This window comes from Cryptomeria japonica, chromosome 5 (assembly GCF_030272615.1).
Source record: "Cryptomeria japonica chromosome 5, Sugi_1.0, whole genome shotgun sequence".
Lineage (NCBI taxonomy): Eukaryota > Viridiplantae > Streptophyta > Pinopsida > Cupressales > Cupressaceae > Cryptomeria > Cryptomeria japonica.
This window is the reverse complement of record NC_081409.1, coordinates 921,824,010-921,896,098: the sequence shown is the minus strand read 5'-3', so window position 1 is coordinate 921,896,098 and position 72,089 is coordinate 921,824,010. Positions and strand designations below refer to the sequence as shown.

The 72,089-nt window shown below is 36.6% G+C and overlaps 1 protein-coding gene across 3 annotated transcripts; it reads right to left on the bottom strand.

The window, feature by feature from the left end:
* Positions 1 to 49,992: 49,992 nt before the first annotated feature.
* LOC131066250 (endo-1,4-beta-xylanase 3) lies at positions 49,993 to 63,266 on the bottom strand. Of its 3 annotated transcripts, none has more exons than XM_058000970.2 (9): positions 62,964 to 63,266; positions 61,085 to 61,443; positions 60,439 to 60,592; positions 57,231 to 57,592; positions 56,937 to 57,138; positions 56,467 to 56,813; positions 56,085 to 56,262; positions 53,863 to 54,399; positions 49,993 to 51,406 (listed from the first exon to the last, which is right to left on the bottom strand). In XM_058000970.2, exons 2-9 carry the CDS (start codon positions 61,420 to 61,422, stop codon positions 50,291 to 50,293), a joined length of 3,234 nt encoding a protein of 1,077 aa, XP_057856953.1. In that variant the 5' UTR covers positions 61,423 to 61,443; positions 62,964 to 63,266; the 3' UTR covers positions 49,993 to 50,290. The 3 variants fall into 3 exon arrangements, with proteins under 3 accessions (XP_057856953.1, XP_057856956.1, XP_057856955.1); XM_058000973.2 differs by having other exon boundaries at positions 57,231 to 57,580; positions 62,964 to 63,265; XM_058000972.2 differs by lacking the exon at positions 62,964 to 63,266 and adding an exon at positions 62,056 to 62,870.
* Positions 63,267 to 72,089: the final 8,823 nt, after the last annotated feature.

The window sequence follows — 72,089 nt, the reverse complement described above, 5'->3', positions numbered from 1 at the left end:
AAGTGTTTTATCCAAACCAAAATGACCTGCCATAGCTCCACTATGCTTTTCCTTGATGATGTTAGTCCTCATTGAGCACTTTGGTATGTTACAAGATAGGGTTGTAGTTGCACCAAAAGATCGACCTATTAATGCCCAATACAACCACTAGACTTATAGAATCCATAGGAGGCTGTTAAACCATGTCACAAATCCTGGTGAGGGATGCTCGACCACTGCCAATAATCCCCTCCCAGCATCACTCGTTGTGGCCTACGTGATTCAAACCTGTGACCAAGCTTTGATACCACTTGTTACAAGGTAGGGTTGTCATTGCACCAAAAGATTGACTTGTTAATGCCCAATACAACCACTAGACTTATAGAATCCACAGGAGGTTGTTAAACCATGTCACAAATCCCCGTGAGGGATGCTGGCCCACTGCCAATATGGTATGCACAATTGCCCACCTTTGAAAAGAAGTCCATCTTGGATCACAAAATCAGAAAACTCTACATGATACCTTTCACCAAATTCAGTACATGCCTTGTAAATATCCTTAAAGTCCTCATCTGTAGCATACATATCTTTCATTGCATCAATCCCAATGCTCTCTAATTGGATTTTAGATATGGTTAGCACTCTCCTACTCATTGCATTAGCCACTTTTTTGGCTACTCCTTTCTTGTGTTTTATGGATAAGGTATAGGCTTGTAGGGATTCTACCCACTTCATATGCCTATGGCTTAGCTTTTCTTGGCTATTAATGAAACTCAAGGCTTGGTTGTCAGTATAGACCACAAATTCCTTTGGTAGAAAATAGTGTCTCCATTTTTTCAATGCTTGAACTAGTACATACATTTCTAGGTCATAAGAAGAATATTTTCTCTTTGCGTCATTGAGTTTTTCACTAAAGAATGATATAGGTCTGCGTTCTTGGCTTATGACTACTCCTATGGCCACATGACTAGCATCACATTCAATCTTAAACACTTCATTAAAATCAGGTAAAGGAAGTACCGATTGTTGAGCTACCTTTTTCTTGAGAGTTTTAAATGCCTCATTTGTCTCCTTTGTCCAAGAAAACCTGCACTTTTGACCACCTTTTATGGTTTCCAACATTGGAGCACATATCTGACTGAAACCTCTTATGAACTTTCTATAAAATCTGGCTAATCCATGGAAACTTCTAACTTCACCAATAGTCTTAGGAGTAGGCCAAGAAAGAATTGCAGTTACCTTATCCTAATCCATCTTCAAGTGACCTTTGGAGATCACAAATCCTAGGTAGATGAGCTCTTCCTGCATGAACAAACACTTCTCCATATTAATTGTCAATTCCTCTTCACTCAACTTTTTCAAAACCATGTCTAGATTCCTCAAGTGTTCTTCCTTTGCCCTGCTAAATACTAGGATGTCATCCAAATACACTATTACAAACTTCCCTGTGAATTATTTCAAAACTTTATTCATGAGTCTCATGAATGTACTTGGGGTGTTAGACAAACCAAATGACATAACCTTCCATTCATACAACCCTTCATTTGTTTTGAAGGGTTTTTTCCACTCATCACCAGGCCTAATTCTAATTTGGTGGTATCCACTCTTTAAATCAATTTTAGAAAAATATTTTGCACCCCCCAAACAATCAAGAAAATCCTCTATCGTAGTCATTGGAAATCTATACCTTATGGTGATCTTGTTGAGATCTCTTGAGTCAGTACAAAGCATCCATGTTCCATCCTTTTTGGGTGCCAAAACTACAAGGACTGTACATGGGCTAAGGCTCTTTCCAATCAGGTCAGAATCTAGTAACTCTTGAATCTGCCTTGCCATCCCCTCATTTTATTGTGGTGTGAGTTTGTATGCAGCCTTGTTAGCCAATGTAGCCCCTAGGATCAAGTAAATACAGTGACTAATCTCTCTCATTGGGGGCAAACCCCTTGGTACTCCATCTACAACTATTCCTTGGTATCTGCCAATGATCTCCTTCACTTTTGGACTGAGATCCTTGTCCTTTCCTTCTGCCCTATCATTTGCAGTAGGCTTCCCTTTTGAGGTTGGTATTGGAATCAATGCAAAGCATATTCCTTCTTCCATCTTTATCTCCTTGAGAAATGGTTTTCCCTCCATCATCATCACTTTGGACTCAGTTTCTTTCTACTCTTCACTATTTTTTGTCAGTGGCAGTAGCTCTATGACCTTGTCATTCTTTGTGATGGAATAGGTATTCCTAAAGCCATCATGGTGTTCTTTGAGGTCATACTGCCTTGGTCTTCCAAACAAGAGGTAACAAGCATCCATGTTAACAACATCAAACAAAATCTTATCTTTATATGCTCCTATCTGGAATTCTACCCATGACTCCTCTTCTACAAGAGTTTGTTGCCCTTTTGTGAGCCAAGACACCTTATAAGGGTATGGATGGGGTATCCTCCTCAATTTCAACTTATCAACCATTTTTATTGACACAAAATTCTTAGTAGACCCTGAGTCAACCAGAACTTTACATACCTTTCCTCCTGATTGGCAAGTGGTGCGGAAGATAGTCTTCCTCTGAGGTGGCTCCATAGGTGTTGGTACCTTCAAGAGGTTTCTTCTCAACATCAGTACCTCTCTAATCTCTAGATAACCATATGAATCAGGTTTACTATTGCCTTGGTAATTTGATTCTTGGGTTAGATTGGCTCTCCTTTCTCCTTGGGAACTAGACCCCATCTTCTCTGGGCATCTGCTGGCAATGTGTCCCTCTTGGTCGCAGTTAAAACATTTTATTGGTCTTGCTCCTCTTCCTGATGATCTTCCTCTTAAATTTGGCCTTCTACCTCTAAATTTTCCTTTGTTGTTGTTGTCATTCCTTGAGGAGTCTTGATTGCTCCATCCTTGAAATTCAAAATTTGATCCTCTTCCTCTAAAGTTGCTCCTTTCTTTTGGTTGCTTACCCCTTCCTCTATTGTTATGCTTTTGTCTTCTTTTGAGCTTCTCCTCTACCTTTAATGCTAATTGATAGCATCTATGAATAGTGTCAGGGCACAAGAGGTTCGACTCTTCTTGTATGTTCCACCTTAGGCTGTTTAGATACCTTGCCACTCTTTCACTTTCATCTTCAACCTTCTTAGACTTTATGCTCAATTTTTGGAATTCTTCAGTATAGGCACACACATCCATCTCTTTTTGTTTGAGATTCTACCTTCTCTTGTGTAATTGGACTTCATAGTCCTTAGGTACATACACTCCCTTGATCTTTGTAATCATCTTCTTCCAAGAGGTGGTCATTCCTCTTCCCTCTTTCACTCTTTCTCCTTGCACAAAATTCCACCATGTCAGGGCTGCTCCCTGCATCTTAGACTTGGCAATCTTCATCTTTTGGTTGTCAGCAATGTCTTCACATTCCAAGAAGTTGTTTAAGGACTCTATCCAGTCCATCACTCCATCAACATCCATCTTCCCTCTGAAAAATAGGAAGGTTTGATTTCTAGTCCATGGTTCTCCTCTCCACGGACTTCAATGCATTGGCCAGGTACCTATTCTCTGCAGGAACTTCCTCTTCTTCCTGCCTTTGTGGGTTCTCCTCTTCTTCTCCCACTTCCTTTGAGCCATCAGGTCCTCTCTCCAACCTACCTTCCAAGTTCTCAATCAACCTTCTAAGCCAATCATTTTCTTCTCTATTCTCTTGCACCATCCTGGAAAGTTCCACATTTGTCATCTTTGGAGGCATTCTTCTAGCCTCACCCTCTGATTCTTCTGCTGACATGTACTATTCTTCTTCCCAAAAGGATTCCTCCTATGCTCTGATACTAATCTGATGTAGAGTCCTGGTATAGGTATAGGATAGGTTCCCCTAATCCAAGAACACACAAAGGACCCTAGAAATCACACAACTCCCAGGGGTTAAGGAATATCAGTTTGACAAGTCCCACATCCCTTTCTTCCAAACAAAAGACTATTGGTACAAGGTCTCTTTCATTGACCAGTACAAGGACCCTATGATCAATAATGGTTTGGTCCCTTCTCCAATGCAACTATGGCTATTTAAGGTTTTATTTGAAGTCCCCTAGGTCAGGGAGACCTCCTTAAATCATTGAATTTGGGTTCCCTCTACCTGTTTGGGTAACAACTGCAACAAGGCCTACAAAACCTAGTAGCCCTGCTAGACCAGTTTTCCATACTTAACTCTTTATTTCTCTAAAAGACCAAACAACAAATCCCAGATTTGGATACCTTTTTGGGAGTTACAAAACATATCCTAAGGGTTCTTACCGGTAGGGAACACAAGAATCCAAGCCCTACTTTGGTTAGGAGACCAGTATAGCCCAATTAGGCCTATTTTACAAAGGAGTGTGTAGACACTGACCTTAACTCACCAAAAAAGTTCAAGGAATACTCTTAAGTCATTGAAAATATACCAATTCCTAAGTCTTAGGCCATGATCAGACCTTTAACCCCTAATGTGAGATCTGTTTGCTTACACTTGTCGGTGGCCACATGGAGTTGCCCACCTTAATGCATCAAACCCTCACCTCCAACTAGTCCTAACCTACAAAAGGCCTTAAAAATCCTAAAATAAATTGGCCATACTTGCATCCCCTCCAAATCTATGAGCCACCAATGAAGGATCAACAAGGTAAGGCCATTTCTTTGCAAAACCCTAGACAAAACTGTCAAATCTAGAACACTTCCAGAAATTTGCCGATTTCTTCCTTGTCTTGGCAAATTAGGACCTTATCTTTGATGCATCTGAAAGGTGATTGGCCACTCTAACACATCCCACTAGTTTCCTAATTCCAAAATGATCGTACAGTATGGTACACTACGTAGAATAATGGAATTATAGGTAATTCTCATAAATATATTACATCAATGATGCCAAAAGTTTACAAAGTCATTCCCTCCTCTCAATGATGATTGGGGATGACATTTTATACCTTCCTCAATGGTTATCAACCACCTTTTTAATTAAGGTGGTTGTTGGAAAGAAGTTGCTATTTGCAACCAAACGTTGTCATTAAAAGTTGTCAAGTTTGAGCAACTTTTGACATATGTTAAATCCGCCTACCTATTGGTTCTTTAACATGTTCTAAACCTTCCTAATACATATCCAACACATAAGCACCTAGAAAAATACTCAACCAAATACCCCTAGGACCATATGCCCATGGTGGCTTATCAATTTGCCAAATCCATGTCATTGGGTAACAAGGTGGGGTTTATTACAAACATATCAAACATCAAACAAACAAGACTACCCTATTACACAGATTGAAAGGTCACATTCTCATGTGTGTCCTTTAGCCTTTATTTCTCTTATTATCTTAGTAATTAGGTGCTCCTGCACCACATTCACTCTCTCATTTGCATAGATAGATAGGATAGGTCAAAGTTGGAGAGATTCAAGTTGCACAAGTGATCAAGCATTCAAGCATTCTTTTCCAGCATTGAGCATTCTGAAGTCTCCCTTCAAGGCTAGATGTTGCATTCAAGTCAAGGATTCAACTATTTAGGAGGAGATCCCTTTCAACATTCAATTCCACACAAGCATTTCTATCAATATTGCTACTACAACCTCCATTGAGGTGATTTACAATTCCGTCTTTCATTTACATCTACTTGCAAGTACTTTCTTTCATTACTTGGTTAATTCCAAAATTGGGGTTTGACCTAAAGGCAAACCCCCAATCCTAACACATTTCCCTCTCTTTTCTATGTGTAGGTTGCAGTGCACAGGTGTACTTTCAGATTCGGGCTTCATTTGCAGAGTCGGAAAAACCCTCTTCGTTTCATGGATTTTTCGTAGGATCGTGTACATTCTCGCCATGGTCTAGACAACTTTTCATCAAATTCGCAGGGTGACGTTGTCTCAACATTTTACTACCAAATCCAAGTGCACAACTTCATCCCATATTTCAATCTCAAGTTATAATCGATTCTTTGTTACTTTTGCACTACATAATTCAATCAATTTCTTTCCATTTCAAACAAGGAAGAAAGGATCATCCTAACATTCTCAATTCATTCAGAATTTAATCTATCATCTTTGTGTGGAGATTGAATCTAGTGAATTATCTCATCCCTTATCTTCCTAATGTAATGGTGAAAAGTGCTTGAAGGATAATCAATGGTGAAACTCTCATCTTTCTTTGAGGGAAAGGAATGTTTTCCTCTTGATCTATCATTCATCATTTTCCCACCATTACACCTATTTTAACCAGTATCTAGTTCATTGTGTAAATAGTTGTGCTGACAACTTCTCTCCATAATGTCTTAGCTACACCTTCTTGTATTAGCATAGTCCCTGCAACTTCAACAACTAACCAGTTGTTCCTTTCTGCAATACCATTATGTTGTGGTATCCTAGGTGCAAAAAGTTGCCTCTTAATTCCATTGTCTTCACAGTAACTAGTGAATTCCTCTAAAGTAAATTCACCACCTTGATCAGTTCTTAAGCACTTTATCTTCTTGCCACTTTATTTTTCAACTAAGGCTCTGAATGCCTTAAAATTGCTAAATGCTTATGTCTTGTCTTTCAAGAATGTGACCCAGATCATCCTTGAGCAATCATCAGTAAAAATCATGAAGTACCAATCACCATGAATACTCCTAGTCCGCATTGGTCCACAAAGTTCAGTATGAACCAAATCTAGCAAATGTTCTGCTGAGAAAGATTTGCTCTTGAAGTTTGAGGATGTAATCTTCCCTAATTGACATTCCTTGCACAAAGCATTCACAGGTTTGTCCAACTATGGCAAACCTCTTACTGATTTGGACTTACTGACTTTTACAATATTATCAAAATTTGCATGACAAAATCTCTGATGCCAAAGACAACTATCTTCTACTTTTGCAATAAAACAATTCTTGACTTTAGAACTTAAATGAAACAAGTTACCTCTAGTTTTTTTGCCGGTTGCAATCAGTTCACCTTTGCTTCCATAAATATTGCAAACTCCATTCTTGAATTCGAGTGGGTAACCTTTTTCATTGAGTTGAGAAACACTCAAAAGATTGTGTTTCAGTCCTTCAACCTAGTAGACATCATCTGCACTGTTTTTTCCATTCAAAGAGATGGATCCCTTTCCTTTCACCATGCAGGGTGAGTCATTCCCAAATTTCACAACACCTCCATTAAACTCTCAGAAAGTAAGAAACTTACTTTGGTCACCGGTCATGTGGTGTGAACGACCATTGTTTATAATCCAGTCATCATAACTATCAGTGCGAGAGACTAATGCCTTCTGATCTGATGTCTCTTCTTTAATAGAAACAAAGACAATGTCCTCATTTGCATCTTCTTCAGATTTCTCATCTATAATTCCTCCATCCACTGCAATGAGACAATCTCTTTTACCTTTGCCTTTATACTTCTTATACTTCTCACATTTTTTCTCATTATCTCCATTAGTATAGTTAGCAGCAAAATGTCCAATCCAATTACATGCAAAACACTTCAAAGGTAATTTAACTATGTACTTATTAGTACCTCTAGGTAACCGCTTGGCCAACAATGCTTCAAGCTCAATCAGACTATCTTCATCCTCTACCTCTCTACTAGATCTGGACTCATGACTGTAGCTCACTTCTCTACTTTTCCTTATCGGTGGGTTTGAAACTAAGGCTCTAAATGTAGATTTTGATCTTTGAACACTTCCATCAAAACTATTTAATTCAAATGCAATTAATTTACCAATGATGGAGTCAAGAGTTACCTTTGTTTTATCAATAGACTTGAGTTTCTGAATGGTTGCAACTCGGATAACGTAGACTAGTAGAAGGGTTCTCAACACCTTGCTAACCACTATGGTATCCTCCAGTGTACCTCTAGCACTTTTGATCTCTTTGACTATCTCCTTGATCCTCTGACCATACTGTTGAATGTTTTCTCCTTCATCCATCTTCATATCATCAAATTTACCTCTCAGGCTCTCTTCTTTGGCAATCTTAACATGCTCATCACGCTATAGATATCTTCCAGTTTCTTCCATACTTCATAGGAAATCTCCAATCCATGAACATCAACATACTCTAAATCGGACAAGGAACTGATAATGGCCTCCAATGCTTGATTGTTCTCATATTTCTCCTTCTTTTGATCATCTGACAAAATCCCACTAGGAAAGTTATATGTAGTAATCACATGTTCCCAATATTGACTTCCTAATCTCTTGATATAGATCTTCATCCTATCACTCCAGATTCTGTAGTTTTACCTATTGAACTTCAAACCTTCTTTATTCAACATGTTCTCCTAGATATTTTCCTCAAGCTATTAGGCTTAAACACAAGAGGACCTGAAATGCTCTGATACCAATTGATAATATGATAAAACAATAAGGATCTGATCAACTACTGAGAGGGGGGGGGTGAATCAGTAGATAGAAAACAAACTAAAATTTCACTGAACTTAATCCAACTCAGAAACAACTTGCTAAACTAATTGGTTTAGACACTGTATCCAAAAATTGCAACTGCACTGTCAAACTTTACTGGTTGACCAAAACATCAATGATACAATGTAACATATATGAAACTCACATACCATTTAACCAAAACATTAAACCACTTTACTAACATCAGTAATAGCTCATTTCAGATCACTTCTGGTCATCTAAACATATCTAAGAGGATCTACCAGTTAATCATATCAACCATATCAAAATATATCCACAAAATCATTCACCACTTGACACAATGATTTTTCACATGGAAACCCAAATGGGAAAAACCATGGTGGGGATGAATACCCACAAGTATTTTGAAATCTTCTGAAGTTCGCCCTATTAGGAGCCAAGCCTTGTTAGAATCTTATACAATAATGTCATGTTAAGAATAGTTCTAGTTATCGACCACCCAGTTAAGGGATTGACTACAATACCCTATTAGGAGTAACCTCGGCAGAGGATTTCAAATCCAAGCTAATGGATCACCTGGTTAGAGGATTTAAACAACACCAAGCCTGTTAAAGCTTACCTGGTTAAGGGATTTAACTTTTGTAATGGTTTGAGAACAACAGGGTCTTTGTTGATCTGGTAATAGCACTATCTTGCTTAGTCAGATCCTTTTATGCTCCTATCTACCTTCAAAACATTCTACAAACACTCCTTCTAGTTCGACAACAATCACACTACCACACTTAACCAAATTGCCAACACAATTACAAATAACTCATCAAACTTAAATAAAAATACAATAGGTCAGTAACACAAATCAAAACCTGCAAATCTCATAGAGATTAGAAATATATCGATTCAATCATGACCATTGGATTACATAGCAATCAACTACACATTGTTCTAGACAACTTCAACCGCTCTTGGATCACCGCACATTGGATCCTGTAGCTCATCACGTGTTTTCAACTTCATGCTATGCATTTTCTCATTCCCAAGATAAATGATTATCTTCACATGCCAAAATCACTTTGAAACTCATCACGTGCATCATGCTTACGTGGCATCTTCATCTTCGATCATCATTCGATCATAGATCATCGCAACCAATTCACCAAGCTCCATCGGTTAGGGTTACCAGTTGATCACTCTGCTTCAAATACCAATACCAGTTTCCATCACTGCTTTACTACCAGTTGCATTGTTGCATCACTACCGATTGCAATACAACTCCATTACCGGTTACAATTGATATCAATGACAATACTATACTTTATCAATGCAATCTTCATGCAATGCCAACAGACTACCGAAACACTTATGTTAGCACTCGTAAATAGGATTTGAGGATGCCACATCAAAGACCCTCGAAGAGAAACCCCACTTAATTTGATTGGGATGTTTTATCACAGGCCTTTAGACTTGTTTATAGTTTGTTGAGTGATAGTGTTAGATTTGAGTTTTCTTTCAATAAAGTGCAGTTGGTGACTTTAAGATGGTGAAATAGGGTTCACTATTTTTGCATGAAAACTAAGAATCTTAGGCCTATTTTACTCTTACATTTGAAGGAAGATGATCCACTAGGCTCGCGGTGATTCAAGCACAAAGTGGTTGCAATGGTGCTTTGTTGTGAGTTGAAAGTGACTATACAAATTAGGATTGGGATAAGGAATTGACTATTTTCTGTGTGTACAAAACTATAACGAACTAATAACCTGATTACAAAAAAGTATGTAGAGGTATAGATTGTAACTAACATGCAGTCCAAATTTTAGGCAAAAGTGCAGGGTCTCAATTGCACATCTCAATCAACTCCTTAGACTCAATCACCTAGGGCGCCCTACTCCTGTGAGTTTAGGCTTTGACAAATTGCAGACTGTAGATCTCTATTCGATAATTCTACACCTCTTTTCATAGGTTTGCCACCTATTCCTGCACATAGAAAAGAGAGGAAATTGTTGAGGATAAAGGAGGTTGAATAATTCAAACCTTGGTTTTGAAATTAACCTTTAAATATAATTGAAATGAACTTGAAATGAAAGTGTGTCGTTAGGTAGCAGAGGCTAGATATAAAAATGGAGGTGTCTTATACCTTGATGATGTAAATGCTTCTTTGAAGATGATCATGAATGTTGATGCAATAGCATGACTCCACACAAAATACCTAAAAGGACTTTAAGAAAGACATGCTTGCATGAAGGCTATTAAAGGTTGCCACAATGAAGAATATAGTGGGATGAAATGCCTTGAATGTTTAATGCTTGGATGCTTGTATACTTGATCTCAATTTATCCTTCTTGATAATTGTGGACTTCATAAAAAATGAGGAGTATACCTTGATTATATACCTCTCTCAAGCCTTTCTCCCTCCAAAGAAGGCCCAAATTGGGACCCGGGGTCCTAAATAAGGAGCAGATGCCATAATGATATGTTGAATTGGATTGTGATGAGCGTAACTGGATGCACGAGGCCATACATGCTAAAATAAGGCCTAACTAAGCAAGAAATTGCATAGGGATGCAATTTATGATGCTACATTTAGCCCCCACTTTAGTGGAAGTTACACATATACTCATGATAAAGTAGATGAAATAAAAGAAATAAAGATACTGGGAAATCCTGCAAAGATACAAGACATCACTAAGTTCAAGGGAATAAGCCCCCAAACCAAGGATCTCAACTCATATATCCATGTACAAAGACACAAAAAAAAATAAAGACAAACATAAAATACACACAAAAGGGGTCAGTACTAAAAACAAAGTCTCCAAGTCAACTAGTTGAAGAGAACTCAACAATAAAAAATGTCTCAACCAATAATATCACCCTCAAAATGATATCTGAGAGCACAAATGATCATTTGGAAAGGGAAAGAACATACATGAAAGGTAAAACAAGACTCCATGATCCAACAACTAGTGAAGGTATTCTATTGGATCATAGAGGAGAGATAAAGAGAAAGAGCATGGATTCCATTGGCTGGCAAGTTGTGTTATGCTAGGTGATCCATGAAAGAGGAGGAAGAACATGAAATAGTCTAGCAAGTTGTGTTATGCTAGTTCCATTTATCCCAAAAGAGCTCGGTGCAAAAGAGAGAGTTGAATAGTTTAGCAAGTTGTGTTATGCTAGTCAACCCATCTCAAAAAATAATGTATCGTTGCAAAGGAAAGGTCAAATAGTCTAGAAAGTTATGTTATGCTAGTCAAACTATCATAAAAATGTTGTCTAGTTTTAAGAGTTAAGCATCTTGTCAAAGACTTTTGGTTTGGTTTTGAGCATGCAACAACCTATAGAAGACATGAAATAAAGATAACCAAGCAAGGCTTAAGTAAGGAAATCCACAATAAACAATGTAACAGGATAACCAAGGAAAGCATTGTCTCCAAGGAAATTTTCAATATAATATAGAAAGGAGGACACATACGTGCCCCCTCCTTAATATGGAAACATAGAGCTATGGTGACATCTAAAGGAAAAGAACAAGGATACACACCCTTAAGTACCAAGGAGATATCATTAAACAACAATTTATAGGCAACTCTAGCCAAAGAGGCCTAACTCTTATGAGCCAAGGAAGGGATAATTGTGAGATATCTTGCAACAAGTGTAAAAGAGATCCTTTGGAGGAGAAGGAGGAAGAGACCTTTGCTCAAAGACATCTACCTCCAAGAGGAGATCTTGAACAAAAATAACATCATTGAAAAAGAGAGAAATGAGAACAAGAATTCACACCTTCCTACTATTGCTAAGTAAAGGGATTCTTGATGAAGAAAAACACACTTTTGACCCCAAGTGAGATTTTTTTAAATTAGGCATACACCGTTAAGCAAGGAAAAGGTTGTAGCCAGGGATACACACCTCTTGCATAAGAGAGAAACCTTGAGCAAAAAGATAATTCCACAAAACAAATGATATTGTGGCATAAGCAAATACCACTCAACCAAGGAAAAGTGGATGGATCATTGGAAAGGATAAGAGATAGAAGATAGAATACTAGCCCTCCAAGCATAGGGACAAAGAGAAGGGTTAAATACCTTCTAATGAGAGATTATGCATAAAAGATGTAATATTTCAAACAAAGATTATGTCCTAACAAGGAACACACAAGAAAGGACATCATGGTATGAAATATACAAATCCACAAAGAAAAATTGAATCCATAGAAATAAGGAAGCAATAGAATCCTTCTCCCCCAAGTGTGAAGGACTAGGAAAAAAGAGGAATGCACACATTCATTAAGGGTAGATCATTCATAAGAAGAGGCACCAATGCAAACAAAGAACAAGTACAACCAATGGACATATATGTACTCACATGGGGGACCACTCTCTGTAAGAAAGGACCCAAAGTTATGAAAAATACTACTCAAAGGAAGAGGCAATTTTGGAAAGAGTGAAAACGGAAAAAAAGGAAGACTATTATGTTTCTATCCAAATATGATTGGAATTGAAGTTGCATCACCACCCATGAAAAAGAGGCCCCAAATAAAGGTAAACTATTAATGTCATAGGGTAAGGAGAAACATATTAAGGTGAGAAGAGTGCTAAGGCACTTCTGGTATACCAATAAAATGTATAAGATCAATTGCAAGAGTAATGTAGGCTTGATCATATTGGTCTTGGACAATTTCATTTAAAGCTTTACAATCTCCAAGAAAATGAGAATAACTATGAGGAAAGAGACAATACACATCACCACCATTGTTCTTGAAAATTTTATTTATGAAAGGAAAAACCACATTCTTATCATATTTCAATCTCTAAAAGATTCTTGTAGCTAGTCTGTCTTGATTATCAATATCTATAGGGAAAGAGACATTAGTAGAAGATGAAGGATTGTTCTATGGTAAAAGGATTGTTAAGGGAGGAGGAGGATTGTTTGATGAAGAAGAATGTTTACATGGACGATAATTTCTATGTCTTGCAAAGTATTCCTTGAGCATTTGAACTTTAAGGAGATCATCCATAGGTGAGTGATGGAGATGACCTAGACCTTCTATACTAGCTTGTGAAGGAAGGTTTATAGGTACTTTAATTCCTTGTTCATGTTTTCCAAGTCCTTGTTCACTATAACCCTATTTTGAGATTATATCATAACCAACCCTAAGAGAATTTTTCAATCGTGAAGAGGGATTATTATCATGAACTTTAAAATTTATAGTGTAAGGACACATATAAGGGCCAAAGATATGATTAGATTAAGAAGGAAAATCCTTTGTAAGGAGATTCTCCTTTCTATCATCATTATCCATGTCCTCTTTGGTAGATTTGGAAGGAGGATTATCTAAATCTTCATCTTTATTTAATGTTATGTGAGGAGATAGACCATGAATAAAAAGCATAACATCACCTTGTTTTAGAATGTTTTGATGGTGAAGATGAGAATAAGGAGGATCTAGAGGGATTGATATACCAACATTTTGACCTTTCCCCCCTTTCATTAGAGTATGTATATGAGAAGAATATGGTGTCATATTGCTCTTCAATTATTCCTCTCCATTGGAGAGATCATTGATAGGAGTATTTATTCTTTCCTTTTTCTCATAAGATACCCTAGGAGAGGTACAAGTGTTAGCCTTTTCAATGTCATCACTAGGATTATCACTTTGTACAAAAAAATTTATGTGATCTACATATGCTATGCGTTTTCCTAAGAATATCATCATAAAACAACATGCAACATGGACAAAAGATTTGAGAAATGATTTTCAAGTAGGAAATATCTTTGAAATTCTAATGATGTCATATGTAAGAGTATTATGAATGAAAAGAAGCAATGTGAAGTGAAAGAAACCATTATCCAACACATGATTTTGATAAATGTAACTAAGAAGCAATGTAATCATATATGAAATAGAAAACCAATTGGATTTAGTGAATTCCATTATGAATAATACAAGACACCTAAATCAAATCTAAAAAGGAAAATTAGAATTGTGTCGGGTTCACCAAAATGTAAGGCGGTCAAATAGGATTCACTACTTTTTCCATGCAAACTAAGAATCTTAGGCCTATTTCACTCTCACATTGGAAGGAAGATGATTTGTTGGTAGTTGACACTCAATTGGTTGGTTTCAATATGTTGTCAATGATGGCAACATGGTAATTTATTCCAGCTTCATATTTTGGGTTAGTTGTGTACCGACAGGCACTTCACAGACACTTCACCGACACCGATAGGTTGGATAGATTTCTTTGGTTACTGACAATGCAGTCTAACATGGTTTAGAATTAGGTTATCGGTATTGGAGGCTGACATCTTTTGGATCTGCCATAAGCAATTGTTTTTGATATTCATGTTTTATGTTATCTAGCTGAAATGTATATTCATATTGTAATTATCTTTGTAAGCCGACATAAGGCATTGATGAATTGTAAAGGGTATATAGGTCAATTGGTTAGATCATTTTGAAAAAGGATATGGATGCGAATATGATATGATATATGAATATGTATAAGGAAGGAAATAATGAAGGAGATGCGAAATATATGAGAGAGATCATGCATGTGAGGATATTTATGTAAGGGGTATTCTGATAAGGGTTTAGGGTTTCAGATCGGAACAGATAAACCTTAACCGAAACTGTATTCAGGCATAGAAGATGTTATCTTTGCAGTTCAATCATTTCTCTGGATTGTAGTCTGGATTTGTATGTAGTCAACGAGGCTCCTTTTGTGATTGAGCAGTGTTCTCTAGGCTGTAAGCCTTCCTACAAGTGCAGACCCCTATATTTTGTAATATCTCTTCATATGGCCAGTGGATTGATATTGTGGGTCACAAATCCCACTGTGGTTTTTCCTCTTTGAGGTTTTCCATGTATAATTTTGTGTGTTATGGTATTCATTTATGTGATTAGCTTATTGATTTCTTTACTTCTTTCAATTCTATATGTATCGGTATACCAGTTGGTGTATGCATGTTTTAACAAGGTTAAAATTGATTATTCTGGTAGAACACTGATTCACCCCCCCTCTCAATGTTCTTGGATTCCAACATGATCCACTAGGATCAAGGTGATTCAAGCACAAGGTGGATGCAATGGTCCTTTTCTATGAGTTGAAAGTGACTGTGCAAATTAGGATTAGGATGAGGAATTGACCCTTTTATGTGTGTGTAGGACTAAAATAGATTGATAACCCGATTCAAAAAAAGTATGTGGAGGTATAGACTATAACTAAATTGAAATCCAAATTTCAGACAAAAATGCAGGGACTTAGTCACCCAGCTCAGTTGTCCAAGGTGCCCTACTCCTGTCAGTTTTGACTTTGATGATTTGCAGACTGTAGATATTTGTCCTATGATTTTGCACCTCTTTCTATAGCTACACCACCTATTCTTGCACATAGATTAGAGAGGAAATTGTTGGGGAGAAAGGGGTTTGCCTAATACAAACCCCAGTTTTGGAATTAACTTTGAAATAGAATTTAAATGAACTTGAAATGAAAGCGTTTCGTTAGGTAGTAGAGGCTAGTTTTGAAATTGGAAGTGTCTTATACCTTGATGATGTAAATGCTTCTTTGAAGATGATCATGAATGTTGATGCAATAGCATGACTCTACACAAAAGACCTAAAAGGACTCCTCAAAAGAAAGGCTTACACGAAGGTTCCCATAATGAAGAATATGGTGGGATGAAGTGCCTTGAATGTTGAATAATTGAATGCTTGAATGCTTGTATACTTGATTTTAATTTTGCCTTCTTGATTGATGTGGACTTCATCCAAAATGAGGAGAATACCTTGCTTATATACCTCTCTCAAGCATTTCATGGTATAAAACTCAGAGCAAGCCAACACGAGAAAAGTTTTCCTGCTCAATCTACCTGACCGTTGTGTGATTTCAATTTGGGGCCAATTTAGGGTGAGCGAGGCACCCTAGGTGCCTTTCTCCCTCTAAAGTGGGCCCAAATTGGGACTTGAGGTCCTAAATGAGGAGATGTCAAAAGGATATGTTGAATTGGATTGTGATGAGTGGAACCAAATGTAAGAGGCGATACATGCTAAAATAGGGCCTAGTTGAGCAACAAATTGCATAGGGGTGTAATTTACGATGCTACAGTGACTAATGAATAAGTTGTTTTCCCAAGTTAACATGCTGCTAGCTTGACTTGTTTTCATGCAAAATCTATAATGTTTCAAGAGAAAGTAGTGCCAATGAAGGATAAATTAAATGGATACCTTCCTCCTTGCAAGTTGGTGTCAGTAGATAGAAATGTCACTAACACTAGCCTGAGACATATAGACTTGGACTCAATTCCTCAAGAGAATGTCAAACCCGTATGGGAGGAGATTTTAGGCTACATCTCTGGTTCGATCTGGGTTAGTACAAGCTGCAACCTTCCCCATTTCACTACAATCTCTACAGTTGGTATTGGCATGTGCAATGAATGACAAGTTAGAAGTGTATATGGTGAAAATGGATAATAATAATAACAATATTGAAAGGCTAAATGAATTCAACCACAAAACCCTAGCCTAACAACAACAAAGATCCACCATAACATATGAAGATTACCTAAGACAATGCAAATCAAATGAAATCACAAATATTATACCATCACATGTCCAATAGGGTTTTGATCTCCATTCTTCCTATCTCCATTGATCTTGCTTGATATATTTGCTCTCAGATTTTATGTGCACAAGAGCTCAACAAAGAACGGAATGTGGTTGCAAGTAGGATCGTAGTGTAATCCAGTGTATAAGATTCCTTAGAATGTATCATTAGGATGAATCATTAGGGTTTGATAATGAAGGAAGCATATCCTTATATTGAAGACACTATATGAAATGGAGGGATACGATTGAGAGGTGTAAAAGGAGGTCGGCTATGATTAGAGGGTAGGTAAGAGAAATAATAAAATAATGAAAGGGGTGGGTAGTGTATGAATTAAGAAATGAATGACATGTGTCATGGGTAGAAAAGGTTAATGACTTAATTAAATAAATAAAGATTTATTTAATTAATAGAAGAAGTGGGATAATTAAATAAATAAAATATTTATTTAATTTAAGAAAAGGATAATTTAAATAAATAAATGTATTTATTTAAATGAGAAATAAGGCTAGAAGAGGATAAAAGAATTAATTAAATAAATAAAGATTTATTTAATTAATAGAAGAATTAAGCTTAGATAATTAAATAAATAAAATATTTATTTAATTAGACTAGACAATTTTGGGTGTCTACATTTTGCCCCTCTTTGAGACAATGTGGCTTGTTGCGTTGTTTCAAAGAAGATAAGATGAACTGATACAGAGTTGCCCCAAGATGGGAATGATATGCCCCCTCGAGAGATTGGATGAAAATGTTTGAAAAGATTGCAAACAATCTCTCGATAAGAAAGAGAGGCTAGAATGGACTGACCGGATAAAGTGACAAAGTTATGGGATAATGAAGACTGACTCAGGAGGCGAGGGCTAGGGCTAGGGTAGGCTATAAGATAGACCACGGGGGAAAATACATCCTCATTGTCATCTACACATCCATGAGAGCAGATTGCAGAGCAAAAATAGAGCAGCAGCAGTCAGCAGCGATGGCTTTCATTCACAGATTCGACCGCGTTCGCCGATTTCAGAGGCCAGCAGAGGTAGGAGAGCCGGTAAGTACCACCAAACCTCCTCATACTTTGATGCATTTAATATTGTCATTAATGCATGGTAGGTAATGTAATAAATGCGCTTAGAATAGGATCAAAAAAAATGTCCAAAAACGTCCAGGTGCGTCTGCGTTGGTGCCAGGCGCGTTTGTGCTCGCGAGGCGCGTCTGTGTTTGTGCCAGGCGCGTCTGTGATTGAAACCATGTCTGTGCCAAATGCGATTGCATTTGTGATGTGCAGGCGCGTTTGTGCCAAGAAGGCACGTCTATGTCTCCCAGGTGCATCTGTGCAGAGCATAGGCACGTCTATGTTTTTCAGGCGCGTCTGTGTTTTTCAAACGCGTTTGTGCAATCTTCAAGTGCGTTTATGTCAGGTAAGCGCGTTTGTGTTTTAAAAAGTGTGAAGTTGCGTCTTCTAGGTCAAATCGGCAGTTCTGTGATGAACATATGATGTCGATTGGATAAGCTGCTGAGAGGATACACTCAAGTAGGTCCTCTAGGGAAGACTAGGATAGATCAAGGCACTTTGTGATGAATAGTGAGTACCAAGATAGAGTACTTTGTGATGATCAGGGAGTACTAAAATATGAGCAGCACTTTGTGATGAACAGGGAGTGCAAATGTGAGTAACACTTTGTGATGAACAGGGAGTGCCAAACACGTAGTACTTTGTGATGAACAGGGAGTACCACTAGGATAGAAGCAACACTTTGTGATGAATAGTGAGTGTCACTAGGATAGAATGCCATATGCATTTAGATAAAAAGTAGCATTTTGTGATAAACAGGGAATGCCACTATGACTGACATGAGTGATTTGCTTGACTGCAGGAGTATTTGCCGATGCTGGAGTCACGGGAGAGATTCCCGTCGACTCAGAGGTTGCGACCTAAGCTAACCTTCGAGGATTGAGCGGCTATTGAGGAGATGGGATTGAGACATGTTCTATATGTGCCTGAGTTTCGAGCGGACATGGGACTGTTGACTACGTTGGCAAAGAGATGGCACTCCGAGACCTGTACTTTTCATTTGTCGATGGGTGAGATGACAGTCACCCTTGAGGATGTATATAGGATACTGAGGATACCGATCGATGGGGAGATGATCCCATACGATCGAGATGGAGACAGGGAGGCCCTGAGATGAGTATTACAGGACCCAGGATTGGAGATGAGGGTAGGACACATGGCGTGCGACATTATGATAGCCACAGGGCTAGCGCCGCCATCAGTGGTAGGAGGAGCGATCAGTGGGTTCCTGTGTCCAGATAGGGCGACACGGGGGTTGGCTGTGGGTTAGGGAGGAGCATTGGAGACACTAGTGACACAGCACACCAGATATGCTTGGGGACCGTGTGTGCTAGCACACCTCTATTATGAGCTGCATCAGTTTGTATACCATGGATCAGTGGGATTGGGTTGCGGGGTGACATTGCTGCAGGTATGGGCTTATGAGCATCTGCCAGTGACGAGGCTGATACACTTCAGAGGTAGGGGACATGGACGCAGCTTTGTGCACTTGTATGATATGATCATGTCGCAGCCACGGATTGGCAGGTTGGAGCACTGGCGATGGGTGATAGATGATATTGATGTGGTCATATGGAGGCCATACCTGGGATACAAGCAGTGGGAGGACGATCTAGTTGAGATTCCTTACACCTTCAGGAGTAGGTATCTGATTCGGCAGACGCCCTATGTACTAGAGAGGCAACTAGTGGACAGGGTTGGCCGACAGTTTGGCAGGATCCAGAGGATGCCATGGGGCTCGGGCATGTATTCACAGACTGTCAGAGATCAGGCACAGCTTGGGCCCTTGCTGTCATATGATCAGGTAGTTACACAGCTGGTAGAGATGATGCCCCTACCCTGGGACATATGGCCAGAGATTGAGGATGCCAGCATGGATGCTGAGTACATAGCATACTGGGCAAAGCATCCCTTCCCACGCTTGACGGATCCGGGAGAGCCATTGGATGGAGATGGGGGTGGGGATGATGATGATGGTGGAGGTGATGGGGGCAGAGGCTGACGAAGGAGGAGGGGAGTAGTTGGAGAGAGGAGGGTTGCACCTTGGAGGGAGGGTGGAGAGGAGCACTGGAGATAGGGCGACACGGGGGTTGGCTGTGGGTTGGGGAGGAGCACTGGAGACACTAGTGACACAGCACACCAGATATGCTTGGGGACTGTGTGTGCTGGCACACCTCTATTATGAGCTGCATCAGTTCGTATACCATGGATTAGTGGGATTGGGTTGTGGGGTGACATTGCTGCAGGTATGGGCTTATGAGCATCTGCCAGTGACGAGGCCGATACACTTCAAAGGTAGGGGACATGGACGCAGCTTTGTGCACTTGTATGATATGATCATGTTGCAACCATGGATTGGCAGGTTGGAGCACTGGCGATGGGTGATAGATGATATTGATGTGGTCATATGGAGGCCATACCTGGGATACAAGCAGTGGGAGGACGATGTAGTTGAGCTTCCTTACACCTTCAGGAGTAGGTATCTGATTCGGCGGACGCCCTATGTACTGGAGAGGCAGCTAGTGGACAGGGTTGGCCGACAGTTTGGCAGGATCCAGAGGATGCCATGGGGCTCAGGCATGTATTCACAAACTGTCAGAGATTAGGCACAGCTTGGGCCCTTGCTGTCATATGATCAGGTAGTTACACAGTTGGTAGAGATGATGCCCCTACCCTGGGACATGTGGCCAGAGATTGAGGATACCAGCATGGATGCTGAGTACACAGCATACTGGGCAAAGCATCCCTTCCCACGCTTGATGGATCCAGGAGAGCCATTGGATGGAGATGGGGGTGGGGATGATGATGATGGTGGAGGTGATGGGGGCAGAGGCCGACGAAGGAAGAGGGGAGCAGTTGGAGAGAGGAGGGTTGCACCTTGGAGGGAGGGTGGAGAGGAGAGATAGGCTCGGGTGGTGAGGGGTCACAGTGGATTGCCGCTACAGGTACTAGCAGCACAGGGTCCCAGATAGGTATAGGTATAGGGACAGGGATAGATACAGGGATAGGTACCAGTACAGGTATAGGCATAGGGGCAGGCACCCATACAGGGGGAGCCACAGGTAGAGGCAGAGGGGGCTGACGCAGAGGAGGATGAGCTGATAGAGCTAAGGGAGATCTGCCAGGGCCAGGCAGATGAGATCCAGGAGTTGGAGAGGGAGAGGGATCGGCTCAGGAGGAGGCTCAGAGATACTAAGCGGGAGCGAGATCAGGCTATTCAGCGTTATATAGAGGCTGAGACAGCACTGAGGGCTGGGAGACAGGCAGCGGAGGACACAGGGGCAGGATATGCTTATGTCCTACGGGCAGAGGAGGAGATTGCCTACTGGCGGGATCTCTATTATGGTGCAATGCCAGCAGATCAGTGGGCGAGGAGCTTCCATAGACCATCGCGTACAGCAACAGCTACGAGAGGGAGCCGGAGGAGACAGGCATCGAGTGGTGGGGTTATGGGTCCTCCACCACCACCAGATAGAGGGGACAGGTGGGATGATCCTGGGGCGGGTCCTTCAGGAGCTCAGATTCCATCGAGGGTAGGCGGCTCTGAGGGAGGGAGTTCATCATAGCCGTAGAGGGCTCCCTATGTATCAGTATTGTACCATTTTTGTATTGTAGACACCTGTGGGTGCTTTTGTAGCCATATGATTTTGACATCATTGTATCATGACACTTTTATGATTATATATATGAGATGATTCATCTTTGCGGCAGCTATATGCATGTGTACCTATATGATGAGATGTTCTTATGTGATGGTTATGATATGGATGCAAATATGTATATGATGCAATGCAATATATTTTTTTTTGTTTTTATATGTTATGCCAATGCAAATGTGAATGTATGTAATGCAAATGAATATGATAATGCAAATGTAAATTGTGCTAACAGGTGTTGTGTGCAGGATGTGATGCAGTTGTGATATCTATATGTATGTATGAAATGCTTATATGTGGTAATGTAGGTGCAACTACATGAAATGCAAATGTTTTTGGTGTGTCATTATACTCAGTCATGTGATAGCAGGCTACGCGGACTCGAGAAGGATGATGGAAGTCAATGAGGAAAGGGGGATGGAAGATAGAAGATATGAAAGTGAAAGAGCTTCTTGTGCGTTATCATCATTGAGCTTTATTATGACAAGTAGGTTATGACAATCGAGGTATATGTTCGACCTAGAAAGTCATCGTACCCATTTGCATGGAGATAAGATAGTCACAAACAAGGAATGCCCCAGTTCACACTAGACTCACAGTGTCCTCATATCCTTGGACAAGTCATAGCATTACTAAGAGACAATCCACAGATAGCAAATATAAATAGGTGACGATACCCCATCCTCGCCTTTCTAGTCAGAGACATCCTGGAGATAGAATCTCTAGTCAGAGACATCCTGGAAAAGCTAAAAGACATGTCACCAAAAGATAAAATCAAAAGAAAACCAATACTCGACACCAACATCCACTGTAGTCCTCAAGTTTAGTGTCTCTTGTCACTTGTATAAGTCTTATTTGATTGTGGTCACAATGTTTACTTTCACAAAATGGATAGATAGCACTGAACCATATGTTGTCTGAGTCTGTTGAAAGATTTGATTTGTTGAAGCCCATTGTTGTTGCTGTGTCTCATTTGAAACTGACTGAATCCATGAAACTGATACTTTATTGTGGAGAAGATGAAACTTTATTGCGGATCTGTGATGCAAATGTTGCTTTATTGTAGATTGTGCGTGGATAGATTGAAGGAAGCTAGAAGAAACTGTACTCCTTGAAACATGTGATGTTCTCAGTTCCACACCCATTACTAGACGTAGGATTTTGCCTTAGCCACAGATAGGATCTGATTTATTATGGATGGAAAGAGATGAAAAGGGAGGTTTATTATGAATGGCTAACCAATCTTGGGTAGATCAACAACAAGCCATGATGGGAATGGGTAAGTTTATTATGGATGAATAGGTTGTGAGTGTGTGCAAAGTGAAGGATAAAATGGAATCCTGAAGGAGGGAGGAGCAATGTCTCTACACATGGCGCTGGTGACCCAGTTTTCACCATGGTACTTGCCCAGGGCGCCACCGAAGTGGTTTTCACCATTGGACGAAATTATTTCTCTTTACTTTTTTTATTTTTCAATGTTTTTTGTGTCACAAGGCGCCTGTTTGCCAGGTTTTCACCAAGTAACAATTTTTTTTGTTTTATAATTTTTTTTGTATTTTTGAAATTTTTGATTTTTTTTGTATTTTTGAAATTTTTGATTTTTTTTGTATTTTTGAAATTTTTGATTTTTTTTTTTGTATTTTTGAATTTAGGATATTCCAAAGAGCTATGTGTAGAACCTGCGAAGGTGCATGTTGTTGATAGGATCCTCCAAAGGTTCACCTTCTGTAGTTGAGAGCTGATATGCCCCAGATCCATATGCTACTGTAATGACGTAAGAACCAAGCCAATTTGGTTCGAACTTTCCCTTCTTCTCTCTGTCTTGCTGATTTTTGGGATTTTCTCTGAGAACCAAGTCACCTACCTCAAATGTGTGAGGCTTTACCTTGTGATTGTAGTTGCATTGTTCCTTGACTAAATGATGTGTAGCTTGATTGAATGTCTTCCTCGATGAAGGAACTGAGATAGAATTACTAGTGTGTGGACTACACGGGCCCTCATGCGTGTCACCTGAAGAAGTTTGGGCATCCCTGATAACAAAGTCCTTCAAGGAAGCTCCATTAAAGGTCCATGATGTATCACCAGAAGGGAAAGGATGTGTGGAACAAGTAGATGAGTGATAAAGGCTTATGATTGTGAAAAGAAGTGAAAGTAGGATAGCATGAAGGAGACTTAGGATCAACAAGTAATCTTTTTGACTTGCAATTGTAGAATTTTTGCCCCCAGTTATTTTGATATTAGGGGAGATCAACTCTTGCTCTTTTTCTTTCATTGGATTTTTATCCTTGACCTTGATTTTTGCAGAGTCCAATAGCTTTTGATTTTGATTTGGACTAAAGGACTTTTCTTTATTATTGACTTTTAGATTTTTCTTTTCAAAGCTTGATTTTTGATCCCCAATGAGTAAGGGATTTTGTAATTCTTGTTGATCCAAGTCTGGAAGTGGAGTGGAAATGGAATGAGTGGATGATATGGTAAGGCTATGTGAGTTATCAAGAGGGCTGGTGATATGCTCAATAGATTCTTCACTGGAACCACTCTTAGGACTAATGATATCAAGAGTTGCTTGCACCACTGGAGGAGATTTGCATTCAGACTCAGTAGCCACAACACTAGGTGGTTCACAACCAATTCCTTGTAAATTATTTATAGATTGTTCTTGTCGACTGAATGTCTTAGGAGATAGTGGGAGTTGGTCAACATGAAATATATACTCACCACATCCTAGGTCTGTAACCTTGAATTTTTCTTTGAGCTCTGTTTGTTTTGATGTAGAAGCTTTCAATGATTCTGGATCCACATACGCTGAAGATGGAACAGCTTCTCGATTAGCTGGAATTGTTATTTCTGATCTAGGTCATAGATTGTTGCAATATATGAATGGATTTGGGTCAGCATTAACTGTTATTTCAACTCCATTGTGAGGAAACTTAATGCATTGGTGATATGTGGATGGGACTACCCTCATTTCATGAATCCAAGGACATCCTAGCAATATGTTGTATGTGAGATCTAGATCAAGTACTTGACAAACCACATCCTTTGTAACTGGCCCAACTCTGAGAGGTAAGGTGACTGTGCCCTTGGATGAATGCTCTTCATCGTCATATGCCTTGATGGTGATTTTATTTGTAGAATTCACAGCTTTATCAAAATATCCCAATTGTTTAATTATGCTCAATGTACAAATGTTTAGACCTGCTCCTCCATCTATCAGGACTCGTTTGATTCTATGTTTGTGTATGAAGGCTTCAATGTGTAATGGTGCATTATGTGGCTGACTTACGGAGGCATCATCGGCTTCAATGAATGTAAGGGAGTGTGGAATGGAAAGGTATCCCACCATGGCTTGAAACTGGTCCATGTTCAGATCAGTAGGAACGGCAGTATCTCTCAAGATTTTGTCAAGAATGGCTTTATGAGCAGGGGATATGCGTAATAGCTCAAGGATGGAGATGAGCGCGGGTGTTTTCCCTAACTGTTCTACAAGGTCATACTCAGGTTTGGTTGATGAAGAAGTGGTGTTTTTAGTTGGAGCACCTTGCAAAGTGATTTTACCTCGGCGGGTTGTAACATGACATTCAAAGGTAGGTTCAGAAGAAGATCCAACACCTTTTAAGACAATCCTGAGTCTCTGAGTAGAATTCTCAGACGCTTTGTCCTTGATGATAATGGTAGAGACATACTTGTCCATTGAGATGTGATTGATGGTTGAATCATAGTTGTAAGATGCTCTTGTATAATTGGTTTGATCCTCTGTGGCTTTAGCTTTTCCCTTGTCATGTTTTGGGAATGGTTCCTTAAACATCTCATGTTCTTGATTAGACGAATGTCCCTCAATCTCAATGTTACCTCTATCAATGAGATCTTTTATGATGTTCTTCAGTCGATGACAATTTCCTGTCTTATGACCCTTGCTCTTATGAAATTCACAATACTCATCATCATTCCACCAATTTGGTTTAACCTTTGGTTCATATGGAGGAAAATCTAGAACTATGATTACCTTGTTTGCCACAAGCCTCTTGAAAAATGACTCAAGTGGTTCTCCCAATGGGGTGTACTTCCTTCGTGATCTGGAAGTTGTTTGAGTATTCACTTGATTGTTTGTAGAACTTGATCCCGAAAAGATGAATTTGGGTCGCACTGTGTTGGCATCAACAACACCATCATTGACTATGTTCTTGTTTTTATTCCAAAATCTTGGCTTGTCTTTTCCTTTAAAGTCATCTTTGTTTTCCTTGAATATCTTAATGACTCCTTGTTCAATTAGGACCTTTTCTGTCGCTAAGCCTTTTTCAATAACATCCTTGAAGGTGGACAAGAAAGCTTTCCTAAGATCATAGCCAATGTCTTTGTTAACATTCTGGGTGAACATTTCTACCATTTGTTTTTGTGGAATTTCACAAGAGCATCTGCTGGCTAGATTTCTCCATCTTTGTAAGAATGATGCAAAAGATTCTCCCTCCTTTTGCTTGGTGTTGCACAAAGTAGTGACTAATATGTCTATCTCTATGTTGTAGGAGAAATGTTGGATAAATGCCTCTGCTAGATCACCCCATGACTTAATTCCAGGTGGAAGTTGGGAGAACCATTCCATAGCTTGATCACCTAAGCTTTGAGGGAATAATCTCATCAAATATGTCTCTTCTGCTGCTATCTCAATGCAAGCTGTGAAAAATTGTCTTATGTGTGCCTTAGGATCCCCTTTTCCTCTATACTTATCAAATTTAGGCATCACAAAGTGTGTAGGAAAAGGAGGCATTGGAATGCTCTTGTCAAATGGATAAGGACATATGTCTCTCATTGTGTATGTTGGCTTCAGTGTATTTATGTCCTCCATTTTCTTTTGTAAGTCCCTGATTTGTTGTTCCAAATTGCTCTTAGGTGGAGATCGACTTCTTGGACCATACCCCATGCTTGAGGCACCAATTGGAGGAGGAGCATGTTGCATATATGGATGATATTGATCATACACATGTTCATATGGAGGAGGTCTATAGTGATGCTATGTATATGGACCACTTGGTATAGATTCATGTTGAGGAACACCATATCTATTTTGTGCATGTATACCATACTCTACAGGCATGTCATGCTCTAATGTGTTGCCCCCAAATTTGACGTGGGGTTTCCTTGTGTCCAAATTTTGAGCATGCCTTTGAATATCCAATTGCTTTGGTGGTTGATCCTTAGCATTGATATGTGATTGAGCATATTTCTCTCCATAAGATTTCCATAATGGTCTGCGAAGGTGAGTATCATATGTTTGACCATGTGTATGTGGGACCTCTGGTTTTTGAAGCAAAGATGATGGTGATTCAGGTACCATATGTGGTCCTCTATTGCCTCCACTATTAGGTCTCCTTTGATCCATGTTGGAGTGAGGTTGTTGCAAAGGTCAATTTTCCATTATTTGAGACATGTCAAAATCATGAGGTATCTTGGCTCCACTTTGTGCCATCATTTGTAAGAAGTATTGTCTATCCCTCCTCATTATTTCCTCAACCAATCAATTGAAATGAGGATTCATAATGGATTCTTCCACATCTGCTGAATGTACTGAAAAGTTGTCCATATTGTCATTATGTGTAGCATTGTTGTTTGTAGTGTCCATGTTCTCAACATTTGGAATGTTTCTATAGGCATCCATGTCAGGTAATGTAGTATGATCAAAATTTAAAAAGATATCATTGTCATACTCATAAGAACTCATGTTTGCGGACTCTTGAGCCTCTTTAGTTTCTCTCCTAGATTTTTGAAGACGGGTTTCAACCATGAACTAGGTATTGACCAAGATGTGAGAGACTAGATGAAAAATGGAAAGAGTATGGAAGACCAAGAGTTGGATGGAATGTAAATGAATCTTAGGTGTACTTGCAATGTCCAAAGTGTAAGACCAAGTATGTATGTAGTACAGTAGGTGTGACTTCCAAAGAGAGGATAGTTTCTCTTGATGAGGTAAGTTGACCTTGACTCTAAGTAAGACCAAATGAGACCCAAAGGTAAGAAACCTTGACGAGGGACCACTTAGCAAAGTGTTGTTGTATGTAGTGTGTTGACAAAGTATAGTGAGGACAAGCAAGTGACCTTTTGACTCAAGTTTAGACAAGTGTGAATGTAAAGTGAGATGTGAAGCAATGATGGATTTTGTGAGACCCAAAGACAGGTTGAATGCTAAATGAAACCCTAGAGAAATGACCTAGGAAGCTCAAGAATTCCAAAACTGACTGTGTTTGTTTGCTGGACTGTAACAGTTTTTCAATTTTGAACACAGACGCGCCTGTATACTTCACAGACGCGGTCTCCTGACGCAAACGCAGCTCTATTTAACACAGACACATTTCTGAGATTTTTTTGCAAAGTGTAATGTTGACTGTTGGAACACATATGCATTTCTACCCTTTACAGACGCGGTTATACAACACAGACGCTATTATGTCCGACACAGACACGTTTCTGTAAAATTTGTGCAATTTTTTCCAATCTGTGAAGTCGTTTTGTTGTGACCAAATATGACTGTTTGACTATTTTTTTGTGACAAGAGGACACAATGTTGATGAAGACCCAATGTTTGCAAGTGTCTAGACTCAAAATGACTCCAAGAAAAGTGTGTTGTTTGATGTAAAAATGTTTTGCATACACTTGAAGACACAAAAGACACAATGTTTTGCTATTTGGTCTTGAATGTTTTGAATGTTTAAAATAAGTCAAGCACAATTCTTATGGCTGGCCAAGACAATAGTTGTTGATCCCACATGGGGTTTTACCCCCGAGACTACACTATTCAGAGTGGATACTTAGATGTTTGACCTCACTGGCTCCACCCTCGGCACTCACTTCTCGGGTCAGCCAAGCATCAGTCCCCACGAAAACTCCCCGTGGTGAACTTTGTATCTCTACTAAGAACCGTATGTGTGTGGGCCGCTACCAGAGGTCCAACCTCCTGCCCCAACAACTAGAAGGATTTGGGCTTCTAAAACAAAAAGGTGCTAGTAAGGGCATCCGCTCGTGTGGCCATACATGCGGCACTTTCAGCTCTGTAAATACAGAAGGCTCCCAGCCGGTAGGGGTTATGCCCTACAAATGATCAAATAAATTTGATCAAACGGGTTTATGGGGAGACATAGTGTCAGTATGAACTAATCAGCACACGTTATTCATAGTTTTCACCATGAATACAGTTATTTATAGTGATTTGGAAGAAGATGGCTTTTCTTTTGCTACCACTTGGGTCATTCTCTTCTCACTAGTAGTCCTAATGACCACACGGGAAGATAGGCCCTCTAAAGATTAAACAAAAAGAGCCTATTGCTCAAGGCACAAAAGACAATGATTCAATTTTAGTGCACCAATTGAAGTGTTTGCTAGTCTATGAAAACAAGGCACACAATAAAAATCCAAAAACCCTTGCCAAGGACCTGCAACAAAGAGTTGTTAGTAGTTTGGATTGTTTCAAATGATCACCCCTTCCTGCAAGCACACAAGTTAGGTAAATTTTAAACCCAAAAGACTGTGAAAATAGGGGCCTTCAACCAAACGATTTAGCTTTCAAGACAAGCTGCACCAATTTCGTTAGCTAGATCTGAAAATGTTAGCTCAAAATAAACCAGATCTGAAACCCTAAATGCAAAATCCGAAAACTGAATCAATAAAAACCCAAAATTTGAAACTGGTGAACACAGACGCGATTACCCTCAACAGAGACATGACTTCGTGACACAGACGCGGTTCTGTGAGACACAGATGCGACTATAGAACGCAGACGCGTCTTCTGGACACAGACGCGGCTAAAAACATTGCAGATGCGACTTTATAACACAGACGCGCTTTCCTGGAACCTGCAAAATAAAATATTGCCAATAATGCAGATGCGCCAGAAAATCAAAAACGCGATCAGAAAGTACGCAGACGCAGAAATATCAAAATGCTACCGAAAACGTCAGATCTGCAACTTCAAAATAAAACATCTGCAACAAGGATGTTAAATGCAAAAGGGACAAGGGTCCCACCAGGCGTGCCAAAATGTATATGGTGAAAATGGATAATAATAATAACAATATTGAAAGGCTAAATGAATTCAACCACAAAACCCTAGCCTAACAACAACAAAGATCCACCGTAACATATGAAGATTACCTAAGACAATGCAAATCAAATGAAATCACAAAGATTATACCATCACATGTCCAATAGGGTTTTGATCTCCATTCTTCCTATCTCCATTGATCTTGCTTGATATATTTGCTCTCAGATTTTATGTGCACAAGAGCTCAACAAAGAACGGAATGTGGTTGCAAGTAGGATTGTAGTGTAATCCAGTGTATAAGATTCCTTAGAATGTATCATTAGGATGAATCATTAGGGTTTGATAATGAAGGAAGCATATCCTTATATAGAAGACACTATATGAAATGGAGGGATAAGATTGAGAGGTGTAAAAGGAGGTCAGCTATGATTAGAGGGTAGGTAAAAGAAGTAATAAAATAATGAAAGGGGTAGGTAGTGTATGAATTAAGAAATGAATGACATGTGTCATGGGTAGAAAAGGTTAATGACTTAATTAAATAAATAAAGATTTATTTAATTAATAGAAGAAGTGGGATAATTAAATAAATAAAATATTTATTTAATTTAAGAAAAGGATAATTTAAATAAATAAATGTATTTATTTAAATGAGAAATAAGGCTAGAAGAGGATAAATGAATTAATTAAATAAATAAAGATTTATTTAATTAATAGAAGAATTAAGCTTAGATAATTAAATAAATAAAATATTTATTTAATTAGACTGGACAATTTTGGGTGTCTACAAGAAGAAAGCAACGTTTATGGTCCACTGGGGGAAGTCATCTTGGATATTTCACCAGACTCAATCAAGGAAGTGTTTGGCATCCCACAACATGATCAATATGCCAAGGTTATTGTGGCATGTGGGGGACATTTTTATAAGAATTACAAGAACCCTATGACCTACCTCAATAAGTAATTGCTTGAAAAGGCAATAGGTTGAGCAAATAAAGATGATCCACAAGGCCTATTTACACATGGATGCTAGGGACTATGTTACTCTACCAATTATAGTGGTTGGCCTACCCAATGCCAATGAACTTCACCCTTGGATGCTCCTATTTGTTAGAACTATTGCAACTACAAAAGAGTATGTTTATTAGGAAAAGATGATAAGTAATAATTTGGATGTGAAAGTAGTCAAGGTGACAAATGATCCTAAGCTCTATATGACATCATATTCGGTCTACCTCATAGCTACTTAGACCACTAACCTAGGAATAAGAAAGAAATAATCACTTATAGATCTAAATATGAGATTATACAACCATTATCCCTAGTTAACTCTTGAAAGGAGTAGAAAAACCACATGATTATCAATGATGCTTTTGTGTTCACAGTTATAAGGACTCTAGAGGGAGATTTTGCAAAAAAATTATCGAGCTAGATATCATTGTATAGATTCAGAGGTTTGGTAGCTACTTGATTCAGTTCAAGACTTTCAGATATATTAGAGTAGCAGGTTGCACCATGGCTCCAAACAAAATATCCAAGTATCCATATAATAGATTGATTGTTCTAGAACTTTGCATACATCTGGGTGATGCCCACAAGCTAGTAGTGAACACACATATTCCTTGCTTCTAGATACCTATCAAATTAGGAGCTCGTGATTGCTTGGAGATGAAGGCTAATAAGAATGTAAAGGTAGAATTGTTGGAGTTTTCTCTAAAGCCTTTGAATATACAAAGAAGCAAGTTTGACCCAACTGGCACATTCAACCATGTAATGGTGTAACACTTCAAGCATGTACCTAACATTGAGGATCATTGGAAAAATTGTGTAGATGATTATGAGGTCAAAATCAAGGACCATTGCAGACTGGATTTAGACATGGAAAATCAGGCTAAAGGAATATGGATCTTAGATGACGTCTGGGCTCAGGATACTGAAAAAATGATTACATCCAATATATAAATAAAAAAGGATTTTTGACATTCTCATACATAATGTTGATATGGACCTAATAGAACAAGAAGACATGAAGTGTTGGGTACAAGATGTTCTATATTGGATACATGAATGGATTGGTAATCCTTACCCCATGCTTCCCATTCCTCAAGTAGAAGGAAAACCACAATAGGAATAGGCAAGTACATCTAAGTAAGAAGGTTCCTTCTTCTTCCAAAAAGCCACCTCCTCCCACTCATCCAATAGGTCATGCAAGGGTAATTAAGGAGTAGGTCCCTCTCAAGGTTCACAAACAAAGAAAGGGAGCTCAAGTGACTCATTCTACTAGCAGAGAGATAGCAAAGAAAGGGAAGCCAACACATCATCCCATTGTTTCTACTATTACACCATCCTCAATCCATCATAGGACTAGGTCTACTAAGGACAAAGATAGAACTATAGAAGTTCTTGAAGATAGGCCTCCATTATAGGACAAAGATTAAAATGTAGAAGAAGAACATCATGATGAGAGAGGAGGTGATGGAAGTGGACTGATGACACTTTAGGTAGATGACAAAGCAGCTGAAAATCAACCTTAAACAACAACAACAACAACAAGATAAAATGTGTCAAGACCTAAAGTTTCTTCTGAAATAGCCTTTGGCAACACTCTCATATGGTTGAAATTGTTTGGATTCCCAAAGATACTGAGAGGGGGGGTGAATCAGTATCTAACCAATTTATGGATTTTCTAAACTTATTAAATGAATTGCATGCCAAAACAGTGTACTGGTAAACCAGAATTAATGCAATAAATAAGAACAGTAAACACAACATAGAAAACATGCCATAACACAATATTTTTAATGAGGAAACCCGGTGTGGGAAAAACCTCGATGGGATTTATGACCCACAATATTCGCTCATTGGCCAATAAGTGAATATTACTGATACAATAGGGGCTTGCACATGCAAGAAGGCCAACTGCCTAAAGCTCACTGCTTAAGTACAAAAAGGGAAGTCTCACTGACTTAAAAAAGTGGATTATATAAATCCAATGTCATGTACTGCTTCGGTTCAGCATCTGCTATGCCAGGTTCAGTACCAGTTTAAGCTCAACAACTTCCAAAACCCTATTCCAAGGTTTGCCTTAATATTAGCATCTGCCTATTACATTCCTTCCATATATTTCACCTTTTTCAAATGATTTACAAGATCTCATACTTATATGAGTCCTAATACAATTCGCCTTGTCGGCTTACAAAAAGATTTTACAATTAAATACAAAATACAATAAACAAAATCCCGTCGGCCAGGGTGCTGGTAAACATCTTTGTTGTTGTCGGTATCGGTGTCTGTGCCTGTGTCGGTGCCTATCGGTGCCATAGGATTGTAAGGTTGCCATCAATGACAATACCTTCAATCACCTACAATTTCTCATTGGAGTGTGCATTTGCCAACAATCTCCCCCTTTGGCATTGATGGCAACACTCATGAGAAAAAGCCAAAAAGCATATCCAAAAGTGTTGTCCAAAACTATCTTACCAAAAATTGTCAATGTGTGCTCCCCTTGAGCAGATGATCCCTTCTGTCGTACATTTTTCTCATCCTTATTCCTTTTTCTCATCCTCTACCACTCCCCCTTTGGCATCAATGACAAAGGTTGTCATTCAATGCCAATTGAGTGTAGTTCCTATTATGATCCCTGTAGCCGGTGGGTTATAAAAGCAACATTCAGACTGTTGTGGAATCTTTCATTTTCCTTTAGTGTTGCTTTAGTCCTCTAGATTGTACCAGTGAGTAAGTGCATTTTCTCTTCTGGTGTCTTAAGTCCTGGAACAAGAGCCTCAAAAATCTCTTTTCTCAAAGAGATGAGGATATCTAGTTTAGGACCTAGTCTGCACTTCAGTTCCTTTGCCTTAAACCTTAATCTCTTTTTATCTTTTTCAATTTTCTCTTCAAAGCCAGTAATTTCCTATTCTACTACCGATATTGAATCTGATGAACCTATTAAATTATCAACAATATCATTGATTTCCTTTTGTGCTCTGCTGATCTCTTTATCTAAATCCTTTGTCACTGTACAATTTCTTGAAGTCCAAAATTGTCTTTCCTAGTGCCGATAATAATGTATCCATATGTTCCTTACTCTTGTTTACTGTCTCCTCAAATAATTTTTCCTTCTCTTTATTCATTTTCTCTCTGAAAGTCTCCTTATTGATTTGATCAATTGTTAGAAGATTGTCGGTTATGTACTTAGACAATGTGTCTAATTGGCCTAAAGAATCTTTATTCTCTATGTTACACTTGGGTGCAATCATCTTCAAAATTGGTATGGTGTCATCAATAGCCTTATATGCTAGTGCATTACAATATGTTATTTTCTTGATTAAATCTAATAGTGCCTCTATCACATTAGTTGGTCTAAATTCGGTCATGGAGGTTCCAAATGACTATCCAACTACCTTCACAATTTGTAATCCATCGGTGGTAGTAATAGCTTTTCTTTCCTCTTTCTCTGGAGGGTCAGTTTGTGTCTGCATTTCAACTACCAAAGGTTTAGGCTTTTCAGTTGTAGCCGGTGGCACTGTCTCTGTATGTACCTGTGAATGAACTTGTTGCTCTACCTGTTTCTCTGTACTCTCTACTGATGGTTTCTCTGATGGTTCCTCTGATGATTTTATAGTGGTATCCACTGTCGGTTTTTCTATTTGCACTTCACTACTATCCATTGTCAGTGACTTAGTAGATACATCAGTATGTATACTAATGGTATCTGCCTTTCCTGTATTCGGAGAATCAGTTGCCTGTTCAATTTGTTGTTTAGTCCCAATTTTAATGTTTCCAACTGTATTCTCCATATTTGTCTCAATGGTAGTATCTTCTACCAGTGGCCTAGTTGCCACATCTCTCTTCTCACTTGTTTCCTTATCAACCACAATGTTAACTTCCTATGTGTCAATATTCATTATGTACATCACCTTTGAGTCAGGATTTGTGTCCTCATGTGGTGTTTACATACTCTTTGTTGTCGGTGGTGTATCAACATTTTATGTCGGTGGAGTATCAGAAAGAGGTGGGGGTAAGTTATATGTTATCTTTATACTCAGAGGACCACCTACTTTACCTTTCCCCTGTAAAGTGGAAAATCGAACCCTAGGTGTTCTCCCCCACTCCAAGGAGAAAGGGGGTCACTAGGATTGACAGTTTTCACTTAGGAGGGACTTTATATTCAAAAGAGGGGTTGAAACCCACAAGATCCAATCCCACACAATGCAAGATTGGATTCTAAATGAGTTTCAAGGTTGAGACATAAAGGATACCCTCTTTTGTAAAGAATGTAGATAGAAGATTGAACTAGGAATGTATGTAGAAGCAAGAAAGATTCGCTTATAAACAAAGATAGGGATACGGGATGAAGCTGCGGACCTAGAATTAGCAGTAAAATGTCGAGATGATGTTGTTCTGCAAATTCGGGTGAAAGTTGACGGGACGATGGCGCCCGGCGTGCACACGGTCCTCCGAAAAATCTGCGAAACGAAGGGGGATCTGTTCGTCTCTGCACAAGGATTCCAGATCTTCAATTACAACCGCGTACCTGCAACCTACACATAGAAAAGTGAGGACGATTGGGGGGTTAGGGATTAGGGGTTTGCCCTTAGGTCAAACCCTAGTTTTGGAATTAACTAAGAAATGAGAATGCTATAAATGTAAATGTTTGTAATGTAAACAAGTACTGATACCTTGTTGTAAGAATGTTTGTATTCTTACATGCGAAGGTGTAAATGTTGTTGTATGTTGTATGTTGTATGTTGTATGTGATCTCCTCTTCAATGGTTGAATCCTTGTCTTGAATGCAACACTTAGCCTTGAATGGAGACTTAGAATGAAGGAATGCTTGAATGCTTGAATGCTTGAATGTTTGAATGCTTGAATGCTTGAATATCGTTTCCGCCTTTTTTTCCATCTTACAAAATGGGAGAGGAAATGTAGTTTATATACTTGCCAATTAGGGTTGAAAGACTGATTTTTCCGACCTTAGGTCGACCTGGGAAGGTTATTTTCCAATTTGCAAACATAAAGACCCGAAGCCCCATAAGAGACCGGGCCCAAAATAGGGCCAGGGACCAAGGTGCTGGGCGCCATGGTCCAAGGGGACCAGGGTGTTGGGCGCCCTAGTCCTGAAGGACCAGGGCGCTGGGCGCCATGGTCCCACCTCCAGGGACAGCAGGGTGCAAGGAGGATCAGGCCAGGGTGCTCAAAAATGCAGTTTTTGATGTCATGAACAAGTTTCAGGGTCTCCATTCAGGTTCAGTGTTGCGTCGCCATCGTGAAGACCCAAATGCAGTCGAAATTGCAAGTGTCGCAATTTTAGGACGCTACATCCCCTTATCCTTATCCTTTTCTTTTTGATAGACTTTAAAAGTCTTTGGTCTCTTAAGATCTTCTTGTTTCTCTTTCTCAACAAAGAATATATCCCACTTGTCTGCGGTCTCTTCCGATATCTCATTAACTCTGCTAGCCATTAGTGCTACATGTCTGTGACCGGTTGAAAATACAATCTAGTTAGCCTCACTTATCAGTTCATCAATTTCTTCTATTGAATTTACTGGGTGAGCTGCAAGTAGTTTCTCTATCTTTATCTTTTTATCCAATTCAACAATTGTTGCTCTTCTTGCTTCTAACCTTCTATCCAACTCATTGGGTAAATCATCTACAACCTCAATCAAAAAAAATTTCTAGATATCCAAGTGTAGGATAACATTGTTTTCAATGCTTTCCTTTTCATCACTGTTAAAAGTATCATACAACTTTCTAATGTTTGATAAGTTACCATTTTCCGTTATCTCATTCAAAAGGTTGTCAAGTGGAGGAACAACTTGTTTTTCTTTTCTTTTCTTTGGTGTTAACTTCTTTGCCAGAGGCCTAACTGCCTGTTGTTTTTGTCTTGTTCTCTCAGGTGTAGGAGCGGGTGCCGGTGAATGTTTCCTTTTCCTTACTACCCTTTTAAACTCTGCTAGTATTTCACAGTCAGAGGAGATACCAACTGGTGAAAGATGTGTTTCCAGTTGTAATCCTTCCAAGTCACTCTCCTTAATACCAATTTTATTCAATACATCTTCCTTGATTGCTTTTGCCTGCCTTGTTCCTTTTCTAACTATTTGTTCAGTTTTCTTTATTCTTTTTTGCGATTGAATACTACTTTCAATTGTTTCCGCATTTCCAAATATTTCTTTAGTTGGTTCTTTAGGAGCTTCTAGGAGGGCTTTTGCATAAGTTTCAATTATGTTCTCATCTGCCTCATATCCCATTTCCGTAACCCAAATAGTCCTTGGGACCACTACCTCCATCCAAATCTCATCCTTCTTTATTACAAAGCATATCTCCTTTTGATATTTATCTACTATAGATTGAGACAGCTTTATCCTGGTTTTCATTCTATCCTTTAGTGTCTGAAAGTGTTCATTTATGTTCTTTTCTTTGTCATCTCCCATGTTGTTTAGTATGTCCAGAAGTTGTTTTCCTACTAGTATGTCAAAACCAAAATCCTTTCTACCAATACCGGGTACTTCCTTGGTAATATACAACATTAAACATACAAGTAAGTTGCCAAATTTGAATGTACCTTTCTTATCACCTTTGATCTTCTTCAGATTATCTATCAATTCATCCTTCAACCATTCACATATGTCAATCTTTGCATTGTTGTTTACCATGTCATAGGCACTCTTGATACATAAGCTAGAAACAGAGTTTAATCTGTTGGCATGTGTAACTTTGTATCCAAGAATCATGCTGATGAACCTTACATTGATATCCTTTACATCATTTACTCTCAAGGATCTCTTGTCAAAGGTTGTGCCGATTAGGGTCATTACAGTGTCATTTGGAACCTTTTTAGTCTTGTCAGGCTTGCTACCGGTGGAGGGTAAGCTTGTCACTGCCCTAATTGCTTCTTTGGTTATCTTGTGAATTGAATCCAGCCAAAAGAAGTCCCCATGAACTCTACTTAACACAATCCTTATAAAATCCTTTGGAAAATCAGGGATACTAAGAATCTCCACAAAACCTAGGGTTTCAACTATCTTATGTTCTGGTTTAACATTTCCATTAACATCACAAATTACTGTTCTATACATGTTCATTATCTCTTCCGCTCCTAGTTCTTCAATATGACAATGTATGTAAATTCTAGGATCCTTAGTATATACAACTCCTTTAGGTATTTTTGAGAATGCTCCTAAGGTATCATCTTTCTTCGCAATTTCGGGAATAATCTTAAATACAGGTCTAGGGTGCTTAACAACTTCAATTACAGTAGGGTTTGCAATGAATTCAGGTGCAAAGGAGGAAGCCATTGTTATAAATACCTTAATCTGCCTTTAGGTATGAGTGCTTGAATGATTTGCTTCACTTCTCGCTATGGATGCCTTTGCTCGGGATTTTCACACTCTCAGGAAATTTGAATGCTCGATGAATGAAAAAGAGCCAAAATACTTGCTTTATAATGCAATTTCCTTCAACTACCACATTAAATGTTTGCCGGTTAAGTGAAACTTAACACATCTACCGGTAAAGAAGTATTTCAACTTCTCACCATCAACCAAGGGTAAATTAGCACATTTTTTAATTCGTTGCCATACCCCCAAAAGGTTTCTTTACAGTTCGATGAAGAATCTCCTACCGGTGGAGTGATATTTTGTTCTACCGGTGAAGGAATAGCTTCATTAACATTCATATCTGACTTTCTGATCCATTGTTTTGAAAATTCTTGCTTCACTTCTTCAACCTTCTCTTTACCTTTCAAACTGGGTCCTTTGTTATTTGTCGGTGATGCCTTACTTCTACAAAATTTTGCAATATGTCCAATCTTGTTACAAGCATAACAAGTCACATTGTTTTTTCTGAATAGCTTTTCCATATCCTATGTCGGTATGTGTTCTGCATTGATTAGATAAGTGTCCAAATCTTCCACAAACATAACATCTTACATTCATTCAGCAGTTTTCTGAATTATGTCCAACTTTGTTGCATTTAGAACATTGACCGGTGGGTGCATTGGTGTTATGATAATTTCTAGATCTACATTGATTTTCTCTATGATCATACTTGTTACAGTTAAAGCATTTTCCATTGAATTGGTAGGCATTAGGTTGTCTTACCGGTTTATTGTGATCATGATTATTTGCAGTACCGGAGCTTTCACCAACTTCAAAGCCAAGGCCATTAGTATCTCCATTAGGTTTCTAATTTTTCAACATGTCATGAAGTTCCTTTGAACTTTTCTTGAATTTCTCCTTGTATTGATTTGTAGTAGCCAACTCATTTTCTAAGAAATCTTTCTATCTCATGAGTTCAGTTTTATCATGCTCCAAGTGAATTATATCTGTCTTCAACATATCATTTTCATGACTAAATCTTAGATTTTCATTTGCAACATCATTGATTCTCCTAGCCAAGTCATCTTCATTCTTCTTTTGGTCTTCAATGTCTTTACAAAACCTCATAGTCATATCTTGCATCTCATTCCTCAAGGCCATGTTATCCCGCTTCATCTTGCTTACGAGATTATTAAGAGTTTCTTTTTCATCATCATCACTCTTTATCTTCTTATGAAGTTCTCTTCTTTTGTTCCTAGCAATAGTGAGATTTTCCTGAAGTCCTTGAATGATTTCCTGTACAGCCTTCAGATCATCTTCAAGTTTCATATTCATCAATTTTTCTACATCATAATCTGCAAGAGTTGTCTCCAATTGCTTTCTCAAGTTTTCCATCTGTACCGGTGTCAGAATCTTCCTCAAGCTGTTAGGCTTTTGAAAATAGAGGATCAAGCTCTGATACCAATTGTTAGGATTCCCAAAGATACTGAGAGAGCGGGGGGGGGGTTGAATCAGTATCTAACTGGTTTATGGATTTTCTAAACTTATTAAATGAATTGCATGCCAAAATAGTGTATCGAAAAACTTGAATTAATGTAGTAAATAAGAACAATAAACACAAATAGAAAGCACACCATAACACAATATTTTTAACGAGGAAACCTGATGTGGGAAAAACCTCAGTGGGATTTGTGACCCATAATATTCGCTCACTAGCCAATAAGTGAATAGTACTGATACAATAGGGGCATGCACATGCAGGAAGGCCAACTGCCTAAAGCTCATTGCTTACGTACAAAAAGGGAAGTCTCACTGACTTACAAAAGTGGATTATATAAATCCAATGTCATGTATTGCTTCGGTTCAACATCTGCTATGCCAGGTTCAGTACCAGTTTAAGCTCAACAACTTCCAAAACCCTATTCCAAGGTCTTCCTTAATATTCTCATCTGCCTATTACATTCCTTCCATATATTTCACCTTTTTCAAATGATTTACAAGATCTCATACTTATATGAGTCCTAATACAATTCGCCTTGTCGGTTTACAAAAAGATTTTACAATTAATACAAAATACAATAAACAAAATCCTATCGGCCATGGTGTCGGTAAACATCTTTGCCGGTGTCGGTGTCTGTGCCTATGTCAGTGCTTGTCGGTGCCATAGGATTGTAAGGTTGCCATCAATGAAAATAGCTTCAATCACCTACAATTTCTCATTGGAGTGTGCATTTGCCAACAGAAATATATTGTTAAGATAAGACAAATAAGGTATAAAGAAGTGAGTGAAGAAGACTTCATTATCCTGGAGAAAACCTTCAAAACTCTAGAACCTAAGAGGAAGGCAAGGAAATTATCGGTGGTCATAACAAACACCTTCATACATCAAAGAGCTCAAATTGCAATTCCTTTGGTGGACAAACCCAAAAGTGAGATGGAGACACAAGATTATCAAATACAAGAGATAGAATTGGGGGTGCAAAAAAAGGAAGGGGAGAAACATTATCTTTGGCAAGCACTAGAGGCTATATTTCAAAGACTGGATAAATGAGAATATTCTAAGAGTTAAGAACACAAGTCAGGGAACTGAAGAAGTATATTTGTCATTTCCTGGAACCAATAGATTCCAATGCTATGTCAACAAGTCTACAAGCCACACTATAGCAAGGTGTAATGTTTCCAAACGGTGATTCTTTCATTTAAGCCAAACTAGATTGGAGACGAGACATTGAACAACAAGGAGAACAAGTGATCAATAAGGCCACAAATCTATATCATGCCATCAAAGACCAAGTCACAACGCTACATGGTATGATGACCGGAGAGGGTGAGGAACCTATATGTATTGAAGACACAATCCTCATGTGGGATGATTACCTCTCTATCCTTTGAATCATTAAGAACACACATGAAGACACATTATTAAAATGAGGAGCTCTTGATGATTCAAATAAAGGGATGCTAGTTGAATGGATAAGGGTTATCAAAATGGTCATAAAGGAGTATATAAAGCCACGAAGAAAATCATCAAGAAAATCAATGTTGCAAATACTTTGCTAGTTAGAGAAAACGAATTCATAGAATCTCTCCCTTGTATGCTTATGGATGATCAAATGGAGGTAAATAACACTCAACAAATAGTGCAATAATTTAAGAATAAACTACACAAAGATTGCACAACAAACACAATTGAGCAGATGGTGTTTGTGAAAAAAAAATTAAATCATGCAGACTGAAATTCCTTAGTTCAAGAAGAAGTTAAGAAAGTTAAATATCTTCAACAAGAACTTGATTGTGAAGCTTAAGTATAGAAAAAGGCCTAACATTGAAGAATTGAATAATGTGATTAATATGTTCAACCAGGAGTTCCTTGAGGTAGTTGCCTATTTGCAAAGATAGTGTATATTTATTTATTTAGTGTAGTCAGAGTAGTAAAGGTAAGCTACAATAGGCGGTGAGCATTGTCTTATGTTTTGGAACATGTTTTTTGATAGCTTCAGTCAAGCTCTAGTTCTCATGTATGAAGGTGGGCCCACAATGTTGGAAACTTGAGTTGTTGTGTTATGCTATCATTGAGGTCAACATGTCATGTGTTGTCATTGGTGTCACTATGTGTTGTAGATGGTCTAGAAAAGTATGTTTTTATGTTGTTGAGTGGTCTGGGAATGATATTAATTATGAGATGTTTCGAAAGGTTGGTGTAGTGGAAGGTTCAATATGTAGGAAACAATGTTAATGTCCCAGTGGAAGAATGCTTTGCATTCCTTTGGTATGTGAATATTATGGATTGAAGTTATAGATATAATGTTTATGATCTGTGTATATTGTACTATCAAGTTTATAGGTCCTCTACTACTCAGATGGATGAGTTAGTTGTTGTTGTTTCTGATAGTGGAATGTCTATCAAATGTGGTTTTCAACGTTGTGGCTTGGAGAACATGTTGATTTGATGTGTAGTGTTCCAGTTCAACTTTCTAGTGATGGCTTGCCTTGGAAGTGAAGTTATGATGTTCTAAGTTCAATGTTGTCAATTGGTTTGGGTTATGGTTGACTGAGGTGATTTGTTCTATTTGGATCATGCCTCTTTGATCCAAACATATTTTGGTGGTTGATTTTTGAGGTTGATATGGGTCTCACCATGGCATGTGTAGATCCGCATTAAGTTGTGTGCATTGGAGAATGTTTTTGAGTTGAATTATTGGCGTGCTAATTGTTCATCAGCATGTTTCACTTGGTGTCGACCTTGGAGGATGTGTTAGCATGTACAATTTGTTAGAATTGTTTGGGAAGGTTGTGTTATGATGTGTTTGGGTCCTCTCTATCTCCTGGAGTGGGCCACATTTGATGTTATAGGTCCAAGTGACCTAATTTGTGTAATATTGTATATTCTTTATGTGGTCTACCTAGTTTAGGGTTTCAGTGAATTATATTGTATATATAGGAGTGCAGATGTATGATTTGAGTATGGGATGGATGTGAATTGATGTGAAGTGTATATGAATGATGTGCAATCAGATTTGATTGTAGAAGTGTGAAAGACGATTAAGAAGAGAACTGAAATAGTGTTTGTAGTCATATACATCTATCGTCATATATGTTTGCCATGATATTGGTCACTTGACATAGTAGTTCAAGGACAATTTCATGATTAGGAGATCTTATTCATTTCAGTCCATTGATCCTCTACACTTGTTAAAAGAAGGTGTGTTCCTTTTGGCAGTTTGTGCAACCCTTTATATCTTGCCCTAAGGTTGTGTGCCTTATTCTTGCAAGTCCTTTCAAGGGCAGTGGGATCCTTGGCCTTGAGCCTAAACATTGTAATCATTTGTTCATATTGTGAGTGTAATTCTCACTATGGTTTTTCTATGTTTAGGGTTTTTTCACATAAATCTAATGTTTACATTTGTGTTGTTCTTTGTGCTTTCATGTTTCATAATTGCAACAATAAGCTATTTGTGGTTTAAAGTTTCAAAGATTAGAAGTGAAGTGTTTTGAGGTCCAGAATGATTCACCTCTCCTCTCAGTCTTGTGGTGTATTCAACACACAAGAGGGTCGATTTTTTCTGCATCCCCACGCCAAAAAGACTATAGAATAACCTCTAGTTAGATGTCCCAAAAATTGGGCATTAGAACCCATATTTTGGAGGAAGAATCTCGTCAGAAATAAAATAGCAACAAACTAATAGTTAAAACACGACATAATGGGCTTGTTTTCAACAAATTTTATGCCCTAGAAGTTGGCCATATACTTCTTTCACAAGGTTTAGGAATAGTTTTCTTTAGTTTTAAATTAGTTTAGATGCAATTTTGTTGAGTTTTCAATAAATTTCGACCTTCAGTCATGCCCAAAAACCCTAGTTTCGAGTTTGTGATTTGAGCTTTGTAATCTCTATATAAATCCTCCATTTGAACTTGGAAAGGGTTGGATTTTTTATGCAGACACTATAGTGCAATGATTATACATTTTTTGGTGTGAAATTTCTACGTAACTTGTGAAATTTGAATGAACTAAAGTTTGGGTTTCATCATTCCCTATTTGTGTTGATTGTTCAAACAAATTTATTAGATGGTGTTGCTGATTGTATCGTGATTTAGCTGTGAAGATAACTTGGTTAGATCATAATTCAAGTGCTTGAAAGGAATATTATCTTGCATGTGTGCAGGGGTAATGGCTGTGTAATTTGATGAATAATGGTTGTGTTATCTGATGAATTCTGAAAATCAGTTGTTTAATTAACTCCTTTGATGATCGCATCATACTTATATGAATTGTGATTTTTTTAGTTCATGTTTGTATGGTTATTTGATCTAATCTAATTATCATATGCAACAAATTGTTATGTGATTAGCATTGTTTGGTAGTTAATTGAAGTTTTATTTTCTTTGTCTCTGATACCACCTTACTTTTGTCATTTTTTTCATGATCATTAGTAGTTTAAGGATTAAAATAGATCTAGTTACAATCATTTGATTTATGTAGGTTTATATCAAAAAGTACCAAAACTTGTTTAAATTGTGAGAAGGTAGCGAAAATTACATTCCCAAAGTCAATGCTTGAATTGTCAAACACCATCGGTCACCTTGAAAACATTCACATTGTTCACACTAATGTGCATTGCACAACTAAGTTCTAGCATTCAATAATCTTGGAGTGAGGAATCTCACTTTTCAAGAGAGGAGATCTATCTTAGACCTCGTACCGTTGTTTGTGCTAACACCTCAATCAACAAGTGTGTGCTTTTAAATCTTAAGTGTGTTTAAGATTGTAGTGAGGAGCGACAAATGCAAATAAACAAACATGAAACCCTACTCAAGTGTGTTAGAGTGGATTCCTAAATACCTCAAATAAGATAGTGTGATATCTAACCCAAGAAACAAATGTTATGCTCAAGGGAAATAAACATGATAAATAAAATTAAATGATCAAAACGCATAATATGAGAATGGAGAGGTACAAGTTGATCATCAATTAGTGATTTCAATCATTCTTCAACATTTGAAGAGATTCAACCATTGCAGCAAGAGAGCTAACAACAATACAAAGCATTCATAAATCAAAATAGCTTTCAAAATTGCAAAGCTAAGTGTTCATTTAAGTAGGGCTTTATCATAGGATTCAAATTATTAGTTATTTTCAAATGTCAAATGTTCATTGTTATATAGGGATCAAAAAATTAATTTATGGGTATAAACCAACACATAACGATCAAATGTTAAAACCAAGGGCACATCACACAAGGCAAGGCTAACATACATAGTGTCTCAAAATTTCAAGCAAAATTGATGAGACATGAGATGGGCGCTAGTGTCCAAGCCTATTTGCTCATTCAAAGTGGGAGCAACAAGTGGTGGGGCCCATGACTCGAGACATAATCATGTCTCAAGTGTTTGACAATGTATCGGGCTCAAGGTCATTGATGAAGGTTTTAGGACAATGCATAGCATATTGCTTGAGTTGGGCATTAGGTCAAGGCTAGAAATGGTCCTAAAATGAACTAGGGCAGTGTACACTAAACCAAGTGCCAAATTGAGCGTGAAATTGGGCATGTACCATTAGGAAACACACTTTATGATGCCACACAAACAAATAAAAAACAAATAAAAAAATCATTTCAACTATCTTTAATTTAACATGGAATAAACTAACTAAATTAGGCCACAATCAAAGCTTCCAAAGTCAAACCCAAAAAACCTAACTTATTTGAAATACTTGAAAGAATCCATAATTTCAAAGGCTATACATATTCATTTTCTCCCTATAGATGTATTGAGATCCAAAAAGTTATATTTGACATTCCTTTAAATCTAGACTATAAACTTTGGGATTTGTCGCTAAGTTTATCTATGAAAACAAATCACAAATATAAATTTAGAATAATAAATTTTGATTTAAACAAATAAAATTTCAATTACCTTTAAAATAATCAATTTATTGTGATAAAATTTATTAAGAAAAATCAAAGGCTAAAAAATTGAAAAAAAAAATGTTGAATGCAAAAATAACAATAAAGCAAATTATTCAACATTTGGGATCTATAAGCCTCAAATCTCAAAGTTCGTCCCAACATATTTAAGTCTTAAGCTTATGACTCCAAGGCCCATTTGGATGCAACAAGTGTCAAGGTCTCAAGAACTCCACAAAAGGCTATATGTCAAAATATGTGGAGCTACAAGAGTATTTGAATTTGAAATCTCCTATTCTTAGAACATGGTCTTACATAGTCGCTTATCTTCATTTGTTGCTTAAATTTTAAGCAGATAATTTGAAATTATCTAGTGAAGTTGCTATAGTTTTTTAACTGAAAATAAACACATTATATAACTAAAAATATATCATATGATTACACATATTCTCTTGCTTCTTCTTGTTTTTATTTATTAACACAAATAAATACACATATTCATCACTCATTTAATAATATTAAATTAAATAAAAATTAAAAAAAAAAATAGAATCACTAGTTTCACAAAAAAGTTCCTAAAACATATGAACAATTGTTGCTAAACAAAATAAACTAAGTAACCTTATGGAACCTTCCTCTTAAAGTGCTACAAAAAATAATAGAAAAGACTTCAAGAAATAAAGCAAAAAATAATATAAAAGACTTCAAGAAATAAAGCTAAGTAATCATATTAGACCTTCCTCTTAGAGTACTACACAAAATAACCACAAAGACTTAAAAGAAAGCAAAGCTAAGCAGTTGTATGGGACATTCCTTTTAATATATTATGTAAAATAATCAAGAAGACTTCGCAAAAACAAAGCTAAGTAGTGGCATGCAACCTTCCTCTTAGAAAATATCATGATAATAAAAATGGCTTTAAGAAAAGAAAAAAAGCGGCACTATTCCAACAAGTCCAAAAGAGAAAATAAATTTTAAAAATGTTCAACAAGGAAAAGGTATTGGATGCGAAAATAGATAAATTAGTCAATGGGCCCTTGATCTACTAGTGAAGCTGAATGGTTCTAAATGAGCCCACCAAGGATCAAGTCTTGTTGAGTGCAAGGCCCTGACATCAAAAGGGATAAGGCCAAGATCATGCGTCATACCCCTGAGTCCTTGGCTATTAGCTAAAAAGGTTTAGCCTACCACTCGTTCTCCCATATAGATAGCTAAACAATTATGGCTTTGATATAAAACCCTCTATAAAAAAAAAAAGATAAATTGTCAATGAACAATGGCCTAATGGTGAAGCTTAATGATTTTGAATGAGCCCACCAGGAGGTCAAGCCTTGTTGACTCAAACCCCAACACCATAAGATAGATACACTTCAATAGAATGAAATATCCTTCACCCTCGACAAAAAAGTTTCAACCTAAGATTCATACCATGTATCGAATAGCTAAAAGATTCTATAGAGTTTCATGTAAAACCCTAAAAAAAAAATTGAAAAATAGATAAACCGTGGAGTATATACTATTTCGAATCCAGATAAATTTGGAGACAAATAGAATATGAAAAGCTATTCTAAGATAGTTACATTAGAGACAAACAGAATATGGAAAGTTAGTAGATCTCGAGTCCAATACAAACGAGGGAATGAACAAAAGGAAGGACAGATAACGCATTGGGACTGGTAAAACCCAAATATTAAAAGATGCGGATCTGGAGAAGTTTGGAATCGAAATATTAAAACAGTTAATGCCTTGCTTAGAATCCGAGATTCAAATTTACTCGTGAAAAGAGAACCCAGGAGTAAAACCTAAGATAAGCGGGGAAACGATTACCAGGTTGGTAAAATCCAAGAGTGCAACTCAAGATATCAGAAAAATATAAGCTAGAAGAATATCAAAATATTTCATGTGACTCAATTCAAATGAAGATTTTTATTAAAATGAGCGTCCCCGGTTTGCAAAAACCTAGGGCATGTTGTCTCGACAACATCCATGTGTGGGAGTGGATTGCATTCCAGTTAAATTAATGTCAATGGACCTGGATAATCATTTTTCAATGCACTGCTAGGGCTCCTTGTGGAATATGAAAGCTTTGAGCACGCCCTGCTTTTGCCCCTACCTCTGGTTTGTAAAAAACTAGGGCATGTTGTCTCCACAACATCCATGTGTGGGAGTGGATTGCATTCCAGTTAAATTAATGCCAATGGACCTGGAGAATCATCTTACAATGCACTAGTAGGGTTCCTTGTGGAATATGAAAGCTTTGAGCTCGCCCTGCCTTTGCGCCTACCTCTGTTCCTCACATTACTCCCATTCGCACTACCTTCTTAAAGGTACCATTACTCTCAGAACTATCCTTCCATAAAACAATTTAATCATACACAAATCATGAAACTAGGCTTACCCAGAAGTATCAAATCCACCGTTTTCTAATTTTCTGCTGAAAATAAACCCTAAAAACCTTCAAATTTGAATCCTGTTAGGAAGAACGAAAATTTCTTTGAAATATGTGGATATGAAGTAGCAAAGAAAGAAATTTATGATATAAGTTTTGATTCAAGAGGTTTTACGTAAGAACTAGAAGCAGAAAAATGTTAAGAGAAGCATGTGCCACGAACCTGCAACAAATAATCTTCTAGAATAACCCTGTTGTTTCAATTTGGCTCTCAAATTTAGAAACCCTTGTGGTAGAGAATAGAATAGAAAACTTTTATCATTCAGGAGGTTAAAGAAAGTCTATGGGCTCCGTTATTTTTGCATTCTAAAAAGTGTTGATTTTCTGCAATTTAGTTTGATAATGAACCTTCTAATTCTCTCCATTCATTTTGTCTACTATTAAATCATTTATGTAGCTGTACTTATGTCGTTGTATGCTTTGCATACTAAAATAAACTGTTTTGTAATTTCCAGTCACATTTGTACATAAGATATGAACCCTCTTTTTCCAAATTTCTTTTGATCTTTTCCACTTTCCTATTTTACATCAAAAGATGATGTAAGTTAGTCTTCGGCTGGGCAATGAGAATCTTAGACCTCCAAGGGATATTAGAGACCTCCAAGGGATATTAGCTGTATAGGTTTTTTGCTGATGGTCCATGTTGGGGTTAATTCTTCAGGAAAATGCTTCTTCTTTGGTCTATAATGGAATTAAATTCTTCAAATAATACTTCTTTCTCCCAATCGCCTTTGTTTGCACAACCTTGCAAAATTTCTCAACCACATTAAGTCTTTATTTCTTTACTATTATTAGGACAAGCATTCAAGTGAATGTGTCACTTGGTCATCCACATACAATTTTGTTTCATCCATATCTTCTTTCTTTAGAGGAAAGAGAAACAAAAGAATTAAGATGTACAATGTAAATCTAAGGAAAATAATTGAGCCATAAAGAGTGGATGAGATGAGAAGCTTCTAGAATCAATGACCTAATAATTTTTATGTTTTAGTTTTAGTGAAACTTTTGTACAGTAATTGGTTGATAGATGATATAATTTTATTATTATAATTTAAATTATAAAAAATTAAAAATAATCATTTTAAATGAAATAATCTGATAAAAAGTTGTAAATTAAAATTTATAAAGTTATGTGCACCCTGAGTTGGATTAGTGGTGAAGAACTTGTGTTCTTGAAAGAGAGGTCACAAGTTCAAATCTCATAGGGGGTAGGTATGTACATCTTATTGGCTTAGGCCTATTACTGATTGAAAAAAAAAAAAAAAAATTATAAAATTATAAAATTGTTGAAGATTATAAAATCATTATTAACAGAGTCTAATATTAATAATGTAAAAAAATAGAATATTGATTGATCATTTATAGAAGTTTTTTTGAAATTTAATGATAAAATTGATGATATCATGTACTACTTTTAATTTTTTCATTGGTAAGTTGTGAGATATCCTTCGGGCCTCAACTCAGATGCAATGAGGGAGAGGTATCTTTTCCGTTGCCTGTCTATTAGTATAGACTATATACAACATCCAGAATTGGATGTGATAATTTATTTAATTCAGCATTCAGCATATGCCTACTTAAACGTGTAACTGCTCCATAAAATTTGAACATGAATCTCTACCATGAGCCCCAACAACATACCACTTGAGGTCATCACATTGAATACGACATTGGATACTATTTATATATTACATACTTATTTGTCTTCAATATATTTTATAACATTAAAAAGTCTGAATATGAGTGTGTTTGGACATTTCACAGACTTGTGTATTTAAAATATCTGAGCTGGTCTACATTCAATCGCACTCTTCCATATGAAGAACCCAATCTCTATATGAAGAATCCACTCCCTAGACAGTTCAATTTTATGCCCTTAAATTAGTATCCAACAAAATTGTATCCATTTTTTTAAGAATAAGCTACAGTCCAAGCAATGACAAGTTCAATATATATTGAAAACTAGAAACAACAGGCATTGGTTAAGTAGTTTGGCAGAGATGACTGGCAGTTTAAAAGGTTTTATTGCATATCACAAATTTATATGTGGGTTTGAGCCACTTTCGTTCTACATAAAAATGGCATAAGCTATATGCTTTAATTAGTAGATGAAAATCTCTACCATGCCACTACCAATAATCACAGACAATTATCAGTTGTATGCAAACATAGGCCATGATGAGAATGATTTATTGCTTTTTTATGTATCTGAAATGTGTGACTTACAGAGAAACAAACAGTACAATGAGATTGTTCACCAAAGAGGCCATGATGAGTTTGAACTTATAGTTGCATAGATTGTAAGAACTTTAGTAGTCCAATCCTTTATTGTGGCAAGCAAGCTTTTATTGCAGCAAGCTATAAGGAACGATGCATGACAGGTCGGTTAAGAAAATGAAGAAAACTATGGTGTTGAATTTCTCTAGGATAAGGAGAGAAGTAGAAGATACGTGTTCAAAAACAAATCTCTATCACCAAAGGAGTATCACCTTTATCAACAACAAACTTGTGTTTTACTTTTTTTGAAAGCGATGAAACTTCCACTTCATATGCCCCATAGAAGCCTCGAAATTGAAATTGATTTTGATGATCTGTGAAACCCTCTAACTTTGTAGTCCACTCTTTCTTGAGGGCACGAAATCTCTTTCCTGTTTCATTGATGGTCCCATCTGCGTCAACTAGGTGTGCTTGCTGTGTAGCCATAGCTAGTTCCCAAAAACCCCAATGCAAAACACCTTCAACATCTGGATGTGCAAAAGCTTCACGAAGAACAACTTCCAAGTCATCTGCTCTAACAAATTCATTAACCGAATGAACATCTACCTCTGTAAACCAGATAGGAAGGCCTAGAACACTCAATTTATTCAAAGCAGAAGATATAATGGAGCCAACAGGATAAGAAGAATGACCCTGTATTCCTATCCCCCCAACTGGTGCACCTTGTGTCTGGAGATACACAATATGATCAATATACTTCTCTGGAGAAGATCTGGCATCACGACCATCTTCCACATGGTACTCATTGACAAACAAAGTTGCTGATGGATCCAATTCATGAACCATTTTAAACATAGAAGCCCAGATTTGCTTTCCCAGCCTATCTTGGTAGAATGAATTATGCAACATCTCATTGTTTACATCAAAATGTTGAAATCTACCAGAATACCTAGAAAGCAGACTAACAATGCGATCTTTTATTGCTGCTTGTAGCTGTTCCTTATTTAATGTTCTAACCCATTGTGGTACAGCATATTGATCTTCCCAGAATATGCAGTGTCCTCTAATTTGGATACCGTGGCACTTGCAGAGGTCAGTGAGATCATCTGCATCCCGATAATTGTGCTGCCCCTTCTGTGGCTCAGTCCATGGCCATTTCATTTCATTTTCAAAAACAGCCCAGTTAAAGTTCTTCACAAAAAAGGCAACATAGTCTTCATTATCAATGCTGCTTCTGTTTATGCAGGTCCCCAAAGCAAAACTATTGGAGGTCTGCTTGACTTTGACACACAAACCTGGGCACTTTTTCACTTCTTGTCCTGATATTTTGAGTATCACATCACGCATACGTAGCTGCAAGAAAATCTAAATTAGTCAACAAATGATGGTTCCAAAATCCAATTCCAGGTTAAGTCCCTCTCGGTTTTCAATTCATCTATACAGCTTTGTACTATATTTGTTAAAACATTATCTTGGTTTTTCTTCTTGATTGACAAATATTAAATGGCCTGTTTCCACAGATCTATGAGACAAAAAATAAAATTAACTTCAACAAGGCCTTGTGTAAGGACATCTATAGAGGACAATCACAGTAGTGAATAAATTTATGCATTTCAAGTGTAAGTAAATTTGGGAAGGATATTTCTTGAGAAAAGTCATTCAAGAGATATTGAGTTATGGTATTCGGAACATACAATTTTTTTTAAGACCATGGTGATGAGATAATGGTGTACTGGAGATAGGCTTAAAAGAACATTCAAGAGGTATTTGAATTAAGGTATCTGGAACATACAAAAATTTTGAGACCATTGTTAGGAGACAAAGGTGTAAAGAAGATATGCTCAAAAGCTTGCATATACAAAATTTAAAGTTTTTAATTTAAGAAACAGCTTCATTGAAAAGTGCATTTAAATGGTACAAGCAAAAAACTTTAAGATTTATGGATCTTTCAAATTTTGATTACCTAATTTGAGTGTTTTGGAATCTAAAAGAATTCATTTTGTTTTAATAAAACCCACAATCAACAGTATCACCAAAGTTTTTGATAAATGAGCGTGTACTTTCTATCTATGCTTACAATGTAAGATAAGAGGCATTCTCACAAAGAAATAAGAGAGTATAATAGGCATAGACATTATGCATATATGTATTCCTCTGAGAAGTTTGGGTGCATATATTTGAATGTGATGCATTTTCCCAAATGCATTGTCCAAACTAAAGAACTCCTATTATGTTTCTGGTTATATGCATTCATCAGGTATGACATCTTAACCATATCTTCTTTGTTTTGTTCTTTATTCTAAAGCAACCTAAATGATTGCAATAGTAGTGATTTACTCATTTATATTATCAACCTGCGATACTTACAGTATCAATTACTCTGGAATGAGACGAGCTTTAGACCATGGAAATTATAGTAAGTTCTGCCTTAACATTTGTGAAACTTGATAAAAGGAGGGACCTCTTTCATGTTTGATTTGTATCGAAGCTTACAAAGAGTTTTATCATGGAGGTAGAAATAAAGCTTGCAATCTAAACATTTTGGATTACTGCTATACCATGAAGTCTGGGATTTCCCGAGGAGGCTTGACGACCAAACTATATAATTTTTCAGATGGATCCTAGAGTTAACAGTTTCAGTTTCTGCACCTACATGTAATCAATGATAATAAAGAGGATAATTTAATAAAATCTTGTAGATAAATTATAAATATTATATCTTCCGACATTTCAGTAAATTGTAAATTAGAAATATATTATATGAATGCAAGTTAGGACATTGGCAAGGAACGCCATATTGAACTATGGATTTACTATGCGCCTTTTATTCCGAAGAATAGTCACTAGGAGATGTGGGCATGGACACTAGGACAGGAATGCCATTTTTAGAATCAGGATATGTGATACATGATACACACACACACACATAACCATCAAAATTTTGATAAAATTAAAATGAACCATTACAAACATTGATTGTCATAAAAGCATATTTGGCATGGTGTTGTTTGTCCCAATCGTTCTCTACCATAATAATAATCTTTGATAAACTACTGTCTAATAGCTAACCCTGAAACATTTTTTAATCTTACTATGTTTTATTTCATTTTATTAAAAATATTGCTAACATGTTTGATGTCCTCCAAATTTCTTACCAATTTAGTTGTTTGAGTGGAGTTTTTTTTTTTTCATTGTTTATAATTTAAGTCATTCCGTTAACTTTTTATTTTTATTTGCTATAGTATTGCTTTTTTTTCTATTGGGGCATTTTGTGGGATGCTCCTTCCGGCTAGAAACATCTCCCACATTGTGTTCTGCAGATCTCCCAGTCTCTGAGACCTGTACTACTGAATTATTTGATTTCTATAAGAAGGAAAAGAAGCTAAAACTCTTGCAATATGCTCAGTTATAAATGATTGGTGTGGATGTATTAAAATTGTCTATTGCATTGCTAGACAAGATCAATATTATTGCACATAGCTTTTGGTAATAGCAGTGTGAATTTATTTGACGTTTCGGATCAAACTGCATGATCCATCAACTATTTAAAATTTTGTTCTCGTCTTGCGCTCTTCTTCTTAGTAATTGATCATGTAGTTTGATCCAAAATGTCAAATAAACTCACACAGCTATTATCAGAAGCTTTGTACAATAACATTATGGACGGCAGAAATCATGTCTACAAAGAACAATATCTTAGAAAAATATGCGCTATTATGGCCAATGTTATCTGTTTCATTCACACATTTAAATAGTCAAACATGATGTACAATGTATTATTTCTCTTGTTTGTAGGGCTTAGGTCATACCTTCTGAGTTTGTTTCTTGAGATGCTCAAAACGTGCTTTTCCATCAACAGCAAATATCTGCAGCCCAGCTACCATTAAATCAACCCCAGGTGAAGGACCCTGCACATAAAGCATTACATTTGATGGCTTTTTCTCTAACCTAAATGACCCTGCAACCTCTCTCCACTCATGCACATCAGCTTCCATTTCACCTCCAGTAACCCACTGATTGTCAACACTAAGTGCAACATTGACGTTCTGTGACCCAGTTCCACCAGAGCCTACACGAACCCAGGCGGACACTTGATATGTTATAAACAACTTTAGTTTCTCTGTTATTATTTGTGCGGGTCCCTGCCAGTTTTGACTCCGATTTGTGACAAGAATATAGCGACCACTGAGAGATTGCTGCCATCCAAGTGATTCACCTGCTGCTGGAGGCAATATATTAGGTGAACCAGTGGCTACTTTAAGAGAGCATGGACCTAGAGGAAACCACCCTTTCAGATCATCAAAAAGATTGATATTCTCCACAATGTTCAGCCCATAACCAGGATTCTGCAAATTATTGAGTCGAATCATGATATGAATGGCATACAAAAAAGAGACACAAAAGCACTTCTAGATTTAACAGCCTACAATGGATTAAATGTGACATTTCAGGACCAAATAGAGCACCATCAAGCATTGACATTAAATACTCTAACTGCTTGTTCAACACACAAATTAGGAAATAAACGCTTTTTAAAAAAAGGCAATGATAAAAAATACCTTAGGTTGTATACATTAGAAAAATGTTATCTGTAGTCTTAATCTTGAACTAAAAGCGTTATTTGAAAAGGAAGACAAAGCAAGGATCTTGGGTCGCATACAAAACAGTATTATATGAGCTCTTCCAATCATTGTATCAAGTTATCAACTATATCTTACCAGCATATAAGAAACAGGAACTGTGAAGTCAATTTAGCTATTTCTATGATCCTTGGCCTCCATCCACTTAAAACCTACTCACAATGATTTTTCTTTTGGGAGTTGCCATTGTATAAAATCAAAATCAAAATTTTCATTCTCCTCTAAGCCTCTTCTTTTTGTCGAGCAAAATGTTAATGAGCAAAGGCATATGGTCAAAATTATTTAGTTTGAAAATTTTCGCTGGATGAAAACATCGCGCTTGGTTGATCCGTATAGGATAAGAAAAAACAGTTTATTAGAGGAATAACTTTCAGAAGTCACAGTTCTCATAAATGAGCTGGAAAATATGGCAGAGCAAATTGCCAGTTCCCAACAGGGGCCAATTTCGTAACTCCTAGCTGTCTGAAAGTGGTAGTTTTGTCCCAACACCAGCAGATGGAATTTGAAGCAAGCATTTTGATGTTTCTCCTTCCAGTTCCATTTTTTGGACCACCTAGTGCACTAGGACATCCCAACACTTATATACGGACAAGAGGGAGTCAGATTGTATCAGAGAGGTGGATTTGAGTGTTGTAGGACATTGAGAAGTAGAATTCCAATTGTAACTCATGCCACCATAAGCTTACAGTGTGTATGTAACCAAGTGGAACAAGGGACAGGTCGTATTCCACAGTATTATACATACATCTCATTGTACTTGTCTAACTTCTAATAATAATTCGGTATCAGTGCAATTGCCACTACCAAAGCTGGTTTTACCCTTTCAGGGATTTCCAAAACTAAAAATATTCCCATATGTCCCCACGGCATTTCCTATTTTCTGCAACATGTTTCAGAAACATTTCAAAGCTTTGAAGTTTTTTGGAGACATCCCCTGCTGTCCTGCCTACCCAAAACACCATTGGGGATGGGGACCGACGTTTGAGGACCAGGGATGCATTTCTGTGGAACACAGCTGAAATTCATTGTGCTTACACCAGATACAGTTCTTTTTTCTTGACCATGACATATTATGACCAATTTGTTTGTGGTTTACCATACTACACAACAAAATGACCGAATTTCATTTTTCTCTGAAGACACTTTTTAGAAGCTCTACTTAAAACAGATAATTATGAGAGGCATAGGGAATATAATTTCCATAATGTTTTTCATTGCTTCCACTTCATTTCTTTCAACCGACACAACTATCCCTGCGAACAAAGTTAAGAGATCGAACATTACAGTGAATAGTAAGTACACTGAAGACTGGTAATCTAGAAGATTAATAAAAATATTGTGTTGCTATGTTAAAAAAAACATCCTCTGACATGAATAGTAAGTGAGCTGACCTGAATTATAGGACGAGGTGAAGGGGGGATTTTTTTTGCAGGGTTGATGAAGAAACTGTCAACAAGAATATCAATGCCAGCGGGTGGCCCTTCTAGAAAAGCTACAGCTTTGGCAGGTTCAGGGTTTAGAAGGAACCTTCCCTGCAATTGTACCCATTCCTTTACCGATGCCTGCACTCTAAAATAGCAAGAACAAGAACATTCTGTGTTATTCATATTCAGGTCAAGCCATGTACAAGATGAATCAATATGTCAAGAGTCACAGAAAGAAATAAGTCCATCTATATGGAAAGAAAGGGATGTTGGAACCATTTGATACAAATATTTTTCTTTGGAATTGAATGCTAATTTGTTTGCATGCATAATAAAGTACAGAACTCACTTTCCCATTGTAATATATTGCTCACGTAGGTCTGCAGTTTGTACCCATAGAGTGGCTCGTACTTCTGCAGATTGAACACTGCCAGTAATCCGAACATATGCTGATACTTCTAAAACAGACTTACTTTCAACACGGCCACTTATGTCTTGCTGAATTCCATTCCAAGTTTGTGTTCGCTCTGTTGCAGAAGCATAATGTTTCCCCCCTGATGGAAGATGTTCATCTTTTGCCACATCACGAAGCACAATCTTACAGCTTCTTCCAGTCCAGTGATTAAGCCCATCGTCAAACAAAGGATTCTGTATAATGCTACAATGCTCATTGTTGAATCTGTTATTGATTTCTCCCTTTAAGGATAGACAAAGTCAAATCATTTGCTCATTTTAGTCTTGGATACAGCACTAAGCTCAATATAGCCAGTTATTACTAAGAAAAAATTCAAGACTTCAAGATCTCGGTATACTAGTTACCTTCAAAAACCTATCAGAACCCATGCAGTCTTGCATTGAAGTTAAAAGGGAATTTGTTAAAGCTGGAAATATCTCTACACTTTTGATTAGAAGGTTGAACCCAGCTGGAGGTCCTTCCAAGTAACATACAGTTTTACCAGGAATAATTTTCAAAGAAAATGTTCCCTCCAATTTCTCCCACTTCTCAACAGAAGCTTTGACTCTACAGGCAAGCAATTGCATCACCAACATGTTAGGGAGAAAGTGAGATGTGCGTCACAAAATTAGAGGGTGCTAAGTATAAATTATATATACCTTGCAATTGACAAAAATTTTGGAGATGCATCCTTGTTTTCCAGCTTAAGTGTTGCCTGTACAGAATGCGCTGATTGTGGTGGACCTTCTAATCGGACATATGCTAGTACATGGTATTGCACATTCGGCATAATCCTTCCAGTAATATCTTGTTCTAATCCTTGCCAAGAATCTCTTCGATTAGATACAACTGCATATAGATTTGGTTCTACTTTAGAATCCTCAGAATAATCTGAATAAATTGAACCATTACATGAATTGGCAAACCATCCATGGAGCCCCATATTAAATTTTGGGTTCACAATTATATTTTCCACTGCACCAGGCATTCTCCTTTTGCCAGCTTCATCCTGTAACAATTCCTAAAATATCCATCGTCAATTACTATCAACATAGAATTTGTTAATGACTAATAACAAACTCTAATACATATATATTATGGTATATGAGAAGAAAACAAGTGCAAACAAATGGAAAATCGAAAAATGGCTCCAAAGAATACATGATCATAGTTCTGACTTAACCCAGAACTTTTACTTCCACGTACAAGCCTTCATACTATATAAGAGAAAGTTGAAACACAAACATGGCTATAACGGTGGTAAACTGTAGTTCATGACATTCTGGTTCTTACATCCATCTTCACCAAATGTTATTTTTTCCTCCAGTGTAAGGAAATCAATCTCCAAATATTTAATCAATTTACATCCTGTATGATATTTTCATTAAACAATGCACTTCCTTATTTGTCCTCCAACAACCAAAAAAATTACCAGTGCATAATCCTTTTCAATGAAATAAATTCAGAAAGAAGGCAAACGGGCAGTTTTGGCATATTTCATATCAAATTCTCCCGCAAAGTCAAATTGTACACATAATAAACTGGAATTCTTTTTCAGAAGCCAAAATTTTGTGAAATAAAGGTTTTCATTTTTTAGTTAAATATTAAGAAAAATCAAGAATTTCCTATAGCATTAGATGCATGCTTGCTATGAATTTACCAAAATCAGGACAATCAATGGGTAACTACTTTGGAATTGTTAGATCTGTTGAAAACAACATAGCATTTTTTATCTATTCCAGAAAATCTTCTGGAGGGTTCCAATGATGCAAGAATTGTTCATAGACAAATATATTTTCTGTGTCTAGGAAAACGATAGCATGTTTCACAACCCAGATAAATTTGACTGCCAATACTAAAAAAAGAAAGCTTTGTTCATCTTCAGTGGATGCAAAGTTACCAGCAATAGTCCTCTTAATCAGATTGATATCCCTCTCGATGTATGACTTACAGGTAATCTACTGTTTGGCTTGCTTTATATGACAATCTTTGTTTCCATCTGTATTTCAATTAGTTTCAGATATGAAATTTCTTCTCAGGTCTACTTAGCTTCTGTTTTGTTGGATTATACTCAATCCATTGTACTGTGCACATGCAAACAATAAATAGCATCCATTGTTTCTGGACAGTAGAACTAAAATGTTGAATTCAGTACCCTCGAAACAATATTTTCTTGGAAGCCCTTCTAGTTGTGGCTGCTTTTATAAAAATTCGACAGAAGCCAACTTCTCACTTGAGTCTTGATTATATCTGTACTCCCTCTGTGTATAATGCTATTTAATAACTAATGTAGGTTATTGTCAGTGCTGGGATAGATTCCCATTAAACATGAAAAAAGGTTGCATTTATAGTTCATGCATATTTTTACTTGGGATTTTGGAGGGACCATAGAGTCCTCTGCATCCTCTTTTTAAGTATCAAGTTAGAAGTTTAGAACTGAATTGAATCATCATTGTCCTTTTATATCATGCTTGAATCACTCAAATGATGTGCCTTCTGTTTATGAATGTTGATTGAGAACTAATCCCACAATAGAGCATTGTCAAGAACTAAAGAACTTTCAACTGAGGCTTTGCATATCTGGAAACAAAAATTGGTTTGGAGGTTCAGGGTGTCCACATTTTTGGAAACAAACAACTGATTGAATAACTAATAGTAAAAATTTGCTCCAGCATTACTTTCTCCATGAGAACTGTCTAATAGGCTTAATGCAGAGCTCAATTATCAAGGCAGGATATAGAATGGAATTTTTTTGGCTATGGTAGAAGATTTGTGAAGGATTTCTTTGCCATTATATTTTTACAAAGCTATCACTAGTGGAATAAACTTACACATCATCAAGCAATGACACCCTTGGCCCAACATCAACATTGATCACTATTTTGAGAAAATCTCCAATAGACATACATCCTTTGCATATATGATTTGAACTCCTAAGCTTTTAGTAGTGCTTTTACATTTTTGATGTCTATAGCTTTAAAAATTGTATCCAGGGATTAAATCACATGCAGCTACAGGTCATGTGATCCTCATCATGGCTGATACTCTGCCAAACAACAGGGTTAAGACTTTGGTCCTTTAAGCCCTCTTTTTAAAACATTGAAAGTACTTACCTGGATCACCAAAATAGATCAATTGGATGGTTTTGAAGAATGAATTAATAATGTGGTAACCAAGGCTTGCATTTTTCCTCATTGAATCTTCAAGACCAAAATAATTTACAACACCAAAATGTTATCAGTGGAGGAAACCCTACCCTAGATGCATACCAGTAAGAGAAGATGGCATGGACAACAAATAGAAAAGATAATTATGCAAAACCATCTCATGTAACACAATATAAAATAGAAATACAGGAACAATCTCAAAATTGTCAATGTGTGGGATCCTGGTCAAAAAATGAATTTTTGTAGCCCGAAGAAAGCTGCTATATTCATAGCAGCTTCCCTTCTCCTATTTCTCTTATTCTCCATAATAGCATGCTTGTTGTCAATAGAAAATATCGAGCACATTAAGCCTAATACACAATCAGTCACTGCTAGGGGACCAGGATGTTTCATGATCAAACATACAAACCTGTTGATAGCACACAAAATGGTTGCAGATTCTACACAGTCTAGATCAATCATATAGCATGGTAAAGAATTACTTTACTAAAAAAACACATTTTCCCTCATCAAAAGTTATGTTTCATTTAAATCAAAGCATTTGAGCACATATTTATAAACACAAATGGTACTTTCTAATGACTTGTGGACTTCTTCCAGATTCAACATAAAGAAAAATTCACATGGTATAGTTGAGTTTGAAAACTAAACCATACAATTGAACTAAACAATAAAGATGATTGTGAAAGCTAACACTAACCTTAGCCTTAGTTGCGGAAAATACATGGACTCTGTCAATCAGAAGATCAATACCAGGCAAAGGCCCTTCCATATAGAATATAACCTGGTTTGGAATGCTCTTTAGTGAGAAAGTTCCTTCAAGTTTTTCCCATCTTTCCTTTGAAGCTGTCGTTCTGCACAGTGAAAAATTTACTTCATGCCCCCTTTGTAGAGACTCAATATTTACATACAGACACAGATTATATCTACCTTGAAATATATATACACATATACATACAGGTATGTGTATGTATGTATGTATACATAGATATGTATGCATGAATACATATATATACCTGTATATATAATTATATATAAAAGGTGACATTACAAGCAAATTCAATCTTCAACCAATCTACTCAGGACACATTTTACTTAAATTAGGAATACAGATAATGCGATTCAGGTGGATTCAAATGCATACTCATACCCAATGAGTAATGTCAAACCTTACGCCTCCCCTGACCAACTTCACTGTTTTGATTTTGGTCTATCATGCTATTTGGAATGCGCAAATTTCTACTTGCAATGTTCATATATTTTTTCTTATTTGGCCAGATTGTGTAAATGGCATTAGTTTCATAATCCAACAAAAATGAGAAGTGCTTATAAACTACAAGTGATACCTTCCAATTGTTAAGAAAGTTGGGGCAGAATTTGGGTCTGCTAGTTTAAGGGTCGCCAATACATTAGCTGTTTTCTGAGTAGATCCCCATATACGAACAAGTGCTGAAACATTATATGTCACATGTGGCAACAATCTTGGAGTGATATCTTGTTCCAAACCCTGCCAGCATTCTGTTCGATTTGATACAACAGCATACTGGCTTCCTGATTCTGCCTTTATTTCTTTAGCATAGCTTAAATTATCAGAGACAAAGACCTTGCAAGAATTTGCATGCCAAGATAGAAGACCATCTGAAAAATCATGATTTATAATAATGTTGGCCTCCACAGTGTCCATGTTCCTTTCCTTTACTCTTTCCTGCGCAGGTAGTGAGAAGAAATGTGGAATCAGGCTTTAAATGTGTAAAAGAGTAGACCATTGGAACTAAACTTGTAGATTTTGAGAGATTCAACTGAACTTTCTTAACAGATAGCAAGCTTAGAATGTTGAGATAAATGTGTGGAATGTTTGTGTTCTTAAAATGAGTAGGATAAATGGAATTGTATGATTACGAAAAGTGCATGCCTGCATTGACAAAATGATTCTAGCTATGTGGAACTTGCGGCCCTCAGAAATACATGTATGATGAAAGTTTGAAATTATCTATAACTGGAGATTAAAATTGCTTTGTTTCGGCAGAAAAAGTACAAGTTTGGTCCATCAAACCATAATTAAGGGCATTAAGGTAGACACAACTCCAAAGTTCTGCTAAACAAACAAGTAGATATCAAAGTACAGCAATCAACATTTCAAGAAAAAGAAGGCAAAATACAAAGAGAATAAAATGTTGTTACATACATGTAGAGAAATGAGAATTATGGAGGAAAACTTTGAAATTTACAAAAAGGCTTTTATCATATGCAAAATAAAAGAGAAAGAAAACAGCGAAGGATGGAGAAAAGTGATGTCATGATCTGATAGAGTTATTACAGGTTCATGAAATTCGGTTCTTTTGCCACAGAATTGTTGACTTTGCTCCTAGCTTGGCAGACAATGCTTTGAATGGGACTGCAAATGAACTGAATTTGTATGCTTCTCATCATAAAAAAGTAAGATTTTTGATCATTCAGGACTACTGTATGAGCAGATGACAGTCGATGTGCTTCTATCAATTCCAGAGAGTTCAAACCATACAGGGTGCACACTGTGGCAGTAGTGGCTTGAGGCTACATGTTGTAACTGGTATGGTAAGACCAAGGAGGGCGGGCAGATTTAAAAATCAAGAGACCCTAGGGTTAAGCAAAAATTTAAAAAAATTAGCCCGCAACAATCCCCGACAAAAATTTGAAAAATTGAGACCAGAGAATTTGGGTAGTGAAAAATCGATTCCCTTGGAAAAAAGTTTGGCTTATTAGTTTTGTTGGTATGCTCCCATTCGCTGCCTTCACACAACCAGTGAGCACCAACAAAGGACTGCTAATCATTTTTATTCAAGGCCTATCAGCCGCATACTGACTGTGAGCAAACAACAAACATAACAAATTCGCTTGAAAATACATAATCATAAAACAGCAAGGGGGTCAATTGGATATGAGCTGAGAGTGCCTCCTGATAAAGGAATGCTTTTATTCAACGTATAACTATGAGTTGTATTGGCCAGGCTAAATGAATGCTTTTACTCGGTGTATTATTCCGACTTGGTAGTGGCTCTGATAAGTAAGCTTAAAATTCAGTTGCTTGCAAAAATCTACAAGTCAATGATAAATTTAGCAATGGTATAAACCTACAATGTTGACAAATGGGTAAACAGTCACATATTTAACAACGTTTTTCTGACAGTTAGCTGCATGACTTGATGTAATTGAAATTGGACAAAGAGAAGGTATGGATACTCTTACCTCTGACTCAAGCACAAAACAAGTAGTTATCAGGTGACCTGCGCTTTCTTTGCAGTTGATTGTGAGGTAGGAAGATGACAGTAGGCCTTCATTGAAATAGAGCAGTGAGTTTGAATTGGTTTTGAATAAGGTGGGAAGTTGGCTTTTGCTTTACTTCCCTTCCTGTTGGGGTGGGGCCTATTGTTAAGACTCGCCAACCATGAAAGCAGAGTATGTGTAAAGGTCTGGTATGCTACTCAATGAAGTTACGTTTTGCTTCATGACATTATCTCCATTTCAATTTTGGAGAAGGTTTTAGGGAGGGTCTTATCTGGATTTGACCCTTGAAATATTAAGTATTTTTCTTTTATAATGAAGAAAGTTGATCGGAATAGTTTAAGACAAGATGATTATGTGATACCTAGGATTCAGATTAATAATAAGAGTAGAATAAAGTGACAAGAGTCGTTATAAAAAAATTTATTATAAAACATATCATTCTTTAATAATAGATATAGGAGTAGTCCACGTTAATCTTGAACACTATTTTGGTATGTTTGAATGTAGGTGTAGAAAATTATGGTTAATTTTGTGTTGGTTATGAGTGTAATTCTAAAGGTTATTATGGAAGAGTTGTCGAGAATAATATCATCAATTTGTTTTGAAGGATTTTTAATTTAAAAAATTATTTATAAATGTGTTGAATTTGTTTTGTTTGGTAGTGGTTGATTTTGAGGGTGTCTTGACGTAAATTTGACAAAGTAGTCATATGGAAAAATGATGTTAAAGCAAAACTTCTAAATTATAACTCCTAAAAGAGAACATGCATGATCAAAGTTTATAGTACAACATTAGTTCGATACATGGCTAATTATAACTTGTCTAATTGAATAACACATAAAATTCACCATCTTATCAAATTCTAGTAGAGCAACTTTCTAACCAAGGGGGTGACCAAACATGGCCAGGAAATCCCTAAAGATGGCAAACCATTAGATATACAAATTTATAGTCCCATGAATGGTCTCTAACATGTTCAGGGTGAGAGTAAAACAAACATGAGAGATGTTGTAGTTGAGGAAATCCAAGTCTCTCCCTCATAAGGAGTTTAAAGTACAAAACTCTATAGGTAAGGACTTGAGAGTTAACATTAATGATGCGGTCACAAATGAAGAGTCCGAAGAAAGGGTTGCATAGACAAACCTCATAGTATTATTGTTGGTTTAAAAAGTAATTTTATTAAACTAATTAGCTTTTAGCCTACCTAGAGGGAGTCATATTCACATTGTTTAAGTCAGTCATCAAGAATCAAAATCCATAATATAACCTTATACAAATGAAACCAAATTAGCACAAATTATCATAATATAACCTTCTACAAGTGAAACCAAATTAGCACAAATAACAATTAGCGCTAGCAATATATTCAAATGAGACTTTTAAAACCATTTTCTCTCAGGTCATGTGGTTGAGACATGTGTCCTCGCTTTGTGAGACACCTATTGTATACACACTTGCGACTTGCTCATACACTTGTCAAATGAGGTCACAAGTTTTACATCTTTGGAGGGGTAGTTAGTCATTGTAGCTCGATTGATATTGGAGGACAAGGCCTGTCACAACAACAAGATTATTAAACACGACGCTTTCTCTCCTTTATTATCAAGGCCTTAAAAAATAAGGCATGTGGGGCCTCAAAGGTGTAAGAAAAGAACTAGGGAGAGGAATATGTAAATATCTTTAAATATTTTTAGTTTAGATTTAAATGGTTTTCTTATGATTTAGATAAAAAGATTAATTAGTCAAAACCATGCTTTAAATAGAATATTAAAGACATATAAAACTAATCATAAAAAACATAAAATATACATTTTTAATCCATTACATTATAAACCCTCTTAATTTAAATGTTCTTATAAGAATTAAAAATGCATACCTAATCAAAATCCTAAAATTTAACTTTTTAAACATAATCATTTAATAATTATTATTATTTAAATATTAATTTTTAACACCATTCTAATTATATCCACAAATTGTATAAATATAAAAAATTACATATTCTTTCAAAAGCATTAAAAAACCATTTGAACTTTAAATAACATATAAAAATGGATAGATTGGAAAAGGAGACTCCGACATCCATCTCAATAAAATAAAAATCTCTCTTAGATTAGACGGCAATCAAACATTATAAATTTATCATGTCTTGACTTGAAAGATTAAACTGTTTTGAGGGCAGCTATATTATATCTTTCTGTCTATTCTACACACGTATTTATGAATATAAAGACAATTGAGAACTTCCATTAAACTACACCTTAAAACTTATAGAATTTTTTTATAGGTTATTAAATAATAAGATTTAAAATAAAATAAAAATTGTTTTCACAAATGTTTATCATAATAGCTACAATTTTTCAATTTCTTTTATTTTACTTGTGGTAAGTATTATTATTGCATTTATTGAAATCTAATTAATTGATTGTTTTATAACAAATCAAAACTAGATTTATATTTTTTCATTTAATATATTATAGAAACTATTTATCTACACTATGATTGATTTAAAATATTTGGTGTTCTATGAGTAAGTTTTTTTTGGATTTCTTTATATTAAAACATAAATGTTTATTTTAAGAATTTTTTTTTTCATTTTTGATTTATAATAGTAAATAAAGTGATATTTCTATATAGATATATAACTTTTAATAATAATAAAATTAATTTTTAAAATATAGGTAATAAAATCAATTAGTTGTCCAAGGGGTTGAGCTTAACTGGTTAAACTGGGTTCTCACTTTGGAGACCCAAGTTCAATTCCCAATAGGGACATCTGAAGTGGAATTCTAAGTTGTGACTCTTGGCCTTCCATAGGATGGGGAAACTGTGTCCCCACTAGTTCATAGCTCTAGTCAAAAGCTATTCAGGCTTCAGCGAATTACCGATCAAAAATAAATAAATAAAAAATCAATTAGCTATTTTATAAGGATATAATTCACACTAATTAAATTAAATTAATAAAAAACTTAAATAAAAAAATATTTCATTATAAGACATATTTCTATTTAAAAAATAAACCCAAATATTGTATCTATTCTTTATAATTATTTGTATAATTTTTTTTTAAACCATTCTTTTTTCTATACATTTTGAAAATCATAATTTTTTGTTTAATCATTTTAAAATATAAAAAATTATTTCATAATTTTGATCATATATTTAAATTATTTTCATTTAGTCATTAAAAAAATGTTTATTTTCACTCTAATGTTTTTTTATTAATTAAAGATTTATATATTTTATTGATAATAAAGAGCTATTACATTATCTGATATGCATGTCCTTCATAAGATTTCCATTGTGGCAATCAAACTATCTGAACTAGCAATATTAAACGGGCATCCCACACACTATAAAGAGCTTGTAAAAACTACTATGCACCCTGACCACCCTATCAAGCTGCTAAATGACCTATAGCCAAGATTTTGCAGTTACATGCATTATACAATTCATATCAAAAACAAAATTGAAGGGTTCAAATCTGAAACCCTACCTCCTGCAACAAGTTTACAAAATGAAGACCCAGTACAACTAAAATCTAGGCCTTGACTCAAAAAATTCTCACACAAAGAAAAACCAAAATTGCATGTTGGGGACCTGTTAAACCTCAATCCTTGTTCCTTAGCTACCCCTTCCAGTAGTTCTCCTTTGATAACTTGAGCTCCTTGCGAGCAAGAGCCATCCTCGTGTTCATTTTCTTTGCCCTTTCTTGTACCTTTTGTGTGACATAATCCTTTGGGAAATTCCACCTAATTCTATCCTCCTCACACCTTTCCCCCCTAATGCACCCAACCTGCCACAAAAGAAACGACTATAAGGGAGGGGTGTTTTCCTTCATTTGGACCCACTCCCCACCTTTGGGGTGGAAGCCCTTACCCAACGCTACAATCTACATAAACTCCTCTATTCACCCACACCACACTTTCTTCACCACCACACTCATAATCCCTTTGGTTCACTCTTTGCTTCCAAAAACCAAACACCATGCCATCAACAACGAAACCACATTCACATTTGTGCGATACCAGAATTCTAACTCCATGCACTCCTCGCCCAGAACCATTTGAATGATCAAATACAACATGAAGTCATCATAAAACAACAAATTCCTTAGCCTCTCATTAGAAATGTGCCCTCTAAATGCCAATTGTTGTTTTGTTTCCCACAGGGAGAAATTTGCTTCCATTTCTCATTGTCTCTCAAACACAAACACTTCCAAGCTAGAACTTGTAGAGCTTCTAACACATTGTCTCCATTTATTCTATTTTGCATGCTTCACCAACTCATGACTTGGTGCAAAATAAAAATGAAATGAACCTCTATCCCATCATTCACACCATTGGTACTACGAAATCTCCAATTGGCAGGTCTTGCAAATTGCAGGTCACCAAAAATCATGATTAATCACAATGAGATTACTCGCTCATTTTGCCAACACGGCTGCCACCATATTACCCCCTTTTAATCTGAGAGAATTTAAAATCTCCAAGATTTTAATTTATCCTTAATTTTAATCATCTTATTGATTTTCCAACTTGAAGAATCACCTTTAGATACTGCATTAATACTTATAAATTTGAATCCCTTTCAAAATGAACCTTTGTGACCTTCATCATGCTTGCCATTTTGATAGCTAGTAATGCCGCATTACCCTCAACTTCATTATTGGCGATCTTTGGTAATCTTTGTGTACCTAGAGCTAGTACACAGCTAGTATAGTTCTTGCATAATCCAACCTTCATTTGGTCTAGTCCACACAATCTCTTTCTCTAGGTTGAAGGTAGATTTTTTTCACTCTAATGTTTATATTACACAATTTTATAATTATTGTAAATGCATTGAGTTGACATCATGCATCAGATATTGATTTGTTTGTAATTGATTTTATTGTAATATCTTTTAATGAGTTGACCTATTTAATTGGTCTTAGGTTATGGTATATATGTAAGATCTTATCTGTAAGATCGATATGCGATTGGGAAAAAGAATTATAATAAGGTATATGCAAAAATAAGCAGAGCTATACACACACATCATTTGAAGGTTGAAGGAGGGTTTTGTGAAGGCAATCAGAACTACACCGGTACTGAATCCAGCATATGAAGATGCTATTTTGTGTAGTACATTATCATTGGATTTAACCATCCAATTGTAGTCAGTGTGACTCTCATTTTGTGATTGAGCAGTGAGCTCTAGGCAGTTGGCCTTTCTGCATGTGCAGAATCCATATTGAAAACACATACTATCTGCAGTAGTATCATTTGATTGTGGGTAAAGCATCCCACCGTGGTTTTTCCCCTTACAGGGTTTCCACGTACAAACAATGGTGTTATGTGTTGTGGATGTTATTGTCTTTCTGTTTCATGCATTAATCTTTACTAGTATTGCAATTAACTGTTAAGACTGTTTACCGCCATAAAGTTTGGTTTACTAGTACTAAGCATTAAGTCTTGGTTAAGTTAATTTTGGCTGAATTTATTGGACAATTGATTCACCCCCCCCCCCCCCCAACTTTTAGTTGTCTCCGGGACCTAATAGAAGAAGAGAGAGAACATGAATACACACTTTGGTAATCCATGAGAAGAAAAGTGAAGAAGAAAGAAACCATGGACATATCATCCCTAAAAGTAGGTGATCCATGGAGAGAAGGACATAGAAAATCTCACCCCTAGAGCCTGTCTAGGTGATCCATGTAAATGTTAGACAGTTCAAATAACTGGAAGACAACTGAGAGGGGGGGGGGGGGTGAATTAGTTGTCTCAGATTACCAGAACATTTAGCAATTAAAACATTAATACCGAAACCCAAAACATTAATACCAGAATGCTTAAACCAAATACCGGAATAACAGTTAAACCAATTAACCATAAACAATAATCACAGAATAAATACCATCCACATGACACCAAGATTTATACATGGAAAACCCGATAAAGGGAAAAACCATGGTGGGAAGCCTACCCACAGTCAAATAATACTTATGTAGTAAGTATGTGAATTACAATTGAGGGACCTGCACTTGCAAGAAGGCCAACAGCTTAGAGTGCACTGCTCATTACAAAAGGAGTCTCACTAACTACATAGAAATCCATACAACAATCTGGAAGAAGGAATGAACTGTAAAGATAGCATCTCCTATGCTTGAGTACAGTTCTGGTTAAGCTCAATACCAAAGGACTAAATCCTCTTACATAAAACCAAATCAATCTCCAATGATCAACCAAATCCTCTGCCTGAATGATATTACATTATTCGCACATTACACATCCATATCCATTTCAATATCCCATGATGATCTACAATGAGATCTTACATCATATATATACAAACCCTCAACCATAAACAATCAGATCGACCACCAAACAATAAACCAATTACATAATTATAAAATATGTCAGCCTTAGACCAAATAAATAATATCCAACTCATAAGACATCCCAAAAACACATCGAGAGGTCCAACCCACACATTATATTAAGTTGGTCCATAACCTAGATCAATTGGGACCCAATATAGGTCCATACGCTAAAGAAATGATCTCCATCCATCAAATCTCGAACGTGATCACCAACAACATCCTGAATCTCCACTAGAAGTTGTACCAACACCACTTATGCATATCATCAAAGATCTTCATCAAAAGCTTTGTCGGTGAAACCCTCGTCAAAACCACAAGCCCAACTTCTAAGCAAACAGGATAGCATCCGATCACCAGACCAAAACCAACTAACTGAATATGAACATTAGTATCATGAATAAGACAATTCCATAACCAAACCATACTGAAGCATACCGGATCATGCCAGATCCAAACCAATTAGAAGCCATACATCCTACCAGGATCAAAAGGGTGTCGGTAAAGCATCCAAAACAACTAGTGTTGACATCAATGACAAAACATCAATGCAACACATAATCAATTCCTCCAAATGGCCAACAATCTCCCCCTTTGGCATTGATGGCAACACTAGATGTGAAAAACATCTAAGTATCAAGAAATGCCAAACAAGCCTCCCCAATGGAAGACAACTAACAATCTCCCACTATGAAGTTCTGAAACAAAGACTAAACTCCTCCTATGAATAATATCTTTGTAAAGCTCTGAATTACACATATAACTCTCCCCCTAATGTATACAACTCCTTAAGTTTTTCTTTTTCACATCAATATCTCTCCCCCTTTGACATCAATGCTAGAAATCTGACATAAATATCAAAGCAAAAACATAAACCACTGAAACACAAAGCTAACTACTCCCCCTAAGTAGTAGCATCCCCACGTCAGTGCTGAAATGAATGGTATCTCTGATAATACATACAGAACTAATGCCAAACTGCATCAATCAAGTCTCTACCAGAGGGGCAGAACCTCCCAATCTGTCTTCGAAGTACTCAAGTGATTCCTTAGGAATTTGACTTCATTTTCTTCCACCTTCTCCTTCAAAAAGTTATACTTGATAGATATGTGCTTTGTCTTAGAATGAAATACTAGATTCTTTTACTAGTACAAAAACAACAATATATGACTAAATAAACTACCAAAAATTGTAGATAAATGACTAAATTTGATCACGTGACCACTGGTAGTTTATTGCCAGTCATAAATCAATTTGGTCACGTGACCACTAGTTGTTTTGATTGATCAATTTGGTCATCGATTTGGTCATCGATTTGGTCATTGATTTGGTCATCGATTTGGTCATTAATTTAGTCACTAATTTAGTCATATATTTAGTCACTAATTTAGTCATATATTTAATCATTAATTTAGTCATTGATTGTTGTTATTTGGTCATTTATTTAGTCATGATAGTCACTAATTTAGTCATATATTTAATCATTAATTTAGTCATTGATTGTTGTTCTTTGGTCATTTATTTAGTCATATTAGTGATTAATTTAGTCATATATTTAGTCATTAATTTAGTTATATATTGAGTCATTAATTTAATCATTGATTGTTGTTAAATGGTCATTTATTTAGTCATCATAGTCATTATTTTAGTCATATATTTAGTCCTTATTTTAGTCATATATTTACATCCATTGGTAGTATATTTAATCATTTTTATTTATTGGTAGTATATTAATCATTTTATAATGGAAAAATAATATAACATTAAACTCGAACTAGATCATAAAAGCAAATAAAAATATTACATATACGAACAAGCTACATGTTAGAATTAAAAGATTGATTGAACATCATGACAAACAAGATAATCTACAATAAAAAAATATAATGCAAATATGTATATATAAATCAAGTTATAAGATGTCAAATATCTCTAAGGGTATATATTTAAATATAATAAAAAATGTCAAAGTTGTCTAAGAGTTTCCAACTCTTTCAAAATATTCAAAATACTACATAAAACAATAAGAAACATGATAAACATATTCAACTATATCATTTTCTGCAAATATTTTAATGGCCACCTTGTGAAGGTTCCCCCTTTCTCTTTCAAACGGATGGCTCCATCTATTTTGTCTTCATAAGGAAGAGGTATGTTACTTGTGACCGTTAAAATGTTCACATTTGTGTTGCCTGTTCCTTTTAAGTTTACTCCATGTAGAATAGATAGGGAGTGAATCCTCAAAATGCCAACAACAACACTATCAAATGGATCCAACAACCTAACTTTATCACCTTCATTGAATTTATCAATGCGTTTCTACAAAAAGAAAAAATAACATGTTATATTAATACATATGTAATGATTATCCTCATTTGCATAATAAAACAACCATTAATTTAATAGTAAGTGTGTTAAAATAACTACAAAAAGAAAATTTCAAAAAAATTGCAATGATTCTATAGCTGAAAAAAAAAAGACATCTAGTAGACCAAAGTTATGAATTCACTATAATAGTCATACAATTATAAGAAATACTGCAATGTCAGTAAAAGTAGTTTTCTGCACACATTTTCTTATATTATTCTGCATAACAATCTGATTACAGACATTATTTCATGTCATAGACTTAGTGCCATGTTCTTAAACCTATTGGGTTGGATGGAGGCATGAATCCACTTCATTTTGGCTTTTGAATCACCTGATTTCATTAAGTATTGGCTGAGATA

Excerpts from the sequence above, each read along its gene's own strand:
- LOC131066250 (XM_058000970.2), bottom strand. The coding sequence starts at position 61,422 with ATGGACACTGTGGAGGCCAACATTATTATAAATCATGATTTTTCAGAT. Across the intron at positions 56,263-56,466 it reads CAATATATTACAATGGGAAA|AGTGCAGGCATCGGTAAAGG; the intron begins GTGAGTTCTGTA and ends TTGCTATTTTAG. Across the intron at positions 54,400-56,084 it reads CACCTCGTCCTATAATTCAG|AATCCTGGTTATGGGCTGAA; the intron begins GTCAGCTCACTT and ends AATAATTTGCAG.